General features: G+C 32.7%; 5 protein-coding genes across 5 annotated transcripts; 4 read left to right on the top strand and 1 right to left on the bottom strand.

The window, feature by feature from the left end:
- Positions 1–9,484: 9,484 nt before the first annotated feature.
- On the top strand, positions 9,485–10,771 carry LOC133302625 (aspartic proteinase CDR1-like). Its single transcript, XM_061502433.1, has one exon. The coding sequence runs from the start codon at positions 9,485–9,487 to the stop codon at positions 10,769–10,771; it is 1,287 nt and encodes a 428-aa protein (XP_061358417.1).
- Positions 10,772–22,711: 11,940 nt separating this feature from the next.
- Positions 22,712–24,072, top strand: LOC133302624 (aspartic proteinase CDR1-like). Its single transcript, XM_061502432.1, has 2 exons — positions 22,712–22,727; positions 22,814–24,072. The coding sequence occupies exons 1-2, from the start codon at positions 22,712–22,714 to the stop codon at positions 24,070–24,072; spliced, it is 1,275 nt and encodes a 424-aa protein (XP_061358416.1).
- A 6,986-nt stretch (positions 24,073–31,058) lies between these two features.
- On the top strand, positions 31,059–38,896 carry LOC133302623 (uncharacterized). The gene is made up of 12 exons (XM_061502431.1): positions 31,059–31,340; positions 31,424–31,496; positions 31,628–31,706; positions 31,793–31,847; positions 32,002–32,184; positions 32,257–32,337; positions 34,513–34,768; positions 34,847–34,910; positions 36,148–36,340; positions 36,594–36,667; positions 38,072–38,227; positions 38,740–38,896. The coding sequence occupies exons 1-12, from the start codon at positions 31,059–31,061 to the stop codon at positions 38,861–38,863; spliced, it is 1,620 nt and encodes a 539-aa protein (XP_061358415.1). The 3' UTR covers positions 38,864–38,896.
- Positions 38,897–41,127: 2,231 nt separating this feature from the next.
- Positions 41,128–42,798, top strand: LOC133302622 (transcription factor bHLH52-like). Its single transcript, XM_061502430.1, has 2 exons — positions 41,128–41,847; positions 42,583–42,798. The coding sequence occupies exons 1-2, from the start codon at positions 41,128–41,130 to the stop codon at positions 42,796–42,798; spliced, it is 936 nt and encodes a 311-aa protein (XP_061358414.1).
- A 793-nt stretch (positions 42,799–43,591) lies between these two features.
- Positions 43,592–54,184, bottom strand: LOC133302615 (thiosulfate/3-mercaptopyruvate sulfurtransferase 2-like). Its single transcript, XM_061502424.1, has 12 exons — positions 53,943–54,184; positions 52,230–52,418; positions 50,685–50,744; positions 50,489–50,551; positions 49,392–49,516; positions 49,117–49,279; positions 48,910–48,969; positions 47,862–47,920; positions 47,099–47,180; positions 45,429–45,492; positions 45,256–45,323; positions 43,592–43,946 (listed from the first exon to the last, which is right to left on the bottom strand). The coding sequence occupies exons 1-12, from the start codon at positions 54,048–54,050 to the stop codon at positions 43,848–43,850; spliced, it is 1,140 nt and encodes a 379-aa protein (XP_061358408.1). The 5' UTR covers positions 54,051–54,184; the 3' UTR covers positions 43,592–43,847.
- Positions 54,185–57,186: the final 3,002 nt, after the last annotated feature.

Below are 57,186 nucleotides of genomic sequence, written 5' to 3'. Positions count from 1 at the left end.
ATCCATCATACTTGTGAAAATCTATACATCACTCTTTGATTCCATTCTTTGAAAAACCAAGTCTATATGTAATTCATTAAATGATTAGATGCTTAATTACTCTTTTTGTTCCCATAACTAAATTACATGCATTTTGAAACACACCTACACACATTAAAGACAATGTTTTACATACCTCTTCACCTTGCATCATGCTTTGAATCCATTAAATATCCCAAACAGATCCACCCTCATCTCTTTTTTCTCTCCTGCACAGGGAGGAATCGATTCCTTACATATGGGAATCGATTTCCAAACAGGACAACCCCTTTTAATTCCCAACCGTCCCTTTTCACTCACAGACCGCTCTTTTTCACTCACAGACCCCACAGTCTCTCCTCCACGTCTCCCACCACTCCTCCATGTCACGGCTTCGCACCTCCATCCCCTTTCCCATTTTTTTTCTCTGTTGATGCTCTTGGTCTGGAGAGGACCGAGTGTGAGAATCGATTCACCATCCTCTTCGCAGCTTCCAGGTATTCTTCTCTCTCACTCTCCTTTTTTTTTTGGTTTGCAATCGGTCTGCATTTTCCCCCCTCTTTCTGCAATGGGTGGTTTAATGACCCAAATCGATCACATTTAGGGTATTTTTTTTGCCTAGTTCTGTTTGAACTGAACCTTTCTTGTCTTCCTAGAGTCCTTTTATGCAGGATTGCAATTCCTCGATTACAAGTACTCAACAATGGCTGATTGATGAACCATTTTTTCTGTATAGGCATGAATTCTGATATCTGTATGAATTCTGTTTAGGTACCGAGTATGAATTTTGCCATGATTGTCTGCACTCTTATCCGTTCCCATTTTCTGTATCGGCATACGCATTGGGTTCTGTTCTCTTCTACATGCATATCGACTATATACTGGGTTCCTGCTTAGGGTCTGTTCATAAGTTCCAATTCTGTTTTGGGTTACATTCATGTGGTTTCCCCAACCCCAATTTGCAGCAATCCATATTTCACATTCTTTTTGGGTTACATTTTATACTCATACCCGCTATTACTCATGGACTAAATCCCCTTGCATCCTCGAGTTTGCATCTGTATTTTACAATGTCCCATGTTTTCAAGTAGCTATTGCTTACATCTGATTTTTTGGGATTGCATCAGGTATCTATATTATCTGATCAGTATATGTTTGGCTGCTTCCAATTCCTGAATGCTCTGCCATTTTTTTTTATGGTCTGATTATGCCTAGTGCTTTAATTTTGATTTAGGGTCAAAAATGTTTTTTACATACTAATCATGCCTCCTATATTGCCTAAGTCCTGCCTCTGCTAGTTATACCCTTATAATCCTATATACTGCCTCAATTCATATGCTCCATGCAATTGCATCATCATTAGATTGGCATGCATTCCTAATGTGCTGATTTGCTTACATCCTGATAGGTTGCTTAGTTTGAAATTTTTTTCAATACCCTATCCAATTAAAATGCTTTCTAAACTGATATCTTACCATCTCTATTACCTAGTCTCTACTTGTATTATTCTCTCAATACACTACCATACTTCAAAATTGGCTATCCATTATCCTATTATGCTTTGATTTGATTGCATCATGGCTGTCTAATGTTGTCCAATTTTTTTTTTCTTTTCACAGGTTGATAAAATGGCTGACACTTCGAACCCGAAACGCAAAAGAACCATTCTTCATGGAAGATATTTTACAACTGCAAAACAATACTCCACTTTCAAGAAGAAGTATGCAACGGAAAAGATCATCGAGCCAAAGTATCTAGATATCAAGTTTTGGGACGCTGAAGGTTTTGAAATCTGTGATCTATTGAGCAGTAACCATCTGCTCCAAATGTCCATTTTAAAAGAGCAGTATGTGGAGAATCTGATTCGAGCATTCTATTGTACTGTGTCCTTTGAGAACAACACTCTAAAAGCTGAGATTAAAGGGAAATCCATCATTGTCCCGCCCACTGAGTGGCCTAGTCTAATTGGTTGTACCTATGGCGGCCGTACAGACCTTGAAGTGTTCCCTGAATTCGACAGGTCTGCCTTTATTCAAACAATTGTGGAACCTGGTGTCCATATCATGAAATCCAAGTTCAGTGTCAATTACCTCACTATGGACAACCAGATTCTTCACTATGTTGTCACTCACATTTTGTATCCAAGGGCTTCCAACTACTCTGTGGTGTATGAATCTGATATGTTTCTTATGTGGATTATTCGATCTGGCATAGACTTCAACTGGCCACTTTATTTCTGCTCCATGATGATGAAAGCCCAGTCTTTCGGTCCTCTTCCATATGCCACTCTTATTTATCGCCTTCTACGCTTTCAGCAGATTGATGACGAGGGTGAGATCATGAAAGAAAACTTGCACTCCTTTGGCGAACACCAGCTTGCTCAAATGCAGATAAAGAAAGTTGGTGGTGTATGGGGTTGTCAGACAGATCCTCCTACAGCAGCTGCACCTCATCAGGACATTCTAGAAGCCGATCCTTCACAGGATATTGCCCTAGCTGATGCCTCTTCTTCTGCGGACCATTCCATGGCTTCTCTCTTGACTTCCTTTACCTCATTGAAGATCACCATACAGTCTGGCTTTGATTCCTTAGGGGCTGGCATCTCTACTCTTCAGGCCCGTCAAACTAATATGGAGTACCGCCTCAAGCGCATTGAGGACCACCTTGACATTCCTCCTCTTCCGTCTCTACCTCCACCTGGCTCTGATGACTCTTAGTCCTTGATTTTATTTTTTTATGCTTTTTGACTTACATTATGCCTATATTTTGCTATGCTCCTTTGGCTATTTTGCATCTCTAGGACTCTGACTTTATGGACTATGGTTGATTAGATTATGGACTATTATGAATTTTTATGGATTATTATGCGTTTCTTCTAGTTTCTTGCATGGCTTATTTTAAGGTTTCTACATATACTTTCATGCTTTTTGATGTTGCCAAAGGGGGAGAAATATACGTAAATTGAGAAAACCATAGGCATACATTAAGGCAATGAGGGGGAGAATGAAATTCAAACATAAAAGGGAGATTACATGAAACCTAGATTTTCACTTTCTATATCAATCATATATTAAGGGGGAGTTTCAATACTACATTTGTTCTAAATACATGCTATACTAATCCTTTTCTCAATTTGAGTTTGTCATCATCAAAAAAGGGGAGATTGTGGAACCAATGCACTCTACGCAAAGAATATAAAGATTCAATGATTTTGAGGATAACAAACAAGCATGAAAGGAAGGCTTCAAGTTGCAACAATCAAAAGGAAACAAACATCCAACGATCATGAAGTCCTTCAAGATTCAAGCTTCAAGAGAAGAATCTGAGTCCAAGAATTATCAAGTAATATACTTTAGGACTTAGAATTAATTGTGAGAGTAACTAACCTCTTGCATGAATAAGCTTAAACGTATTTTTGTTAAAATACATGCATTAAATTATCATTTGATTACACAAAGGATTTATAACATTACGCTTTCATATAAGCATGTTTAAAAAGGTGTTAGAATGTTTTTAAACATATTTTCAACCCTGCACCAGAAGACGAAAATAACGACTATAAATGACTAGTTTTGCGAAAAAAAGTGTGCAAAGGGTCATGGGAGCCCTTTATAAATAGTGACCATTGTTTCCCTTGATGGGACACACCTCTTGATCATAATCCTTGCTTTATTTCACATCATTTACTTACTTTCTATTATATTGATCATAAATTATTCTTGAGCTTTATTCTTGTGAGAGTGTCAACACCCATAGTTCTTCAACTTGTATTATTTGTACTTTAAGAGTACTTAGCTATTGCTTAAACACCTCCATTTGATTTCTATAATAGTTAGAGGGGAGTGAACCCTATACACTTGAAAGGTCACCAAATTCCTAAGAAAATTTGGAGTGAAAAAGTGTAAGGCATCAAGAGCCCGAAGTCTTAAAAGGTTGTAGTGGTTTGTAAAGCACCCTCAAGCTTGATAGTTAGTGCAAAGAATTGATCGAGCGGCTTCAGTCTGGACGTAGGTCACGGTGGTGGTGACCGGACCAGGATACATCTAGTTTGCAATTTCTCTAACCTTAATCTCTTTATTTAAGTATTAAAATTTCATTTTAGATTGTCTTTATATATTCGCTTGCTTACTTTGTTGATCACTACACTTGCTCTTACACTTAGATTTTTTCTTATTAAATCACTTTATTGATGAAATAACCTTTAAAATATAAAAGAAGGTACTTTGCGAAAAGATTTTGTAAAACTCAATTCACCCCCCCCCCCCCTCTTGAGTATTGAAGCCACCTGTCCAACAGGTTCGTGGGGAATTAATGGAGTTTTTTATTGGAGAGATGTTTTCCTTCCAACTTGCTAGTTTTTATGGTCTTGGAGGAACCAACAAGTCCATGATGACAATTTCTGTAGGCCTAGCAGAGGTAAAGTATTGATCTCAGACTTCATTTTGCAGATCAACGGGTCTAGGAATAAAGATAATGGAGGAGCCAACAGTGGTAAGAAGGACAATCTGAATAATACGTGGAAGCTTCCTGAAGTTGGTTGGTTTAAGCTTAATGTTGATGGGGCCTCTTCTCTGACAATGAAACAAGGTAGTTGTGGGGGTTTGTTAAGGGATCATAATGGAACCTTTAGAGGTGGTTTTAGCCTCAATATTGATTTCTGCAATCCCTTAGATGCTGAGTTGTGGAGTATTTTAAAGGGGATGGAATTGGCTTGGGGAATGGGAATAAAGAAACTGGAGATTGAATATGACTCTATTAATGCCATATCATTACTGCAAATGGATCAGGATGACCTTAGGGACTCCAAGGTAGTTCTGTAGATTCGAAAATGGCTTGCTATGGATTAGGAGATTTGTTGTATCCATGTTTGCAGGGAAAACAATACTTGTGCTCATTGGTTAGCAAAGAATTATGACAAAAACAATAGCATGGTTCAAGTCTATTCCACCCTCCTCTCCGTTTATTGGATTTGTTGTTGAAGGATGCAAGGAGTGTTTATGCTATTTCTGTTACTGCTAGTGTAATGTAATTCTGTTTTGTGGGGTCTACCCCTCCATATTACAAAAAAAAAAAAAAGATAAATAGTTAATGTTTAGGAGTGTGAATGGATAAAAATTAATACACTCATCAATTAAAATTTAAATTCAATAAAAATAGTTTATTTAGTTTAAGATAATTTAGGGAACTAAAATTATAAATTGTCAATGGAAAATATGGATAGGCAATTCAGAGTGTCAACGAGGGGTGTAAAAACGGATCGATATAACATGACACAAATTTGACACGACACGACATGAATATATGTAATATGAATATGACATGAAATTTTATTCGTGTCAGGATTTTCGACATGAACACAACCAACGTATTTTGCAGTTTGACACAACACGACACAAATGACACGCAAATTATGGGTTAAAACTGTGATTGATAAAAAAGGTAAAAAAAAAAAAAGGGTCGAATTCATGTTGACACAATACGACACGACACAACATGAATTTTCTACGTGTCATGTTTTTCCAACACGAACACGACACAAATTTTTTTGCGAATCAACCATAAAACATATTTTCGTCTCGTGTTACGGGTTGACCCACGGGTCATAACATGTTTTGACACCCCTACCAATAACCCCATTATTATGATTCTCAAATACCTATTCATATTCTCCACTAAGCACTTATAAGTATAAATATTTATATTATTCTTACTTAATATCAAAATTAAATTAAAAATTTTACTTTAATATTGATCTATTCACATTACCTTCCAATTTTCAAAATATTATCTTACCTCATCTCAATTACTCCGACCTCATTCCCCTCTTCCCTAAAGCTATTCAAACCCCTATGCGACTCTTCATTGCTTTTCTGTATGTTACAATTAGAATTTATGGTGATATCTTAAGTTGTTAGTTCGGAGTGTGGAAACAACCAGGACTGCGAAGCAAGTGAGATGTTAATATTGGCAGTACTAATTACCTATTCATATTTTATATTAGCAAATTTTATTTTTTTAAATTATTTCCACTTAAATATTATTTTTTAAAAGTAATAAATAATTATTTATTTTAATATTTATATATCAACAGTGCAATTGTTTTGTTTAAATGTTAAAAAAACTCTGTTTATGTCAATTACTCCCACCCAACTGTTGTCCTGTAACGATCCTGTATTCTTTCTTTGACTCTTCATTGTTATGTTAAACTTTGCGGTGATATCTCATAATCTTTATATTTTTTTTTTTCTAGCTTCTAGTTTATTCTTAAAGACATGCATCTTTGAAACGACATTTTGTTTTTTAAAGATTAGAAACTGGCTCTTGACATCCACTTGTTATTTATGAGTTAAATATAATATGTCTTTTTTTATTAATTATTTGGATGTTAAATTTTCATTTCGCTATTTTGACGTTTTTAGCTAAACATTAGGAACCAATGTTCCTTTTTTGGTAAATTTTGCATTTGAATCATTTATGTTTGATTTCTTGTTTGAACTTAGAGAGGGCAAGCCTAAGTAGTGCTAAAATAATTCTTTTGTGGTTGAAAAGTCACATGTTCAAAATCTGGAAACAATTTTTTTGTATATATGTAAGGACATAATGAATGTCATTTGAGATTGTAATCTAAGCGAGGATGATTGGTAAAGTAAAAATAAAATTATATATATATATATATATATATAAGATTTGGTGTTTGTCATTTTAAATGACATAATAAGTTATGTCATTTTAAGAGAGAGATAGACACAAGAAATAGAAATAATAGGAGAGAAAGTGAGTGGTTTTTTTAATTTAAATTTTAAATAAAAAATATTTTCTTGTGTCTATCTCTCTTTTAAAATTACATAACTGTATGTCATTTAAAATGATAAATACTTTTTCCATATATATATATATATATATATATATATATATATATATATATATGAGGTAGGATCATTTGACACCAATGTCAAATTTGAAATTTGACACCTCATCTGAGAGTCGTTATGTTAGTATGTGACACCATTGATCTTTTTTGATCTAACGACTCTAGATGAGGTGTCAAACTTCAAAATTGGCACCGGTGCCAAAGGATCCTCTCTCTCCCTCCCATCCCCCCCCCCCCCCCCCCCCCCCTCTATATATATATATATTAATTTACAAGCTGTTAGTGGGTGTACTCCTTACTAACAACTTATAACTTTAATTTAAATAATTTTTGTTGAACTTAAGTTTTTAAAATAATATTTTTCTATGTAGTATGTACTTTATAATTTTTTTAAAATATTTACACACCAAGCTTATCTCAATTACTCCGGCCCTGTTTTTTTTCCTAAACCTATTCAATCCCCTATTCCTTCTGCGTGTCTCTTCATTGTTTTATTGTATGCTACAATTAAAATTTATGGTGATGTCTCGTTATGTCATTGGGTTTTAGTTTATGTTTAAAAGAATTCTCATTTTAAATTATATAAGTTGTGTCATTTTACTCTAAGTGAGATTCACATTTTTATTTTATTTTTTCCATTCTCTCTCCCCAATGATTTATTATTTTTCTCACTTAAAATGATACAACTTTACATTCTTTAAAATGACACACATTTTTTCCATGTTTAAATACCTGCATTTGGAAACATCATTAAAGTATAATATAACCAAGATTTTTTAAAATATACCCGAATCTAAGTTGGGTTTAAAAAAAGGAAAAACTTCAAAAAAAAAACCCCTGAAAGTTTCATCAGAATCACTTACCCCCTCCCCGAAACTTTTAATCATTTACATCCCTACTTAAATGTTTTTTATCACTTATCCCCCTAACTTGATTTTCCATCCAAAATTAAAGTTAAATGAGTTAACTTTTTTAAAAAATACCAGAAAAAAAGAAAAATTAACCCTTTGATAAGAAAAGAAAGCACATTCTTGCACGGCTCTATAAATAAGCAAATGAACATATGGATCATCTTTTTGGAATAGCAAACAAAAAAGGGAATTGAAATATTTAATCAATGAAGTATTTAATCTTAAGATTCCTCCTATATTTAGTAAACACCAAATAATGGGGTCATGTAAATTGAAATCTTGCAATTCTGTTTACTTTTCTACAATGAAAGTGAATATTTTCTCTGCCTGAAGATCATAAACACACAACTTGCAAAGGGCTCCAAAGCTTCTTGTGATCGGCATCTCAACCATGCGGTCAAGGTGGTCAGGCTCGCAGTGGCGCGGTTTTACTCTTCAATGACTATCTCTTGTCAACAGTAAAGTTCAGTTAATGCAGAGGTTAATTCTTTTTTTTTTAGGATAGTTTTGGTATCTTTTTTAAAAATTAACTGTGTTAACCTTAATTTTGGATAGAAAATCAAGTTAGGGGGGTAAGTGATAAAAAAAATTTAAGTAAAAGTATAAATGATTAAAAATTTCGGGAAGGGGTAAGTAATTCTGACGAAACTTTCGGGGTTTTTTTTTAAGTTTTCTCTTAAAAAAATTGTAATACTAATAATCTTTGATTTTAGTAGTAAAGAGTTTGTTCCTATTAATAAAAACTTTTGAATTTAATTATTTAGAATGGAAAAAATGATGTTGAGAGAATTATTTGCCCCTGTATTATCCGACATTGCTATATCCGAACTAGTCTGATAATGGATGATTGGATAAATGTGTTGGAAGAAAATAAAACCATAATTTTCAAATTGAAGAATCCTATTGGGATTGTGAGGTCTACATCGTGAGACAAGAATGAGGAAAATTAGAATACATAATTGAAGTCAATCTTAATTAGGGTTGCTAAACGAGCCAGGGCCTTACATGGCCCTTTGACTCGGCTCGTGAAGGTCTGAGCTTACATGTCTAAAATTGATTGTTGGACCCAGACTTGGACTTGTATAAAAGCTCGTTTAATAAAAAGGCCTCATGCTCCAATTCAAAAGCTCGGCCTCAGAGCTTCTCAGGCTTGCCTAATATATTATTTTTTTATTTTTTTTTATTTTTTATACTACTTGTGATAGCCCTCTCTCTTCTCAATTCATTTCATCCCATTTTATTAATTAAACAGACTTTTTAAATGATTTTGTTTTATATTATGCTATTTGGATATACATTAAATTTATGAATATTTATGGAATTACTAGTGCTGTTGATTGTATATTTTGTTTGGATAAATTTTTGTTGTATTATTTTTTTTAAACAGGCTAAACAAAGCTTTTATTTTTTGTAAATGAGTCAGGCCACATTCTGATATTATATTCGTAACAGATAACAGGCTAAGGCCAGTCTGACACATTTGAACACAGGCTCGACCCGTTAAGACCAAAGCTCGGTTCGGATCAGCTCGTTAACACCCCTAATCTTAATACATGACATTGCGCGAATTAAATATCTTACATGTAACGAAAAGTCTTAGTTTGTAACTCAAAAATCTATATATGGAAGCACTTCAAGGTGGATCTCTCTCTAGTTCTTTGCATCTATCTGTTTGTTCCTCAACATGAATGTTTTTACATTCTTTTTCTCAGCCTTATGCTTTTGTATCCTCACTGAAGCCACCAAAAGCCCAAGAGGTTTCAGCATTGATCTTATTCACCATGACTCACCACAGTCACCATTTTACAACCCTTCAATGACCCCATATGAACTCATAAAAAATGCTGCTTTGCGTTCCATTTCAAGATCAAATAGAGTTTCCCTCTATTCAAATGAGTCCATTATGATTCCAAACAGTGGTGATTACCTAATGAGAATCTATATTGGTAGCCCTCCTTTGGAAAGGCTTGCTATAGCAGACACAGGAAGTGATCTTATTTGGGTACAATGTTCCCCTTGTGAGAATTGTTTTCCCCAAGACACCCCATTATTTGAGCCTAACAAGTCTTCCACTTTCAATGTTGTGTCATGTGCATCACAACCTTGCACACTACTCCCTGAGCTTCAACATGAATGTGGATATTCAGGTCAGTGTTTGTACTTTTACCAATATGGTGACAAATCATTCACTGCTGGAGTATTGGGTGTTGAATCCATTAGTTTTGGTGATTCCAATGATGGTAACATAAATATGACATTTCCAAAGTCTATTTTTGGATGTGGGGTTTACAATAAATTCACATTTGAGACCAGTAATAAAGCCACAGGACTTGTTGGTCTAGGAGCAGGGCCATTGTCACTAGTTTCACAACTTGGTGATGAAATTGGTCACAAATTCTCATATTGTCTAGTTCCTTTTTCAGAAACCACTAATAGTAAATTAAAATTTGGGAGTGAAGCAACAATATCAGGAAATGGGGTTGTGTCCACACCCCTTATATTGAAACCTTCTTCACCAGCATTTTACTACCTTAATCTTGAAGGCATAACTATTGGACAAAAAATGGTGCAAACAGGTCAAACTGATGGCAACATAATCATTGATTCAGGTACAACATTGACATATCTTGAGACGTTTTTTTACAATGAGTTTGTAAGTTCTGTGAAGGAAGTGATTGGTGTTGAGGCAATGCAAGAAGAACTTATTCCATCACCATTTGAATATTGTTTTAGAGGAGGGGCTAATATTAATTTCCCTGATTTTGTGTTTCATTTTACTGGGGCTGATGTTGCACTGAGTCATGGAAACATGTTTCTTAAGGTTGATGAGGATAACATGTTTTGCTTGGCTGTAGTACCAGCCCATGGAATTTACATATTTGGAAATTTGGCACAGGTTAATTTTCAAGTGGAGTATGATATTGAAGGGAAAAAAGTTTCTTTTGCTCCTACTGATTGTACCCAGAATTAGTAGCTTATATATTTTCCTTATTTTTTGTGTTGTTTGTGCTTGTATTGGAGCAAGAAAAAAAAAAGGTTAGTTTTATGTGTGCTTTTCCTTTTTTGTCTTGGATCTTGAAGGAGAGAAAGGTTTCTTTTGCTTCTGCTGACTGTACCAAGAATTAGCTTATACCGTTACTGTTTGCTTAATGAAGATTTTATTTGTGCTTGTGTTGAAAAAAAAAAAATTGTGTGTGCTTTCTTTTTATGTCTTGGATTTGAGTGATGTACGATTGTTATCAATAATCATTGATTCATGTTATCAACAAAATAATTATTGATTTAAATGAAAAAATTTTAAAAAAGAGTTTTGAATTCGGATGTGCAAGATAATTATTTTATTCTCTCAGAATTTTATTTTATTTTTAATTTCTTATTCGAAAATGAAGAAGTCACAAAAGTTTCTTTTTTATCATCAATTTTTGTTCCTAAATTATCGGTTTATTCTCTTATATGGGTAAGAGAAAACTTAGAGCGGGTATCCTACATGCAATGTTGCCAAAATCGATAGAAACGGAAGGTGTAAATCATAAAAACATATGTGTGTGTTTGAGAGAGAGAATTCTTTAACATTAATATCAAACTTTAAAATTTGACATCAAATCTTAACTCTTGATTTCCGTCAATCAACGGTTATTATTTATTGAGAATTAATAATTAATTAATTAGTTTAATAGGCAGAAATAATAACCGTTGATTGAGAAAAATCATTGGTTAGAATTTAGTGTAAAATTTCAAAGTTTGATACCAGTGTCAAAGGATATTGTCTCTATATATATATATGAGAAAAACATTTCTCCGGCAACTTGAGAAATAATAAGCCCTATATATGTATATATATATATATATATATATATATATATATATATATATTACTCAAAATTTAATAAATAATTTCATATTTAAAAGATATAAGTCACATAATTATATAAGACATAAGTGCAAAAATAAAGAGTTTAACAATTCCTACAACCAAGTTCCAAGACATCAAAGGCCTGTTTGGTGTGACGTATAAGGCATGATAGTACAAGCTTATACTATACGTTATGATATTTTCAGTTATTTGGTGTGACCATCGTATAGTATAAGCTTATACAGCATAATCCCTTAATACATCAAAATGATGTATAACTTAATGCGGCCTAAGGATGAGGGATAAGGCCTGATAAGAGATTGATGTATTAACATCGTTGACCAATATAATTCTCAAAAAATAATATATTATTTTAATATTAATTTATTAAAATAAAAATTAATTTTTCAATATATTAATTTTTAAAATATTGAATAATTTTATTTTTATAAAAATTAATTTATAATTTGGACACACTAATCAATAAATTTTTATAAAAATTAATATCGTATGACATTTTTATAAAGAATTATATAAATTCTTTATTAAAGGATATTTTTATTAAAAATATTTATTTTAATCATATATAGTATTATACAGTGCATTACCAAATACTAGATGATATTATCTTATACAATATATTATTTTATACAATACCGTGCCAAATGCTGGATAGTATTAAAATTCAATTAGGTCTTATACTATCAGATCTTATACTATCAGGCCTTATCCTATACTATGCACCAAACATGCCTCAAAAGAATAAAGTTTAACAACTCTCAAATTATATAAATTGATTCAATCAATTGCATCTCTTCAATGTCCTCTTCTACTGCTCTCATTTATAATAAAATGTAATAGATATTTTCATGTACACAATATAATATATATAATATTTTTTTATTAATATAAAAGTTTAGGTGGGTTTAGACACTAGTATCCCAAAATAGTCATCTCCCAACCTCTTTGAGATTTTCTGTGAGGGATTATAGATCACCTCCAACTTCTTTAAAGATTTCTGGGATAAATTATATATCTCCCACCAATAAAGTCCTCATATCGATTAACAGAATTTGAATCCACACCCTTGTGGAGTATGAGTAAAATCCTTAACCAAATGTGCACATCTTTCTTGGCTAATATGTATAGAGGAGGGATATTCTAACTACCAAAATTTTTCACTACTAATTTACTACCTATTTAATCACCATCAGATTAACATTTTCTCTCTCTTTGATCCAATGGTAATGTGATGGGTAGTAAGGTAATAGTGAGATTTTTTGGTAGTTAGAATCATTGTTGTAAAATCTGGCCCGACCCGGCCGAGTCGACCCGGTGACCAGACCGGTTCGGGTCAAGCATTGGACCGGTCGTGCATCGACCCGGTCAAACCCGATCAAAACCCGGCCAAACCCGGTCAAAACCAGTGACCCGGTGACCCAGTGACCCGGTCGGGTCATGTATTTAAAAAAAAAAACCAAAAAATCAAAATTATTTCATCTTGTCAAAAAAATGTAGAACTCATTTTAATTTTTTTTTGTAATTTTATTTGTTAATATACTCTTCTAGAATGACCTCAAATTTCAGCTTTCAATACTGAAGCAATTTGCGGAATAATAAATTAAGAGATTGTGACATATGTCATTTTTAATGTAGTTGAATTTGAAAAATATGATTTTAATGTCATTAAGAGGTATGTTTATGCGGATTATGAGTTGCAATTAAATTAACATAGTAATAGTATGCATTTTTATTTATTTATGCTTCATGTTTTTGAGCTTATTTAATAACCTTATTTAATTCATTTTAGATATGAAGAATATAATTGAATTTATATGTTCATATTTATATATATTTTTATATATCTATATATATATCCGGGTCAACCGGTCCAACCAGTGACCCAGTAATCCAGTACCCTGACCGGGTCGATGCCCGGGTCGGATTTAATAACACTAGTTAGAATATCCTTACTCATATATAATACATTAAATATACCCGCATCAGACAAAAAGTTATCAATAGATAATTTAATATAAATGTGCAGCGGATCGACCATTTATTTTGTATTTATAGTCTTCTACAATCATTAATTAACGGGGAATATAAATTTTTTATTTATAAACTACTATATATTAGAGATAGTACATTTCATTACACTAACAAACGTAGTTTGTAAAAATTTATAAAAAACATATAATCCTCCCCATTAACAATTGATACTTTTCAACCATCATATCGGTAGAATTATTAGTTTAACTGAATAAGTTAAGGCTTACGCCTTTAAAAAATGTGTATTTGGTTTATCGGTTTTATTTATTTTTATTTAGATATATAATTCAAAATTTATAACATATACAAAATTTATTAATTATTTTTTAATATAATAAATTAATTTATATAATATTAAAAAATTATTAAATGTTACAAGTAAATTATAAGGGGAAAGATATACTTACCACAAAAAAGTTTACCTCCTTTACAATCAACTTAATTACCGTTGATTTTCGTCAATCTAACGGTTATAATTTATTGGATTGTATTTATTAATTAATTAATAATTTCCAATAAATTATAACCTTTAGATTGACAGAAATCAACGGTGATTAAGTTAGTTGTAAATGTGATAATTTTTTTTTGGTGGTAAGTATATCCTGCCCCAAGTTATAATACCTAAATTATTTAGAGAATTTTATGTGATGTAAGCTTTTCTTTTAAATAAAATAAAATCACGTTGGACTTTTATATTCTTTTCAAAAAAAGTTAAGCAAAAGCTTAAAAAAGAAGCTTACAAAGATAATAAATTAAGATATTTTTAAGGTAAGCTTAAACCTAAAATAACTTATTTTCACCTCTAAACACAAAACGGGATAAATATGTAAACCTGCATTAAACTCTTCTTATTGCTCCAACCACGAAAATAACATCTTGGACTTATTTGCATAATTAAGATTCCAAGCTCATACCTACAGAATGCATAATCATTGAATCTTGAGGTTATATATATATGCCTAAATATTTTATTGCAAGACATTGTCTTTTAATCCGGCCCTTGCTAAGCCAAGTGCACTTTCTTGTATATAAAACTTGGATTCAATACTATTTTCAACCCTTTGCACCCATTTTTGGTCACACTTTAACAAGAAACGTTTAAGAATTTGATCGAAAGAACTTTAAGTCTCATTTATGCATTATACACATAAAGAAAATGCAAAGAGGCAGTATAATCATTGCCCTAGCTAAAACATTTTGGATCTGGATCCTATCATATGAAATAAAGATGACATTGTGATGTGGAGAATCATAACATATAAAGATAGGAGTGTTCGACAATCGATTCAAACCGTGGTGACCGAACCGAAAAACTGATAACTGAATTAACCAAAAATCGAAAAAAAAAATTATAAATTTTAATTGGACTAAATCGATTTTCAATTTGATTGGTGAAAACTGATGCAATCCAAACCGATCCAATATATTAATCCCCTCTACCTACTTGGGCCTATTCCCTAATCATAGTCCAGAAAATCTAAACCTAAGACCCATTAACTAAACCTAAGAAAATTTATTGGCACATTCTAGCAAGTTTCTGTTAGTGCCGTTATTGTGATTTCAACCTTTGGATAGGATAATACAAAAGTATAATTTGGTTCTATATAAATATAGCATTTGAATTGAGTTACGGATTTATTTTTATTTAGTTTTATAATGTTCACGTGAATGTGATACTACTATAAAATTATGTGCCAAAATCTGAAATAAATTTTTTTTTTAAGATCTCTCTATATTAGTAATTGAGATTAATTTTTCTTACTTTGTTATTGCCTAATTTTCCTTCTTATCCAGTAGGTGATAGATACTTGAAACCGAGTTTACCCAGTTTTAACTTTTTGTTGTACTATATTAAAAATTATATTATAGTTTAATGATACTTCTTGATTTCACAGTAATCATTATATAAACTTTATAAATCCAATACATACAAAATATATGTTATTTGCACAATAATTATCATACAAATTTTAGGCTTTTCAAAAAAATCGAAAACTGATCAAATTCAAACCGAATAAAATTGGATTGGATCGGATTTGAAATTTTTTCAAAACCAAATGGATGATTATATGATTAAATCGAAGGGATTGGATTTGATAATTTTTGCTTCTAAAATTAATCCAATCCAGACTGCGTACACCTCTATATAAAGGTAGATCAATAGTAATAAAGAAAGAGAGAAAAAAATATTAAAATAGGTAATTATAAAATCATAACTGTTGATTCACATTTGTATGATTGTGATCTTCCACATGACCATGTCATCTTTTTTTCTCAGATCCATTTCCAAACATTTTTATAAAATATAAACTACTAAAATAAAGTGGGGTTATTGGCCCTCCCAATTTTCCGTCCACAATTTTCACTAACAATTAATAATATAATTTTTTAAACTATCTCAATTAAATAAGCTTTAGTTAAATTAAATCTTAATTAATTTTTTTAATATTTATCTATTTTCCCTATCTTTTTATTTTTTGTAAGGGACTAAAGTAGAAACCGTATTTTTTGTTAGGGACCAAAAAAAATTATTTACTCTAAAAATATATATAATACTACACATAAATAACAAGTGAATTTCATAAGCTATTTTCTAAATGCACGTCTTTAAACATCACATAAAAGTTAAAAGAAATAGCACGGCGACATATTACTAATATATCGCCGTGCTATTTCTTTTAACTTTTATGTGATGTTTAAAAACATGCATTTAGAAAATAGCTTTTGAAATTCACTTGTTATTTATGTGCAGTATTATATATATTTTTATTAAAATATTGATTTTAACTTTTTCATTTGGCTATTTTGATATTAAAGATAGGGTCCTTCGGATATCCAGGACATCTTGAAAAAAAAAACAACAATATATAGTTATTTTATTTTTCTTACTCCTTATAAGTATGTACTACGCGTAATATATAGTTATAATATTAAAGTTTTTTTATATCTCTTATAATTATATACTACTTATAATACATAATTATTTTATTACTGCAGGAATTCCTACAACATGATTCTTATATTTCCTTTAAACATATTTTTTTTTTACTTAGAACCTATCTTTATGTTTGATTTTAGCAATGAATCCTTCGTGTGCAAGTTTTTGTTTAATCTTTTGAATACGTATAAAATAAATAAATAGTTAACGTTTAGGAATTAGGAGTGTGAATGGATAAAAATTAATACACTAAATTTATTGAGGAGAATATTCATACTATCATTTCTTTTACTATTGATTAATTACCACTTTAATCACCTCTGGATCAAATTCTTCAATAAAAAGTGGATTGAAGAGAGAAAAAAAAGTTGCTGAAAGATTTGATCCAACAATGATTAAAGTAATAGTGGGTTGATAGCAGAAAAAAGTGATAGTACAAATATCCTACCTCAAATTTATTTAGGTTAAGGTAATTTAGTAAACTGAAATTGTAAATTTTTAATGGGAAATGTGGATAGGCAATTGAGAGTGCCCAGTAGTAACCCCATTATTATCATTCTCAATTAACTATTCACACTTCCCAGTCCACACTAAGTACTTGTAAGTATAAATTTTTATATTATTCTTACTTAATATCAAAATTAAATTAAAAAATTTACTTAAATATTGATCTATTCACATTACATTACCTTTTTTAAAATATTCGCACTCAAGTGTGAATATTATCTCACCTCATCAAAATTACTCCGACCTCATTTCCCCTCCTCCCTAAAGCTATTCAAACCCCTAAGCGACTCTTCATTGCTTTTTCTGTATGTTACAATTAGAACTTATGGTGATATCTTATGGTGTTATATTTTCTTATTTTTTTGTCCTGACTTTTAGTTTCTGCTTAAAGACATGTAATTTGGAAACGTCATTTCATTTTTAAAGATTAGAAGTGGCTTTTGAGATTCAATAATTCTTATTTACTAGAAATATAATATGTTTTTTAAATAATCTTTCAAAGGCAAGCTTTTATTTGCCTATTTTTATTTTTAACATTTTTAGATTTTACATGATTTTATATTTTATGGTGTCATGTTCGCATTAAGAGTATTGGTGCTTGTGTCAATGGTGTAAATTTAATAATTATATAATTATATATTTACTCCACTTATCCCACTTTTATATATTAATTTATGAATATTTAAGTAATTTTCATTTGAATGGTAAAATTGATGGAGTAATTTAATTAATATCGAGATTTTTGACATAAATAATTATTTGTGTCATATTTGGGTATTTGTGAGTCAAATTCGTATTAACCAAACATAATCACATTCACCTAAATTGTCATCCCTTGTTATCAAAAAAAAAAAAAAAATTGTCATCCCTAACGGCTATCAATCCTTCGTGAATAATTTCTTATTCAAACTTGTGAATACATGTAAAAATATAAATAGTTAATAATGCGAAGTGTCAACATAAAAAAATTAATACACAATTAAAATTTTATCTTATTATAAAAATATTTAGGTGAGAATTTATAAGTTGTTAGTTCGCAGTGTGGAGACTGCCAAGCAAGTGAGATTGCTAATCTTGACAGTCCTAATCACCTATTCATATTTTCTATTAGCAAATTTTATTTTTAAATTATTCTTACTTAAATATTATTTTTGAAATGTAATACTCAATTATTTACTTCAATAATTATATATCAACAGTACAATTGTTTTGTTTAAATGTTCAATACTCCCACCCAACTCTTGTCCTGTAACGATCCTTTATTCTTTCATTGACTCTTCATTGTTATGATAAACTTTATGGTGATATCTCATAGACTCTTTTTTTTTTCTAGCTTTTCTAGCTTCTTTAAGGACATGCATGTTTGAAACGTCATTTTGTTTTTTAATGATTAGAAACTGGCTCTTGACATCCACTTGTTATTTATGAGTTAAATATAATGTCTTTTTTATTAATCATTGGATGTTAAAATTTCATTTCGCTATTTTGACTTTTTTAGCTAAATATTAGGAACCAATGTTTTTTTTGTTTTTTTTTTTGGTAAATTTTGCATTGAATAATTCTTGTTTGAACTTAAAAGAGGGTAAGCCTCTAAAGCTATATTTTTTTATAAAATGGTCAGAGGTGATAATATAGATTGAACCACATAAGTCAACCAACTAATCTGCCAAAATGGGGCGGGCCGGTTAGGTTACATATCTCAATCCACTAACTCATCTTGCTTAATTGTGGGTCAAAACAGATTGATAGCGGGTTGGCCCGTGGGTCAGTTTTTTTTTTTTTTTTTTTTACTATTAGGCATTATTTTATTTGTCACTATGCTTTTGTGATATAAATTTTTTCTTATTTTAGTACTTCCCAAGAAAAAAAAGAAGAAAAACTTTATTTATGACAAAGGTTATTCATATATAAAGGCAAAACTAAGTTCCTAAAAATATCTTACTGGTTATTAGCATATATTTAAGCTTGATATTGAAAAAAAAAACTAAGGAGAGTATGAAATGAAAATAAGTTATATTATAAAATTAATAAAATATAATTTATTTTAAATTTTTTTATTTTTAGACGGGTTGACCCGCTATCCAACCTTAAAATAGGGTGAGTTGGACTTTTTAACCCAGATTCAAGAGACGGGACAAGGCGAGGTGGGCCAACCCATTTCCCTATTGGGCCGGGTCATTTCGGGGCAAGCAGATCATTTATGATGAAGAGGATGAGCTTCAAGAGAATGATTCGGAGTTCTTGCAGGGTGGAACCGTGCAGTACCAGACACGAGATAGATCTTCCAAAGAACAAGGCCTGTTCGAATCGGAGTTTGAAACCAAACTTCTCCTCAGGAAGATAGATGGGGCGATTCAGGTGAGATCCAATCCTAGAATGGCACCTTATATATCCGCAAAGCGTAAGGGTATTCATATTACAAATCTTACTAGAACTGCTCGTTGGTGTCAATTAGGTGGTCTGTGGACTTTTGTTGCTCTCCATGGCGCTTTCGGATTAATCGGTTTCATGTTACGTCAATTTGAGCTTGCATGTATGGTTGGGTTCCATTTGTATACTTGGTGGAATCTGGCATATCTTAACCAAACCCTTTGCATGGGCTCGGCGTGCACTTGTATGGTCTGGAGAAGCTTACTTGTCTTATAGTTTAGGTGCTTTATCTGTTTTTGGTTTTATTGCTTGTTGCTTTGTCTGGTTTAATAATATCGCGTATCCTAGTGAGTTTTACGGACCCACCGGACCTGAAGCTTCTCAAGCTCAAGCATTTACTTTTCTAGTTAGAGACCAACGTCTTGGGGCTAACGTAGGATCTGCTCAGGGACCTACCGGTTTAGGTAAATATCTAATGCGTTCCCCGACCGGAGAGGTTATTTTTGGTGGAGAAACTATGCGGTTTTGGGATTTGCGTGCTCCCTGGTTAGAACCTCTAAGGGGTCCGAATGGTTTGGTGCAAACCCAATCACTTTAATTGGCAATTTCAGATGAGAAAGACTACCCATTGGTAGCAAACGGTTATCCATTAAGCGGGGAAAATCATACTTCACTTAAAAAGTGGAAAAATTATACCCTTTCTTTTGCAAGAACGGGTTCAAAATCTCGATCAATTCCTTTTTCAAATCCTGCCGCAGCTGCGCGGGCTCTTCCCGCGTGCCATAGATGACCTACGAATAGGAAGAATCCTAGAACAAAATGAGATATAACTTGTACAAATATTTCCATTTTCCAATTCGATCCGATCCATTCGTTCGTAGAGCTATTTACTCGATCGCAGACATTTCTGGAACACCTCTAATTGGTAGCAGGTCGGGGTGGGCCGACCCGTTTTTTCCATCTCTAAGTCACGGGTTAGAATATGAGAAAAAATTTGTTTCTATATATATTTAAAGGTACGGGGAATGTCAATTGAGATTGAGATCTAACAAAGAAGTAGGTAGAGTAAGTATGAAAAAAAGTAGGCATAATATCATATCACACAAACATATAAGGAGGGATCTCTTGACTCCAATATAAGATTAAAAAATCTTACTTCTTACCTCAGCCGTTGATTTTCGTCCAGTTAACAGTTGTAATTTATTTGAAATTATCAATTAATTAAAAAGTATAATTCAATATACTATAACCATTAGATGAATGAAAATTAACGATCGAGATAAAGAGAAAGATTTTTTTTTATTCTTATATATATAGGGATTTACATTTCTGCAGCTGTTGTACGTGCAACAGTCAAATATTTATCATATATATACGTGAAAGTATTAAATTTGGGAAATCATAACCATACACCTGTCATTGCTGTGTGTAAAGCAGCTGTACATATATATATATATATATATATATATATATATATATATATATATAGGGTTTGTTTTTTCTAAAGTTACTTTAGATAACTTTATCTAATGTTCATCAAAACAACGTCGTTTTGGAGCGAAAATCATGGTGTTTTTGTAATTTTAATTTATTTCAGGGTTATAATAGTCTTTATCATTCTAATTTTTTAATTTTTCAACCCCAAAATGACGTTGTTTCGAGAACATTAGATAAAGTTGTCTAAAGTAACATTAGATACTTTTTTCCCATATATATATATGTGTGTGTTTGTTTTTTCTGATGTTACTTTAGATAACTTTATCTAATGTTTATCAAAACGATGTCGTTTTGGGACGGAAATCATAGTATTTTTGTAATTATAATTTATTTCAGGTTATAATAGTCTTTATCACTCTAATTTTTTAATTTTCTAACCCCAAAACGATGTCGTTTCGATAAACATTAGATAAAGTTATCTAAAGTAACATCGGAACTTTTTTCCCTATATATATATATATATATATATATATATATATATATATATATATATATATATATGGTAGGATTTTCATATACCGGTGTAATAATAATAATAAATCTTAGACTCACACTTAATCTTAACCGTGATTTTCAATATCTGACGAATATAATTTATTAAGAATTAATAATTAATTAATAAGAATAATCAAATTAATTACAGTCGTTTGATGGAGGAAAATTAATGGTTAAGATTGATTATAAAATTTATTATTCTTATATTAATATAAATTAATCATGTCCATATATATAGAGAGAGAGTTGTAATTTGTAAAGTAATTTATAAGCAGTTAGAGATTGTACTCCTTGCTAACAACTTAAAATTGTCGTTTAAATAATTTTTGTTGAACTTAATAATTTTTTTTTTTTGGTAACAGAACTTAAATTTTTAATATAATATTTGTCTCTGTACTTCACAACTTTTTTGTTAGAATATTTACACACCAAGCTTATCTCAATTACTCCCGCCCAGTTTTTCCCCCTAAACCTATTCAATCCCCTATTCCTTCTGCGTGTTTCTTTACTGTTTTATTGTACGTTACAATTAAAATTTACGGTGATGTCTGGTTATGTTATTGGGTTTAGTTTATGTTTAAATACGTGCATTTTGGAAACATCATTTAAGTATAATATAAATAAGATTTTTTAAAATATGCGTGAATCTATAGTTGGTTTTATATATCTCAACACGCCCTTTCACACGAGAGCCCGCTGAGCTTGAAGGGTACACAATGCACAGGTCCACCTACCTGTGCTAAGAAATTCCACAAGAGAAAATGGAAGGCGGTGAGGATCGAACCCGGAGCAGGAGGCTCTGATACCATGTAAAGAACCAACTCAACCCAAAAGTTTAAGCTGTTGGGTGAGGCTATATTAATGGTTTTATATCTCTCAACAATGTTTCTATTCACTAATGATTTCAAATTCGAGTCTTAGAAGGAGAGAAAATAATTTTGGGAAAGCCCTCGTTAGCTGAATAATCGATGAAGAAAAACTTAATTTTCAAATTAAAGAATCCTATTGGGATTGTGAAGTCTACATCGTGAGGCAAAACTGAGGGAAATTAGAGTTATTTATTTATCTCCATTTTAGATTCTTGATGTATAAGATTGCAAGAATTAAATATCTTACATGTAACTGATATAAAAAAAAATAAAAAATAAAATATCTTACATGTAACGAAACGTCTTAGTTTGTAACTCAAAAATCTATAAATGGAAGCACTTCAAGGTAGGTGCACCTTTCTATCTATCATTTAGTTCTTCCAAAGCATTTGTGTTTCCTAAACATGAATGTTTTTACATTCTTTTTCTCAGCCTTATGCTTTTGTATCCTCACTGAAGCCACCAAAAGCCCAAGAGGTTTCAGCATTGATCTGATTCACCATGACTCACCACAGTCACCATTTTACAACCCTTCAATGACCCCATATGAACTCATAAAAAATGCTGCCTTGCGTTCCATTTCAAGATCAACTAGAGTTTCCCTCTATTCCAATGAATCCATTATGATTCCAAACAGTGGTGATTACCTAATGAAAATCTATATTGGTACCCCTCCTTTGGAAAGGCTTGCTATAGCAGACACAGCAAGTGATCTTATTTGGGTACAATGTTCCCCTTGTGAGAATTGTTTCCCCCAAGACACCCCATTATTTGAGCCTAACAAGTCTTCCACTTTCAATGTTGTGTCATGTGCATCACAACCTTGCACACTGCTCCCTCAGCTTCAACATGAATGTGGACATTCAGGTCAGTGTTTGTACATTTACCAATATGGTGACAAATCATTCACTGCTGGAGTATTGAGTGTTGAATCCATTAGTCTTGGTGATTCCAATGATGGGAACCAAAATGTGACATTTCCTAAGTCTATTTTTGGATGTGGGGTTTACAATAAGTTCACATTTGAGACCACTAATAAAGCCACAGGACTTGTTGGTCTAGGAGCAGGGCCATTGTCACTAGTTTCACAACTTGGTGATGAAATTGGTCACAAATTCTCATATTGTTTAGTTCCTTTTTCAGCAACCACTAATAGTAAATTAAAATTTGGGAATGAAGCAACAATATCAGGAAATGGGGTTGTTTCCACACCCCTTATATTGAAACCTTCTACACCATCATTTTACTACCTTAATCTTGAAGGCATAACTGTTGGACAAAAAATGGTGCAAACAGGTCAAACTGATGGCAACATAGTCATTGATTCAGGTACAACATTGACATATCTTGAGATGGGTTTTTACAATGAGTTTGTGAGTTCTGTGAAGGAAGTGATTGGTGTTGAGGCAGTGCAAGAAGATCTTATTCCATCACCATTTGACTATTGTTTTAAAGGAGGGGCTAACACTAATTTCCCTGATTTTGTGTTTCATTTTACTGGGGCAGATGTTGCACTGAGTCATACAAACATGTTTCTTAAGGTTGATGAGGATAACATGTTTTGCTTGGCTGTAGTACCAGCCACTGGAATCTACATATTTGGAAATTTGGCGCAGGTTAATTTTCAAGTGGAGTATGATATTGAAGGGAAAAAAGTTTCTTTTGCTCCTACTGATTGTACCAAGAATTAGTACGTAGCTTATATTGTCCTTACTTTTTGTGTTGTTTGTGCTTGTGTTGGAGAAAAAAAAGGGTTGGTTTTATGTGTGCTTTTATTTCTCTGTCTTGGATCTTGAAGGAGAAAAAGGTTTCTTTTGCTTCTACTGATTGTACCAAGAATTAGCTTGTCCCTTTACTGTTTGCTTAATGAAGATTTGAATTGTGCTTGTGTCGGGAAAAAAACACAACAACTAAGTTTTATGTGTGTTTTTGCAATGTTAATCTTATGCAACATAAATTTTTTTTTATTTTCTACTCATATACATTGATACTTGTGTCATTTCTTTTTTTATTTTTTCTTTTCTTTTTTATTGGGCCCCACTTCAAGTTAAGTGTGTAGGAGATAAAAAAAAAATTCTGTCAAATGAGAGTATATTTATCCTTTTCCATATATGTCTTGGAGTTGAGTGATGTACGATAATTACCAATAATTATTGATTCATGTTAACAACAAAATAATAATTGATTTAAGTGAAAACAATTTTAAAAAGAAGTTTTGAATTCGGATGTACATGATAATTATTTTATTCTCTTACTTAGAAGTTAGAAATATTTTTTTAATTTCTTATTCGAAAATGAAGATGTCAGAAAAGTTTCTCTTTTATCATCAATTTTTGTTCCTAAATTATCAGTTTATTCTCTTATATGGGTAAGAGAAAACTTACACGTGGTATCCTTACATGGCATCTTCAAATTTTCAAAATTGACAAAATTAAAATAATAGTGAATAATAAAGTGAATATTACAAAAAATTTAAATAAAGTGAATAACAATTGTGGTATTATCTTTTCATAACGTATAAAATGTACAAAACTAATCATTATAGTAAATTTTGTGGGACCAGCTTATTTTGTTCACATGTCTAAAGCTAGCAATCTAACAAAAATAATTAATTAATTACTGTTACTACATAATCAATAACAGTTAGGTATACATGATGTAGATAAATGCATGAACAAAGGCATTTGATTTAATTAATCACGAAAATTCCCATTTAATTAAAACTATGACTAAATGAAAAAAATCATATTAGTAAGACAAATCCATATAACGCAAGAATAAATCAATATAAAATCTGTTCATGTACTTAAAATAAGTATTTGAGTAAAGTATATTTTGGGCCATCAACAAAAATTATATGGCCCATTTTAATTTCTTAGTCGACTTACGATTCTCTAAAATTCAAAATAAACTCAGTTAGTCGAAATTGTGATCCCTATGAAATTAAGAGAAAATCCACGTTAGTCGAAATCATAGTCCTTCTGAAATTCAAAGAAAACTCGCGTTAATCACTCAAAAGAACTAACACGAGTTCCTTTTAAATTTAAGAGGACCATGAATCGACTTTTTTTTTTTAAGAAATTAAATTGAGCCCGCGATATTTGTTGAGGACTCAAAAATACTTTATTCTAAATATTTTAATTATTAAGTAAAATTACATGTAAGAAATACTTACCGAAGAGAATTGAATGGAAAATGTAATAGATTTTCAATTATCAAAAAGACAAAAACAACACTTTTTATAGCACTCCCGTAAAAGAATTCTCATAATTTTAATGTTTATAATTTGATTGCACAATTATCTCGAACTTGATTGTTTAAATAACATTACAGACTACAGTCTTGAATATTTACTAATTGCTAATTAATTAGTCCTACCAAGAAATGATATTTGGAACTTCAATCCTTTATTACCTTAGTCTTCAAGCAATCTCCATTGGCAAGGAGAAGGTTCAACAGAAGAGGTGTACAACATCTTTGGCAACATGGCACAAATAAACTTTAAGGCAGAGTATGATCCTCAACAGAAAAAGGTTTCTTTTGCACAATGGATGTGAAAGCCTCTATATTTGGCATTTTCAACTTAAGGGTATACGTTTCATGTGATGGTGATTTATCATATATATGATGTTATTATTTATGATTTTTAGTCCTAGTCTTTGCTCAAGTATAATACCCCTAATTTGATTAATTAGTAAATTATATGTAGTTAAGTAATTAAGCTTGTATTAGTGGGTTGAATTAGATAAAATATCTAATTAAATAAATTAAGAGCACTTTTGAGGTAAAAAGTGCAGTCAGTGAAAATTATAGGGTAAAAATGTGTGTAGGCAAAAGTACCCAAAATATAAAAATAAAGTTAAAAATATTTCAGACCTTTGGGTAGAGTTTGATAGTGAATGGAGGTGAAAAGATAGATAAGCTTATACCCGATTGAAATTACTCAACCTAAGTTAAGTGTTAAAAACACAAAAACTCCCTCATTCTTCTTCTTCTTCGTCGACCATTGAGAGAAAAGAGAGGGAGAGACCATTTTGAGGAGAAAACCCTAACTTCCTCATTCCTCCACCAAATCCATATGTTCCAAAGTGAAAAATGTAGAGAATCCTTCCCTCATTGCAAATCCTAGCTTGGATTTGAATAGGAAGACTTGTGGAGAGAGATCTCTCCCTCCGAATATTTTGACCCCTTTGAAGATTTGAGGAGTTTGAGGGCATTTCCATCCATTGGAGCTTAGGAGACCCCTATTTCTTGGTTGTGTGACCTATTGTGGTAAGTTTCTACTTCTCCAACCTTGTGGTCATGGAGTTTTCTAGAGGTTGAAGACAATGAATAATGTTTTTATGGGTTTTATGAGTTTGAGTAAGATTGAGGCTAAATTCCTTTGGAAATGTTGTTATGAATGATAAATAAACGGTAGAAATGAGTTTAAATTGTTATTTTAGTATGCTTTGATATTTGGAGAAATTATGCTTGAAATTAAGGATGTTCTTGAATAGTAAGCCATTGTTTGATTGTAGATTTGATTGTGATCCTTGTATTGATAGGATTGAGGCAAGAGAACCAAGTGAAGTGACCAACCCTTGTGGTTGTGTTCAATTGGGGAAAGCAAAGCTTTGGGGAAATTTCAAGTGCAAGGTAAACCTTTGGACCTTGGGGTTGATCCCCTTGAATGTTCCACCATACTCCGTTGAGGAGGAATGGTTTATGAGGTGTGATATAGAATGATGATAGTAATTGTATGCTCATGCATTGATTCATACATTGATGAATGTTATGATTGCTTAATGATTATTGATTGGTAAAGAGTAATTGAGGAATGGTTGATAGATGTAAAATAATGAATGAGGTAATGGTTGAGGATTCAGATTGAGGTTATGTTGATAGTTGAGAGATGAGGTAGTGACTGATACATGCGAAAGGATTGAATAGTCCTTGGATCAATCCAATGAATATACCTAGTAAGATAGATGTAGGAGCTTCCCTTGGAAACAGCCCTATGTGGATCTCCATGTGGTCAAAGCCTAAGAGAAACAACCCTATACTACAAGAAAAAAATCTTAATATTGACGAAATTTTGTGAAATTTCGTCACAAATTCTTACGTCGCAAGTAAATTTCGTCACAAATTCCTGTGTCACAAGTTTATTTGTGACGAAATTTGATTATTTGTGTCAAAAATTGTCATTTGTGACAAAATTTATGACGAAATTTTTTGTCACAAATAAACTTTTTCCTTGTAGCGGATCTCTCTTGGAGGTTCCTAGATTGAGGTTAGGGACTTTCCTTGGAAATAGCCCTATGTGGATCTCCATGTGGTAAGAGCCTAAGAAAAATAGCCATTGAGGAACTCTCTTGGAAGCCCCTAGTGTGAGATTTTGCACTTCCCCTGGAAACTGCCCTATGTGGATCTCCTTGTGGTGAGCATCTAAGAGAAACAACCCTTTGAGGATCTCTCTTGGAAGTCCATGTGAAGTGTATGGATTAGAATGTGTTAAGCTGTTAAGATTATATGTACACCGAAAGTGAACCTTAGGGTGGAGTTATCTCCAAGGACCCCTGGTTTACTGTGATATATTCGTATATCTCACCCCGTGTTGTGGGGCATCATTTCAGGTACTGATAGAGGTGAGGCTGAACAAGGCAAGAAGCATAGGTAGATTGTACCTGATATATGACATTTTGAGATTCCTTGCATGTAGAAAACCTTATGCAATAAATATTTTGAAGCATTAGTTGTATATGAATGCATGTAGGACTTAGAAGTTGATCATTGATGTTGTTTAGCCATTCTGCTCCTATTTTGGGACTTTGATCACTTGTTATTTCTAAGTCTTTGATATGTAATCACTTTGAACAACAATTATGTAATGGTATATTTGAATATGGATGTAATATGAATCATATTTTTATCCTTTAGATTGTAAAAGGATTGTTTAAGGTAGATGATGGAATGTTGAATCATATTTTATCCCTTGGGATTGTATAATGAATTACGAAAATGATGCAACTATTGAAGCATTATATGATATAAGATTGTCAATCAGGTGTTATGGAGAGTGGGAAGTAATTCCCCAAAGAAAATAGGTGAAAACAAGGGAAGACATGTGTTGCCCAGTTGGAGAGCGTTAAAACCCTCAAATGAGCGTTAAAACGCGCTCACTCCGAAGGAAAAAGGGTAAGTCCCCTATTGGAGAGCGTTACAACGCGCTATAGGACGTTACAACGCGCTATAGTGTTATTTCCTTCGGGTTCCGAGCATTTTAACGCGCTATGTAGCGTTGAAACGCGCAAAAAATGCAAAGAATACCTGTGGTGGGCATTAAAACGCTCTATAGGGCGTTACAACGCGCTATAGTGTTATTTTCTTCGAGTCCCGAGCGTTTTAACGCGCTATTGAGCGTTGTAGCGCGCTACCAGAATGAAAAATGGGTTCGATGAGGGCTTCGTAACGCTCTGGAGAGCGTTAACACGCGCTACCCGAAATCAACATAGACACGGTTTAGTAAAAACTGAATAACTTGAGCTACAGTGTTCCAAATTGAGCGCGGTTTGAACACATGTGAAGATAACGAAGAGATCTATAACATAGTAGGAGATAAGAACTATAAAAGAAGTACATAATTTATGAGTAATAAAAGAAATGAAGATATTGGTTAATGAATTGAATAAAATGAGTTTTAAGCCTTGTTGGTCCAAAAGGACTACTTGGCACGCTGTGATGGCAAAGTATGGTTTAATAAAATAAGAATATGATATTAAGCTTAGTTTTATTTATTCCACAACTTCATTCGGTTATAGTCACGAAATTGGTTATTATAAATTCAATTTTTTCAAATGAAGGATAAGCAGAGTTTTTAATTGAAAAAATTCAAAAATTTGGTTATTATAAATTCGATTTTTTCAAATGAAGGATAAGTAGAGTTTTTAATTGAAAAAATTACAAAAGAAAAATTTATCTGAGTTTTTAATTGAACCAATGTGATTGTAACTGCGCTTAATATCATAAAGCAATGTTAACATTTTCGAGTGAACAACGGGGTGTTACATCAAGCATGATATATTCCAGATGGTGGAGTCTCCGCTACTGAAACAAGATTCCTTTTAGCTCTACAACATAAGGCTCTAGAGGCTATGACATACTTCGATATGGTGAATGTGAATACCATATTTTATCCTCCTTTTTCTTTTATTAATTTAATTAGGGAAAAATGTGTTATTTTAAATGGCACATTTTATGTCCTTTCACTCTTATAAAGAGGTGGGATGAGATCCACACCTTTAAAACTTTTCTACCCATTCTCTCTCCCATAATTTATCTCTTTCTCTCACTTAATATGATATAATTTTGTATCCTTTAAAATAATACACATTTTTCCATTTGCTACTTGTCTTTATATATGATGATGGCACAATGTGGTATTAAATTCACATGGTCTACACAAATTCTATAAATTAAGTTAATAAATATATATTACATTGTCATTTTTCATTAAAAATTGCATCAAACAAGAAAATTTTCTTTTACATTTTTGAACAAAAAATTACAAATAAAATTTTCCTTGAACAATAATTTATTGTTAAAAAATTAATGGAATTTACTAAATTTTGATGGTGGTGATCATTTTACAAGAAGAAAAAAATCTTCTTATATAAGGATGAAATATTTTCTCTTTAAACAAATATTTTACGTTAAAACTATTTATGGGTAAGTTATTTATTAATTTATTGTATAAATTATATTATAAAAAATCCGTTTTCATCAATAATTATTAATTCAAATGATAAGAATTTTACTTAAATGAAAAATTCGAGTACGAGCCCCCGGAATGAAATTAAATACTACTTCGTCATAAGGGTAAGTGTGGGCAAAAATATTAAAATAATGCTTTTTAATTAAATAATTATGCATTTATTGCAGATTTGGGAATAATTACGGATCTACTGCACAATGTGATGCCCGTTTTGGGCGTCACATGTGCGGCCTATATATACCCCTTTTTACCATTTCACTTCTCACTATCTCACCTCTCTCTAACCACAGTTTGTGCTCCCGACCGAATGCGAAAATTTTTGTAGCGAAGCTCTGCCAACTTAAGTAAGTTCATAATACCTGCTATGTATACGTTTAAATTACAGTGCTACCTTGATAACATGTTAGGATTTATCGTATATTAGAGACTTAGAACATTAGGATAGTCACTTAGAAATTTTGTACCATGCTATGAATGTTGTAATGATATAGTAATTTTTTTGTTACGTAGTTATGATTATTAATACATATTTATGATGTTATTTTGTGATAGTGATTTAGAAAATAGTGACAGTGACTTCGTAAATTTTGTATGATATTATTAATGCGGGAGTGCATTGATGATTTTGTAGTTAGTTAGGTGTGATGATTAGTACATATTTATGGAGTTATTAGTGACTTACGGTTAAGTATTATGTCAGTATGATTTAAGTTGTGTCCGATGTTTGATTATTATTTAATTACAAATAAATGATTGTAGTACGTATTAATAAAATTTAATTAATTTCGATTCTAGTAAGATCGTAGGGTTTATGCTTAATATTTTTGATATGAAATTAGGGCATTGCTTAATTAAGTTGTACATAAAATGTGTTGTTACATGTGATTAATTTCATTGCTGTTTTATATTATATAGTTTAGGGTCATGGCTTATTCATCATCATCTTCGGGTTCTGCATCGGATGCAGAGCCTACCGATCCTAGCATGTACATCATACCGGGGCCTTATAGATGGGACATCCTTCGTAAGAGGACGCAGCGTGCCTATATTTCACAACGAGTGTGGAATACAGAGCATGTGAGGAGGCTGAAGACCAGGCGTGGGAAACCACCAGGGGGGCCACCTACTGGGGCTATTCCAGAGGTGGTCACAGACTACCTCACACAGGCTGCATTTATCCATGTTGCCCGGATGCGACATATGCAGGTATGCAATTTACGGAGTTTTGTATTTATGTAATTATTCAATACCATTCGTTAACACGTGATAATTGTATAATTTTTTTTCAGATCGATGCCCCATTAATTAGTGCTCTGGTTGAGAGGTGGAGACCAGAGACCCATACTTTCCACATGACGCAAGGTCAGATGACTATCACCTTATGGATGCCAGTATGCTTTATTAAACTCATTCGATTTTTCTAATGAGTTGTCATGTATAGTAATTGTATAATTGCTTGAACCAAGATTGATCATGTATGTTTCTGATGACAGGTTTAATTCAGTTGCAAAGTTTAAACCTCATGAGGTTGTCCATTATCGGGCAACCATGGATACACTATGTAGAGATGAGGTAAGGTTGTGGATACTTAGTATGTTGTTATTTCATCATGCATGTTTTTTTTTATGACCATATATTATTTTTCACTTTGTGTGTAGGTGGTGTGGCAACATATATCGATTATCAGTGGCCGGGCGTGACTCCACACCAGCAGTACCTTTGGCTTGCTGTCACACCCCTGATTTACTTCCACACTGTAGAGGCATGTCAACCGGATAGGTGCATGCGGTAGTTTGGTCTGGATCATCCCATCCCGGATGTGAGCAAGAAGTTGAGAGGGATCCATGATCATACTCTGCTGGGGAAGGTTGACGAGAACTGGAGGCGTAAGCTTCGTCCTTGGATTGAAAGATGGCAGGTCAGGGAGCAGCATATCGTTCTTCCCCCTCCATTACTAGGGTTGATGTCACCTAACCATGCGTACATGGAGTGGTACAGAGCGAGGGGAAAAAGATACATTTCTCGGAGGGCAACAAAGATTGGACGAATGGTGAGTTTATGATAGATTTTAGCAAACATACATATTTTACATTTGACGTTGCTAACACATTTTTATTTACAGATTGACGGTCTAGAGATGCTGTATCATGCAACGACTATGGAGGAGTTTCCTCGCTTCGGCTTAGACTATAACATAGAAAAGGTCACAAACTCGATAACATAGAACGAATTTAATTACACAACAGTATGTAAACGTTGACATGTCATTGAAAATAAATACGTACCTAGAACGAGATCCGCAATAACGTCCGCATCGAGCTATCTATGTCCCTGGGAAATGTGTTCATTCAAACAATTGTGATCTCCACCCCATCTTGTAATCTTCCATTTTTCACCAAACACTGGTTTGATCGCCCTAATGTGCCACGAGCAACCTTTATCATACGCACAACATTTCATGGATAACTTTGCAGGCGTGCTCTCAACTACAATTGCTTCTTGATGCTCCATAATCAGGTTGTGCTTAAGTGCCATTTGGACATCTTTTTTTGTTGCAAATTCTTGGTTCACACATAACTTGTCACCCAGTTGCCACAGACCTTGTATTGAACCCGATCTTGAAACCGTACCATCAGTGCATGATTCTTGTTCACTCCGATAACTCCAATCAATGTACGCATAATGCAGAATTCCTTGCCAAAAAGGAATAACAGCTTCATCACCTGCATCTAATAATTAAAAAAAATTAATACAAACTTCCTAAATCAGGTATTAAATCAGGTATATACAAATTATATCAATTACTTTGATGATGATTACCTAATAGGGCAGACACAACGTCATGCAATTGCGGCATTTGCGCGACCACTGGTTCATGGTAGACTGCGATTTGAGACGCACCCATCTCACCACCTTCGTCTCCATCTGAAGCACTAGCATCCTCCGCCAGAAGACGTTCTTCCATTGCGATGTTTTCATCATCATCGTCGTCGTCTTCGTCGTGCATTTCCCAAGTCGGATCATTTTCATCTCCCTCAGAAATGTTACCAACTTGAGACGCATGAGCGACAAACGTTGATGGAAGACAGGGATAATTTAAATCAACTGACCTCACTGGTAATGGAACATTATCCGTTGCGGCGATGTCGACATACAACTCCAAAAAATCTGTCCGTGACTGGTTGAAAAATTCTTCCATTGTCATCTCCATGTCTTCATCGTCAACCACTTGCAAACTAATGTATTTATCACATTGCCATAACCTTGTTGTGATCTGAGTAATATATTGGTTGCCTTGAAGACTTAACTTCTGCCGAATTCTCTGATGCAGTTCGCCAATGGTTGCGTTGCGTTGGATACGTGTCGGCCTTTTTTCACCTTCAAACATGACACATCGTCGACCTTCTACCTTCCTACCATTGTAATATAACACAACACGAACAAAATTAGGATTTGAACTCATTCTTAAATAGAATAAGAAATAAAATTCAAATACTAAATTAAAGATGAAGGATTATGTTGTTAGGAATTTTGGTAGAGAAGAGATATGAAGAGTGAGAGAAGAGGTGTGAAGAGTTGTAAGAGTGGTGGGAGAATATATAGGGCGCACATGAGACGCCCGTTTTGGGCCTCACATGTGACGCCCCATTGGGGCGTCTTCCCTTAGGGTGAGATTACGCCCAAAACGGCATCACATTGTGCAGTAGATCCGTAATTATTCTCAAATCTGCAATAAATACGTAATTATTTAATTAAAAAGCATTATTTTAATTTTTTTGCCGTAAGTGTTTCATCCATGATTTTAAAAATTCAATAAAAATTATCTACTAAAAAAAAATTCACTGAAAATTTCCTCTCAAATTGGGGATAAAGAAAGAAAAATTTTCTTTTAAATTGTAAACATTTGAAATTACATATATGTCCCATATTTCTATTACAAGAGTGAGAAAATAAAAAATATTAAAATTTCAATATCATAATCCACTCTATTTTAACCTTAAACAAGGGATAGGTAATTTTCATCTTTCTTTTTTACAGAATATTTTTCATATTATAAGAGATAAAATTATCTCTTATATAGAGATATAAAAATATGTAAAACCTGTATATAATCATATGAAAAATATATATATATATATATGAAAAAAATAATTTGATATATATATATATATATATATATATATGAAAAAAATAATTTTAACAGTAGATAATTTTATTTACTGTTACATCATATATTAAACCCTTCTTTTTCACTTAAACAATCAAACTGGGAAAAATTAAAATTGAAAAACAAAAAAATTGTCCCCATTTATTTTCATCTTTCAAAGATAACAGTAAGAGTTAAGACAGTTTCTGTTGGTTGTATTCATTTGACAAGGGAAAAATTAAGGGTCAGAAGCTGATGTTGTCGCTGAGGTTTTGTTTCTCTTCTTTCGTAACTCACAATTCTTTTACATGTTCTTCACGGAGACTCTTATTGTTGGTTCCTTCTCAAAGACACACCCTGTGCAACAGCTCCAGAAATCTCTATTGCTGCTGTGTGAAACCCATTGAGCAAAATGGGTTTTCTTCTGTTGCCAATAACCTTCAATCTTCTTCTTCTTCCTCCTTCCCCAAAGATTCTCCCTTATCAGGTACCCATTTCCCTTATCTATCACTGAAATGAAACCAAATGCATAATCTTCTACAAATGTCCTTGCCATGTTTTTCAGGACTGGAAGATGCTTTGGTGAGCTATCTCTTGGGGAAGAAGAAGGCAACGGAAGTTGCTCACATGTATTTTTACTCAGTGAACTGGTTTCTCATATTGTATCTTGAAATGCTTCTGTTTTGAAATTTCTGCTTGCATTTCTGTTTTTCAGGTTAGTAATTAGGGGATAAACCAGTTGTTGTTGTTCAGGAATGTAAAGATATATAAAACCATTGATGTAGTTTCACTCAATAGTTTAAGTTTTAGGGTTGAATTGGTTCTTTACATGGTATCAGAGCCTCGATGTACCGGCTTCGATCCTCACCACCCCCACTTTCTTTCTAGTGAAATTTCTTTCTTTGCACAAGTAGGTGGGTCTTTGTATTGTCCACCCTTCAAGCCCAGTAGACTTTCGTGTGAAGGGGCGTGTAGAGATATTTAAAACCATTGATGTAGCCTCACTCAATAGCTTAAGCTTTTGGGTTGAATTGGTTTTGGGTTGAATTGGTTCTTTACAAGGAATTAGGTTCTTAAACCTCACTGGCTGAATGTTTTGCTTATTGATTCTCTACAAAAATGCACTAATGTTGCCTTTAAGTATTCAATTTTGTGTTGTTGTTGTTTCTTCTAGTAAAGGGGTAGTTAAAGTCTCAAACTTTTGTACGCGCTGTCCATTTAGCTCTATTGTAGTCTCATAAGTAATTATATAGATCACACACACACATATAGATAGGGTCAGGATCGTTTTATACGGGTGTAAATTACACTCTTAATTTTGGCGGTTGATCCTATTTGTATCTAATCGCTCTAATTCATTAGATATGTGAGCCATTGGATGCAAGCAAATCAAAGGCCAAGATTTGGTGTAAGACTTCTTATTCTTACACCTATGTAAGAATAACATGCTCCATATATATATATATATATATAACTTAAGATATAGATATGCAGATATTTTATGAGAATATGATTCTAGAAAATTACGTTGTACTATTGATTATTTATGTTAGAGTTGCACTTGGCATTAATCTCATGCTGCATTTCTATCACAGAATGCTGAGCAATTTAATTTTTTGAGTACTTGTAATCATTTGTTGCAAGATTCTCTTGTTATATCTTTAGAGGCTTTCTGTTATAATATGTCAGCTGCCATGCTTATAAAGGAGCTTGAGTTGAGTTAAAAGTGAATGTATTCCAAGTTTGTTACAGAGCTCTATTTGTCATGCCTGCTGTTTATAACTCTGATTTATATTGTGTCACTTCTACTAGTTATTGTTCACATATTTTGTCCTTGATATGAGCTATATTTCTTGTTCCTACCAGGGTATGGAACCATGTTCTCAAGAAAGGAGACACAGTCATTGATGCCACTTGTGGCAATGGTTTTGACACCTTAGCAATGCTCAATTTGGTTGCTGATGATTCTCATAATGGTTGTGTATATGCATTGGACATTCAGAAAGATGCTTTGGACAAGACTTCAATCTTGCTGGAAGAATCACTTGATTCAAATGAGGTGAGGACTATAAATGAGTAAAGAGTTTGAACTTTGAATTGGTGAAGAATATTATATATGGTTGTCTATGTTATATAGCCACAGACAAATATATTCAGATAATGGTCGATCTTAACATAAATGATTGAGTCTTAATTTTACTATATCTTTTTCAGTAGTGTGTATTAGCACTTGAATTTTAATTTTGGTGTGGTTAGTCTGACAAAAATTAAGAGCGTTTATGTGACCAACAATTATTTCAAAATTTGTGCAGAAAGAACTTGTCAAGATCTTCAATCTCTGCCATAGTAAAATGGAGGAAGTTGTTCCAAGGACTGCCTCGGTTAGGTACCCCACTTTCCCTTCACTTACATCATTCCTCTGTTCCTATTTCGTGTTTAAAAGCTGATGGTAATAAATAACTGGTATAGTTTAATTTAATTGTACTCACTGAAATCTTTTACAGTCTTCTATTAATCTCTCTCTCTCTCTCTCTCTCTCCTTTTTTTTTTTCAAAAAAAAATGCTACAATTTCAGCCTTAATTCCCACTTGGTCTCATCTGCATGAAAGGCCCATATATAAATTTTCACATCATGACATTCTACATGCATGGTCAGGCTTTAAAGGCTGCTTATAGATTTGGGGTTGGTAAACTTACATTTGATTAGGTCTTTATGAAGCTATGTCAAGCAATGAGCTTCATCTATGCAAAGTTGTCAACAGTTTCTTTGCAAATGTTAGAAATTATTTAAGGTACCATACTATTTTAAATAAAATCTTATCTATAATTTTTCAGCAATAACTATTATGATCTCACTCGATCAGGTATTTTCTCATACCCAACCCAACTAATGTACTTTTGTTGCTTTTAGTATTCCAAGCTTCAGCATTGAAGGATAGAGAAAAATAAAATGAAATAAATGGAGATACATTTATTTTCATTCACTGATGAAAGTCTCACTAATTGAAAGAAAAAAAGTAAAATTAAGTTTACGGCCGGAAAAGATTTGCGGAGATGGCTATACTAAATATTGTTGAGAAGTAGCTCTGCCAACAATGACTTTCTAATCTTGATGGGGGAGAGTTGGGACAGAGGAAGTGATGAATGGTTTTAGAAGGTAAAAATCAAAAGGAAAGGCATGTGATGTGACTCTTTCTATTGGAGAACATCAGTGAGCATATGTCTAAATGATGGAACTAAATAGGCTTTATATTATTATTGACTATTGATTGATGGGGCAGGTTATATTTACAAACTTTTTTGTTTATAAACTCTTACAAACTACACTATATTCTCCCGGGAGAATACAAACTTTTACAAACTACACTATGTTCTCCTGGGAGAAGACAGTGTAAATTGTAAAAAAATTCAAAAAAGTTTGTAAACGGATCCTGTCCCTTGATTGATTGTTTCATTGTTATTGGCTCCATGGATTGCAAGGACCTTGCAAGATACCAAAACATTCTTAAAAGAATAAGCTAGCATAAGATTTTTTAAGTTATATTAATTTCTTTTATGTTTCCGTGAAATATGAAAGAAACTATTGGCTGTATGTTTTTGAATTCTTGATTGCGAAGCTGGAAAAGAGTAATTTTGGATAGTTATGTTGATCCCAAAGATTATTATCTGTTGTAATCTTGAATATTGATTCCATTTATGTATTTATTGTTATAAAAACACATATCACTATTGATGCAATTTCTTGAATTTTTAAGGCTGGGATCTATTTTAATGTGCTGCATACTTCTAGGCTTGTTGCATTCAACTTAGGTTATCTTCCAGGGGGTGACAAAGAAATAATAACAAGATCAGAAACAACATTACTGGCATTGGAAGCTGCAAAGAGAATACTAATACCAGGAGGACTTATCAGCATAGTGGTTTATGTGGGGCACCCTGGTGGACGGTGATATTTCTGACTTTCTAGCTTGTGTCAATAATATACATCTTTGTATTGCCAAATATTCTAATTTTCCATCAATGTTTTGAATTATACATGACTTTTTGAAGTGATGCCTTAAGCACATCAACATGGATTTATTTTTGCATGATTTATATGATCATTATACTTTCTTGAAAAAAGTATAGTTTTCATGAACATTTCAGTTTTAACAATGTATTTGTAGGACATGGAGGGTTATTCCCAAAGGAATAAACATGAGTCCAGGGGTTAGTTAATTAGTTATAGTGGCTATACATTAGGAATCCAGAGGTTAGTTAGTTACATATTTGGTTAGGCTGGAACTATAGTTTGTTAACTAAGATTTCTTAATGAAACTCTCTCTCCATAACTGAATTCTTCTCCTCCTTATCTTAAAATGGAGGAATTTCTTATAAATAATTCTCATTTTTAACATGGACTTGCATGTTAATGATGATATGCTTTTAGAGCCAATAATGTTTTATCTTTTTGTCCAGGGAAGAATTGGAGGCTGTTGAAACTTTTGCTGCTAGATTGTGTGTTGAGAATTGGATATGTTGCAAGCTCCAAATGTTAAACCGGCCATGTGCTCCAATACCAATTTTCTTATTCCGAAGATAATGTAAACTACCTTGTTACAACACAATGTTAATGTTTCGCATACCTATAAAATAGATTCTATTCATTTTTGTCAATTTTTTTCAACCAAAATGATTCTTACAACCTCTCTCTATTGGAACCTTTTAAGGGTCATGTGGAATTCAACTTACTTAAGACCAACGTTGATGTGATTTTTATCCAAATCCCTGTTGTGAAACATTGTTTCTCTAGTAAGATTTGAGACTCCTAAATATTTGGAAAAATGTTGTGTACACATACTATACCACTTAACTAACTTGTTTATTTGTACTGTATATATTATATAATGGTGTTATCTTTTAGAGTTACGTAAATTATATTTCAAATTGTACGTGTTACTTTCTTCATTTTCCCATTATAAACTGATGGATAGGAAGTCCTACTCTTTTTTTGACAAAATAAATAATAGTTATACATCACATCAATAAGGAGCTATTTAGATTAGTTATATGTAATTTACGAGAAACTGTCGTATAGATTGGAGTGTTTTTCTCTTTGCTTATTGCCATTCCTGCCTTTTTTATTATTAGAAAAAAATTACAAATTTTTAGAAAAATTTAGAATGATTTATGAGAGAGAAAGAGAGAGATTTAAGGAAACATGAGGACATGGTCAACATAAGAGAGACTTTCGGAACAAGTTATTAAAAAATAAAAAAATAAAAAATTAATGAGTTAGTTATGTAACTGCTTCGCATGGAACTTTCAAGTGGGGGTTTATTTTTTTCTTTTTGGTGAATATTCCCCATTTTTTTTTTTTTTTGGTAGAAGAATATTCCCCATTTTTACTTTATTCTTTTCATTACATAAAATTTTTGTGCTACTTTCTTTTCGATTTCTTTTATGTTATTCCGTAAATATTTCCATCTTCTCGTGAGACTTGGATTCAATTTATAGTTACATTTTGCATGAATGGAGAACCATTTTTTTTGTTTCTTGAATTTCTTTTAATCAAATGGTTAAATCTTCCCATGATCCTTCAACGTAGCAAACAATATATTTTCAATTTAACTCCATTGGAATTAATCACATTCTTGCACCAAAAACCCATAACACGTGAATCATATGCAGGAATAAATTCCTTTGCAGTTCTACAATTCCCATTAAATAAACATTACAATCTGAGTAAATTGTACCTATTACTTTCTTCATTATTTCAATGACTTTTTTACAAATAAGTTAGTTACCTTCAAAATTTGGCCATAAATGTAACCAAAAACTTTCGTGGATATGAACACTCAGTTCTACGGTACAAAGAAAGCAAAACCAAAAAAAGAAAAAAGAAGTTTATATTATAGGGGCAGGATATTCTTATACCGGTGTAAGAGTTAGAAGTCTTACACTTAATTTTGATCATTGATCCACTTGTATCCAATGGCTCACATTACTATAAAATTTGAGCCCTTAGATATAATTAAGATTAACAAATAAGATTAAGAGTATAACTTACATTAGTATAAATTGATCGTGACCCTTGCGTTGAAAAGTTTTAACTAAGCCAAGTCAACTTCAAACAAAACTGTCTTGCCGTATAATTTGTATGATTACATAAACAAAACTTCATATATTTTATGATTACAAAATTTGTATTCATGACATAAACTAAAGCCACGTACCCAAGTAAACAAAAAATTTAAAATCTTAAAGCAGTATAATTAAGAAGCAAAACACAACCCCTATAAAAGTGTCACAAAAGACTTCCAACCTCTTTATTTTATTTTATTTTGGTTCATTTTCTGTCTCTTAAGAAGAAGAAGAAAATCTTCCGATTAATTAATAGTCCAGTGACTCAAGTGAGAGGGAAAAAAGAAAAAAAGAAAAAGAAAAATCCACATTCTGTGTAACTGCCTACAACCTCCCCTAAATTATCTGAACCCACAAACTAGCATGAGGCAACGAGGATAAAGTCAGTTTATGTATTTTTTCATAGCTGTTTTGTTTTTTCTCAATAAAAAGTCTTCCAAAGTATTTTGCTTCTCTCACTCTCAAATCTACAAAAACAACAACAACATATCTTCAGCTTCTTCTTGCACACTCTCTTTATCTCTCTCAGGTCTCTAAGATATTCTATTACATGCCATTGTTTCTTATCTGCATGCATCTATGCACTTAAGCTTTAAGCATTGAACTATATAGGCATGCGTGTATAGAATAGTAATGTATGATACTATATATGTTATGTTGGTTCGGTTTCCACTAAATTCAACTTCTTTTTCTTGTTGCAGGTTCTGTTTTTGCTATACCATAATGGCACTCGGCACTTACTTCAACTGGGACACTCTTCAAACTCCAAACTCAGAAATCAACACCTTCCATGAACCAACACCAGAACTAGCACTAGATAACTACTACAATAACCATAACCACAACATCTTTAACTACTCAGATGAAAGCCTCTTCCTTTCAAATACCCTTTTTGATCCTTATTTTGATCCAACCCTTTTTTCTATACCAGAGTTTTACCCTCCTCAACAACTCCTTTCTTGTCCTTCTTCTTATGACCCTTTCATTTCACTCACTGAAGATTACAACTTTCCATGTCCAAAACGCCAAAAGTGCTTGCATGAGGAACAAGAGCTTGTTGACCCTTCATCGCAAGAGCTTATTATACCATCCAATTTCTTTGTGCCTAATTATCCTTGTTCCTTGCAAGAAGAGGAACTGCAAGAACTCTTCTATGCAGTGCCAGAGTTTAAGGTTCCAGAACTTCCACAAGGTACTACTTGTGTGGGAAGTGCTGATTTTCAGTGTGAGAAGAAAACTAATGAGAGAACCATCTCTGCACAGAGCATAGCTGCAAGAGAAAGGAGGAGAAAGATCACTGAGAAAACCCAAGAGCTTGGAAAATTGGTTCCTGGTGGACCTAAGATGAACACTGCTGAGATGTTGCATGCAGCTGCAAAGTATGTCAAGTACCTTCAAGCACAAGTTGGAATGCTTGAACTTATGAAGACACTCAATGTAACTGTTTCTTACCACTTTCTTAATCATCATAGCTAGTAAATAATTAATAATGTTTATTTTCATGTTTTTGTTTTTTTCCTTTGAATGTTTTTATTTTATTTTTTAAAATGTGATGCTACTTGAATGTGGTTTAACTAGTACTCAAATGTGTTTGCTCATTGTCCATTTGAGGTCATTTGTGTGAAGACATTACTAGAATTAATTAGATTATGTTGTTTTGTGTTTGCTCATTACTATGTGTCCTCATGAATACGAAAATTGAAATTGCTATTTGCATAGTTGGTTAGTTATATGTAATTTATGACCGTATGTTGTATGCTTGTATGAATTTTGAGTCTTTCTCTTTGCTCAAACACATAGATTGCTATTCCTGCTTCTTTTTTTTAATTCTAGAAAAAATGTAAATTGTTTGTGTGAGAGAGAGATTGAAGGAAACAGTTATAAGATAACGGTTATCATATCAGATAATTTCGGAACAACGATTATATATTAAAAAAAAAAAAAAAAAGCAGTGTATGGACGTGGATTTTTTTGGGAATAGTCCTTGCTTTTAGTTTCTTTCTTTTTTTGGATTATAAAATTAGTTTCTATATTATATTAGGCAGCATTTGGGAGAATAAAAAATGGTCACATTGCCAACCATAGAATGAAGTTGGTAAGTGTAACTAGAAATAATCAAATTAATGCTTTGAATTTTCCTTCTTAATTTGTTAGTTTTTATTTTGATAATTGTTGCAGGAAGATAAGAAGGGTCCTCCAAGTGAAGAGCTACACACAATGGTTGTTTCTCCATTTGTTCAAGAGAAGCTGTATTCAGAGGAAATGTGCTTTGTTCCCAAAGAGTTAGTGACCACATTGACAAATCATAATGATGTTCAATCAAGACCTTCCATCCTTAAAGATCTTAAACAGTTGATTGAGACAGACATTGAGAAGAAACCAAAGCAAGAATAAATATTTATAATGTCCTCATGAGCTGTTGTTGTCTGCACAGTTTCCTTGTACTACTTGCTCTTGGTTTTTCTTATTTTTTTTATTTTTTTGTTGATGTAATTCCGTAAATATTGCTTTCTTCTTGTGAGCCTTTCATTTTGCACGAACGAAGAACTAATTTTTCTTGTTTCTTGATCCTTTCATTACCTAGCAAATAATAATAATAATAATAACAACAACAACATTATACTTAACTAATAATATATTACAATTTATTTTTCATCTTTTTTATATCATAAACCAAACCAGGGACAGGATATACTTACCACCAAAAATTTTTATCACATTTACAATCACATTTACAACCAACATAATCACCGTTGATTTCTATCAATCTAACAGTTATAATTTATTGAGAATTAATAATTAATTATTAAATGCAACTAATAATTTTCAATAAATTATAACTGTTAAATTGACGAAAAGCAATGGTGATTAGGTTAGTTGTAAAAGTAGTAAACTTTTTTGGTGATAAGTATATCCTTTCCCCATAAACATAAACCATACGTACAAGCTTGTGTAGTAGATAAAAAGAATGCCAAACCAAAAATAGGAAGAACAAAGAAATTATGTTACATATTGAAAAAATTTCACTGAGGCATGTTAACTACATGCAAATCTATCTTACCCTTATTATTTAAGGTCTTAAAGAATAAGTGCAGGAGTGCAGTCTAATGTTAGATTTGCCTTTTATGATTACTAAATTTTTATGCATGACACAAAATGAAAACCACTACCTCATGTTAGTACCCAAGAAATTCCACTTCTATCTTGTATTATTGAACAATCCTACCATTATTTTTCTAAGCTCCATATGACAGGATTTAATGTTATTAATATTTGACATAGAACACAATAGCAATTCAATCACAATTAAACCAAAACAAGAAAAAGTAATGAAGCAGAGAAGACTCAGTTGTACTCAAAATGTTATACAACTAGACACAGCCCCTTCTCTTGCAGATACTTTTTTGGTGCCATGATAATCTATCTAGCTGTATTGTCCCCTTTTATGAAGAAGTTTCAACAGGGGTATCAGATTGTGCTCCCCATTCAGTCCAAGATCCATCATAAACTGGAACATCAGACTTTCCAAGTCGATGAAGACCCTGAAAATGGATGTTATTATCAAATGTAAAGAGGGATGAAAGATGGGAATTGGAAAAGTTACATCATGAATAGGAAAATACTGAATATTATTTCTGAATAATACTGTACATGGGGTTCATTATGATATATAGAACTAACAAAAAAAATTATTTTCCTAATAATGACTGAACTATGGTAACAATATTTTACAATAACAATTTATAGAGAATATTATGTGGTGAAGTGTGCTGGACAACTGCTCTTTGAATTACAAAGAAAATAAAACAAAAATAAAAAATGAAAACAAAAACACTAATCACTCAGGCTTCAAGGCCAACACCAATTCAGCATTATAAATATTTTTACAGCGTCAGGACAAAACCAAAAAAACAATTAAGACAGTTACTGATTAGGCAGTTATTATCATTAAGGATGATTAGGAGTAGTTAGATAAGAGAGAATGTGTGAGTCTATATTGTATCTAGAAATAGAAGGGGATAACGTCTTTAGTACTTAAGTTTGTAGTCTTTTCTGTTTTTCTGCATCTGCAGGGACTTGGAGAGGAAAATATCTTAGTAGTATTAAAGACTCGGTAAATCGTTTACTAAAATTGGAAAAAAAAAAAAATACAACTGACTTTACATATTCATCCTTTCATGGTCAATGACATCTGAGTTCCACTTTTTCCTATTTTTAGTAAAAAAGTATCTACTCCCGTAATACCAAAGATATACTCCTAAGAGAGATCTTCCAAAGCCGGGATAAACCTTTGCTCTTATAACTTGTACTGTTTCTTTTCTTAATTAAATAAAGTTCCATATTTCTCCTCAGTAAAGAAAAATCCCTCCTACCACTTTGACCATTTCTCCAGTTGTCCTTCCTTGGTAAATGAAAAATGGAAGCAAAGGAAAGTATCAACTAGTGAATACCCCCAAGCAATTTCTTTCCTTTTTATCCCATTAGGGAAATAATGAGAAGCAGTAACCAATTGGCTAACCAATCCGCTAAACAGAAAGAAGAACGAACACAAGAAGTGCGAGAAAACACTATTTCTCTTTTCTTAATTTTATTAACCAAAAAACAACCTAATAACAATAGGGTTCTCTAAACCTTAAATAGACAAAACAGAATAAGAAAAGGGTAAATAACTAACAATTATTGAAAAGCCCTAAAATATAGAAAAGCCCAATCCAAGTCAGTCAGCTCGGGTGTATCAAGAAATAGGTATGATTAGATCCACAAAGGAAGTAGCTTTACCCACTTCCTTTTCCCAAAGCTACAAATATCATTAGATTCATCCAAATTAGAGAGTGAGAGAAAGAGATATACCAATGCAAGAATGCAAGCAGTTACACCAGTTCCACATGAAGTCACAACTGGGCTTTCCAAAGAGATACCTGCAGATCAATAGAAATGTAAGAATGTATGACATTACAAGTAACAAGAACAAATAATTGCAACTGATTTCACCATTATATATATCCATCACAAGATGTTCACACCTTCTTGATCAAATCGCTTCTTAAGCTCAACTGCTGGTAACAATGTCTGTGCACCATCTAACACCTGCATGTAAAGGCATTTGGTATTGATAAAATAGTTGTGACAAATATATATGTATATACATATTTTATATATATATATATATATATATATATATAAATATATATATATATATATTGTTTAAAGAACAAATTCAACCCAAAAGCTTAAGCTATTGGATGAGGATACATTAATGATTTTATATATCTCAACACGCCCCTTCACACGAAAGCCCACTGGGCTTGAAGGGTGGACAATGCATAGGCCCACCTACCTATGCGAAGAAAGAAATTCCACTAGAAAGAAAGTGGAGGGGTGGTAAGGATCGAACCCGGTATACCGAGGCTCTGATACCATGTCAAGAACCAATTCAACCCAAAAGCTTAAGCTATTGGGTGAGGCTACATTAATGATTTTATATATATCTCAACACGCCCCCTCACACGAGAGCCTACTGGGCTTGAAGGGTGAACGATGCACAGGCCCACCTACCTATGCGAAGAAAGAAATTCCACTAGAAAGAAAGTGGGGGGCGGTGAGGATCGAACCCGGTACACCGAGGCTCTGATACTATGTAAAGAACTAATTCAACCCAAAAACTTAAGCTATTGGATGACGTTACATTAATGATTTTATATATATCTATATATATATATATATATATATATATATATATATAGGGTCAGGATCATTTTACACCAGTGTAAGTTACACTCTCAATCTTGTCCGTTAATCCAACTTATATCTAAGGGCTCAAATTTTTTAGTAATGTGAGCCATTTGATACAAGTGGATCAATGGTCAAGATTGAGTGTAAGACTTCTAACTCTTACACCGGTGTAAGAATATCCTGCCCCATATATATATATATATATATATATATAAGTCACATCAAATCATTAAATGTGCCAATACTCCAACAAGACCAAGCTTTAGCAGTATCCTGGAGTATTTTAATTCAAACCAATACTGAACAGTAAACACTTGCAGATATCAAAACAAGTAGAAAAGATTAAAGGATGATATCTCCATGGAGAAAACAATATCAAAAGATTAAATTTAAGAAGCCAAAGCCAAAAGAAGTGCCCGTGTGGAAAGTCTTATTTTTAGCTTCTCTTCTTTTTATAAGTAGAAGCTTAGCCAAACATGTTTTTACAAAAGCTTTTATTATAAAAACAAATTTTTATTATAATGATTAATGAATAGAAAAAGCAAAAGCTAAAAGCTTCGAAGAAGAGCTTTTTTTAAGATATATACTAACTTTTTAATGTTCTCATATTTATTTTTAAGTTTCAGCCTCATTTTAAATTTGTATTTACCAAATTTACTCTTTACCCTGATAATCCATCCTAATAACAAATTATTTCATCTTCTCTTCTTCAAAACCGTCAGAACAGCTTTGTATAATCACCAAACAGCTTTTAGTTTTATTTTTTAAGCTCTTTTTTTTTAACTTCAACTTAAAAGTAGCTTTTAGCTTAAAAAATAGATGTGCCAAACAGGCCTAAGAGACAATACTTAAAAGCATAAACCTGGAACTAGCTAGCAAAAGACAGTGCCAGTAGTAGGAAATCTAATTTGCTTCTCTGGGTAATCATAACAAAATAGACATGACCATATATGCTCTGTACCTGGGGAAAAGGAATGCATTTGCTGCCGGGTACATGACCACTTCTGATTCCCTTTCGAGGCTCGGGAGCAGCTCCATCAAACCTGCCAAATGAAAAATTCTCCATAAATCCAAGAATCACACATTAAAAACAAAATGAAGAGACGCAGCCAGCACAGAAACAATCACCAAAGCCTTTTTTTTTTTTTTTGCCATTATTCAAAGTTAACTAGTGACCAATTTCAGGAGACATTGAACTTGCCCTTGGTCTGTGATCCACAGTGACAAATTGCTCTCTGCCATCATTTATGTTTCATTTTTTAAAATGAAAAAAAGGCATGCGCATTACAACGAGCTTCCAATTGGCAGGTTTCAAACTTACAGTATATCCCAAAATCATTTCCCTTCTTCAGCAGTTGCGTCAAGATTTTAAAGTCAGGAGGAAAAAGAAAAAGAACAGGGGGCTGCAATTTATGAAAATCCAGCCAATTCTTTATTTCTTAAATAATTTTGCCTATAAATGTCGAACAACTTTTCTTCATAGTACAGGATAAATGATTGTTGCTCAAGATAGACAATAGCTACCAAAAAAGTAAGTTAAATGCTTACAATTAACTGCTCATATGTCAAATCTATATATACAAAATGTTAATGTAAGACAACTAATTTCACCGAAAAAACTTAAGCTTTTGAGCGCTTTACAGTCAAGGTATAGTTTTCACAACTTACATGCAAATCAAGAGATGATGTGAGAACAAAAACAATTAAGTGGGAATATAAATCACCTGGGCTTTGATCGGGCATCTATGTGTTGGTGACTTTTTTCCTCTACGTTTCTCTTTATCTGAAAGGAGAAAGAAACAAAAAGAAAACAAAAAATGGAACATTTAACTTATAATATATTTACAGGTGTCTGAGTTAGATATGATACTTCTTCTAGTTCCTGTCAATTTTGATATTTAATAGACCAAGCATTTCATGAGACTACAATATTGCCAAACAATCCCAGGAACCTTATTTCATAAATTTGTTCATCTTCTCTAATGATGTAATTTACTACATGAGTTGGGGAGCTCTCAAGTAAATTCATCTGCAGTTACAAAGTTTCAATTTAATCTATATTATCACACCAATGTGTCAAACTTATGATCATATCAAACTTCTTTGATATTTACAGAGCTCGGTTCCATAAACAGCCCAATAAAGTTTTTCTATGTTGTGCCAAAAAAAGGTTGTTATCAAAGTATATGTAGTTATGTACTAAAACTTTGGCCATAATAAACACCAGGATTCATATAGAGCTTTACCAGATATATCATGATTGACTTGTAAAGGATATATTTCTTACAAATAAAAAATTGAATGGGTCCATATGATCTTGTCACTACTTTTATTGTTTCTTTAAATTGTCAGAGGTCATGTTTTTTACACTCAATTATTGATAACATGGTGACATACAACACTACCAAACAATAGTGATTTAAACGTTAGAAGAATGCAATGGCACAAAAGCAAGAAAATTGGTCCGTTATAAAATTGGGTTCAGAACTTCAAGCTACTCAAAGGTCTGGCTCTGCAGCTGCTACTTCAAACCTACCAACATTCTTGACGTTACTAATTTTGGGTTCTATATCAATAAACCTTTTAAAATTTCTGCAATCGCCAATATTGCCTATGTAATATAACCAATTGTTTAAGAGGTTCTAGCAGAATCAACAACCCCGTTTCTAAAATGGAACTTCTCCTGTCATTATACATTTACTTCTTTCAGCAATTAAGACATGCATACTCAGAATTCGCATTTGAAATGGCACTAACAATAATACAACCAACCTGATCAAGGGTCCAAACAAGATGTGGCTGAAATTTAGTCTGAAATGTGATTGGGCCAACCTGGCAACAAAAAATGTATATGACAGAAGCAATGCATTAAAACAAAATACAAATGTCAAATTCAAGACATTTCATCCAAGTAGCTGTAAAGGAACTGAAAAGATAAAAGAAAACATATTAAAATACATGGACAGATTTCAAACTCACTGCTTGTCCCTGATATACTTTCTCTATTGCCTCACTTGCTGCACTGGCTTTTAGAATAGAATCACCCGAAGCACTAGATTCAACATCATAACCAGATGCACGCCATCTTGGCAGGCCACCATCTAATACCCAAATTCTGTCATGCCCAAACACTCGGAACATCCTTTTTAATCAGTGGAGAAAGGAAAGAGGTATTAGTTAAACTTAATAGCAAAATCTAAGATTCCACAATGCATTTATTATATATACTGTTTTTACACAACACCATGGCTTACCACCAAACTCGAGCTGCACTAAATATTCCTTTGCCATCATAAACAACCAAGTCATTTTTATTCTGTATGCCAAGAGCAGAAACAGCAGCAGCAAAAGCTTCCTCTGAAGGCAACATATGTGGCAACTGATCAACGAATACAAGTCAGCTTTTACATATTGGCTATAATGGGAAAACGAATAACATTGAAAGACAAGAGATATACCAAACACAGTTAACAAGAACAAAAGCACTTCCAACCAAGAACAATCTATAAAATAATCACATAACTAATAAGACTACTCACATAACATGACTCCAAACACATGGATAACCCAAATATTCTAACCCAAAAATAAATTCAAATTTGTTTCTCTTCTCTGATCTCACACACAGAGGGTAACTTGGCAGAAATAGGTTTTCTTCTCATCCACTAAAGCAGAATGGTGCATTTTGCCTATCTGTCCTTTTCTTTTAAGTTCAGTACCTTTTCACTTCAGATCACGCCAGGTCATCCTTGACCTGACTCTGACCCACTCATTCCAGCAAAAACAATAGGATCTTGAATCAGCAAAACACCATGATTCATGGATTCCGAACCGTATCGCACAGTTTTGGAATTCTTGAACTGATTCCAACCACCATTGAATTAGCTCTCTGATCTGTATCGTTTGTGTCACAAATCGTATGAACAGTTCGATTAGCTCTCTGATTTGTATCATTTGAGTCATAAATCATACCGAATAATTCCATTCCATCAGAATCGTGAATTGTACTATTTTTACAACTATGTTATAACCAGTGAAGAAAGAGTTCCAAATATACAAATAATGAAGTAGTATCAATATGAAGAAGAAACATCAGCCATCATTCTTCTAAGGACTCCTTTGAATTGTAAAATACCCTTTTGTACTGCCATGCCAGCAAGGTGAATGAATAACTGAGTATTTGTTTCATTTAATTAGCTTTCTTTTATTTATAATATAGTAGTGCCAGATCAGAAGATTATGGACTAGATAGTAGATATAAAGACAAGATTCTGACATAAGAACAGCTTCAACATAAAGGTATAAATAAGAAAAAAGTCAAAATGACTAAAATGAAGAGAGATCAGCTCACATTTGTAGTTTGATCTGCTATTCCATCTACATCAAAGAAAAGGGCCCCAGGAATATGAGCAACCTGTGCATATGGTGTTAGACAAATATTAATGGAAAAATTTACAGAAAAAATTAAAATCATAAAACTAAGTACATAAAGAGAGCATATTCAAGTGAGGCCATATATCATACATATAACAGGAAAATGTTGATACCTGATATTCTTGAATTGGATTCCTCTGCTCATCTGGCATATACCAGGATGCATCCAGCACCTTAATAGAATAGACAAGATAAGTGTTGGTATTTAAATGGATATTCTAATTCAATAGCAAATAAGGTATATGAAGGTGTACTATTCAGATCATGCACGTCTAATAGGAGTTTTAAATAAGTAGAAATAAAAGATATTCAATTTATGCTAATTACAGCAGCTAAACCATATGGCTCCTAGACGGCTTTATAATCACCAAACAAGAGTTTGAGAATCACAAACCTACGAGATGGGGGCACAAAGTGGCAGGAAGTTCTGTCTTTGCTAATTTTACTAGATGCCATTCATATAGAAAATAACAAATACTGATGAAATAATGAGATTCTCAAAACTGATATATGGTGATTGCACAAAAGTCCAGATCTTTAATTACCAAGTTGGGGATGAAAAGAAAGGAGTATGAGTTAAATCATATACATAAAAGGGAAAACCCTCGGTGCATGATGGAACAGAAAAATTGAAGGAACGTTTTTATATAGATTTTCTGAAATATTGGACCAGTGCTCCTTACTCCTTACAACCAGAAAATGAAAGAAGAAATTAAAATGACACTCTGTAACAAACGAATCACCGACTCTGCCCAAGACTCCCCTGAGGTCCACCACTGGATCCTCAATTTCCCTCCAATTGGTTCATTACATACATCCTATCCTACCCTTTTCCACACTGCCTTCCCCACTATAAATCCCAACACATTTTGCCTCTCAACCGTTAGCACTCTAGCTCACTTCTAACCAACTTCATTCTTTCGTTCCATGCGCTGAATGTGATCACCTCCACCCTGTAGATCCTTTTCCACGTCATTCCCTTCCACATCAGGTCTTGGGTCATCTCTTGAGTCCTCCTCATGCTGCACTGAACCCTCTAATATTATTGGGCCGGGCTCCTCCTGTACTATTGGGCCAACATCTCTCAATTTCCCCCTTCTATTGTAAACACATTTCGCAGTCTCTACAGTGCACAAGGCTCCCTAACTTTGTGAAGGTAGATGTGAGGGTTGATTGCACGCAATCTTACCCTAGAATTTTTGCAAAAAGAAGTTGTTCCATAGACACAAACCCGTGACCTTTCGGTCACAAAGGAACAACGTTTCCGCTGCTCCAAGGCTTGCCCTCTTTAATCATATACATAGTGAGGTAATAAATGTTGTGAAGGGGATCGTGACAGATCGGCACAACAATAACCGAGTTCAGTCAATATAGATCAACAGGAATTTCATTTTCCCAAATCTGATCTAATTACTATACCTAACACTTCCATTGGAAGTTTTTTGTGTAATTCTCAGCTTCTAAGTTTTCATTAATGTAAAGGATATTGCAATCAGAAATTGATCATATAATTTTCAACATATGTGGAATGTTCAGAGCCAAAATAAATTAATAAATGTATCCAAAAAAAAAATGAGCAACAGCAGCAAAATTACAAATGCTAAGAATAAAAACTATGTAACGGCACCGTCTGGTCAGCAAGACGACTAGGCAAGTACCTTCATATCAGGATCCTTCAAGTTATCATAAAGCCAATCCACAGAAACAACTGGCTCATTCGTAGATGCAGATTGCGTTGAATATGTAGCTCGTCCACCATCTATGGAAGAAGCCATGCAAGGAGCCCAACCAGTTCTGGTATTTTGGGCCGTATAGGCTGCGACAGATCGTATACAAAACAGCCGCTTCTGCACATAGAAGAGAAATTATACAATAAGATCTTGGCCAAAAGAACAAGCAAAAATCAAAGGGCAGCTTGAGGTCAATAAGACAATGCAGAAATAATCAACGAGTTTCATCAAAATTATTTTTTTTTATGTAAAATAAGGGAACAAATTAAAGAGTATCCACTGCAAAAGGAAAATTTCTCTACATGATAAATTGCATAGAAAACATTTTCAATTGCTTCCATCAAATTTTCATACATAAAAGTAGCATAAGATCCGAGCTTTGCAGTCTAACAGAAATATATGACTGCACAATTCCATATCTCAGAGACTAACTACAATTTATATCAATTTATCAACGATTAACTCCATAGTAGTTAATTGCGCCGCGAGCCGCGCCGTATGGGTGTTGCGGTGCCTCACCGCAAGAAACCGCTCCGCGCCGCATCGGAATGCAACAGCGGCCATTGCGATTGCAAATCGCGGCCATATTGCTGTCATAAGGCAAAATATCAATTTTGTCCTAAATTTAAATGTGTAACAGAAATTTTTTAAGGGTTTTTGTGTCTATCTGTGTCTCTCTCTGTCACTTCTGCTATCTCTGCCTTTAAAAATGTTTCTTTTTGTTATTATTTCCGTCATATATTTATTCCGCTATTTTCGCAACCGCAACCCGCTATACTGCTATAGCATTTTTCAGGGTTGGCCGCGACATGCCGCAATCCGCATTTGATAACTTTATTTAACTCTTAAAACCAATGCAAGAAAATGGGGTTTCATAATATTACTAACTCATAACTGAACAAGAGGGTGAGCCTAGAGCAATGGTCAAGTTGCTCCTTTATGACTGAAAGGTCACGGTTCGAATCCCAAAAACATCTTTGCCAATATGCAAGGATAAAGTTGCGTACAGGAATTACCATCACCCCTACCCTCACTAATCAGGGTTTAAAGGGGAGTGGTTTTACTAACTCATAAGTGAACCTACAACAGTTAATACTTTAATCCCACTGATGACAAATTGGTATTATCATTTCATCCACTTCACAAGTACAAAAACTAGAACTAGTCTCCACAGATGTTGTTTCACTTCAGTTAATTGTATTAACAATATCCTTTGTCTGGTAAGGAGCATGCAAAGCACCCAATCATCCATACCCAATGTGTGATGAACTTGTATATGGCACTTTATTTGATACACTTAATTCAACACCAAACACAAAAAACTGAAGTTGTGTGAAACACATGCCATGGGAAATTGTCACAAAAGCAAGTCATGCAAGTACATCATCAACTGATCAAGAACCTAGAACACAAAATAAACAATCTGGACCAACACATATCCCACTTTCCACACTCAAAAATCAAAACTTTAACGAGAAAAGCCCATAACCCAGATACCCACCAAAAGAAAAAAAAAAAGCATAGGCACAAGAAGTCCAGTCTCGTAAGGGAAATATAAACACAGCGAACCAAAACACAAATTGAAAAAAGAAGAAGCAAAGATACCCAGATGAAATTTCACACGTAAAAGGTGACACTTACACCAAAGAAAGAAGAGAGAACTCGTGGGTGGTGAGTGAGGAGCGAGGAAGATTGAATCAAGCGATGACCCAACAGCATCTTTTTCACAAAAGTTGAAGCCATTTTCATCAAAAACCATATAAATAAGGAGTGGCCTCGATTACATCAAAGAGTCAAAGGATGCGACAACGACAAAGATAAAAACACAGCAAAAACACCACTTAATTGGGGTCTAGTGTGTGATGCCTTAACCTCTTTGTGGCATTTTTAGTGCAGCTAATGTGCCATTGCTTAACACTAACATTTTACAGTTTTGTTTTATCTCAAATTGTGGAACATTTTGCCCTTTCCAAGGGCTATTTGGACTTAACACCACTTAATTCAAAATGCTATTAGTATTTGAATGACATAATTTATATGTCAATTTAATGTCTCAAAGAGTACTCACACCTTTATTTATTTTTTTTATCCACTCTCTTCCATTTATCTATCTTTATCTCTTTCTCTCACTTAGAATGATACAATTTTACATCCTTTAACATGACACGTATTTTTTCCAAATTTTTAACACACAATTTATTTGTGAGGGAGGCACAAATTTTTAAGTTGAGAGGAGGAAATTTATTTTAAGGAGGATAGAATGTAATTACTCAAATTAATAATAATAATAATCATCATCATAAAAGATTGTAATAATAAAATTAATAGTAATAACAAAATTAATATTAGTATGTGCATCATAATATCGAGTCAATAATATCCTATGAGTTAGCCATGAGTTCGCTGAGTCTGTAATATCATATTAGTCAGCAATCCTATATAATAAATACATAAAGAAGAATTTTGTATAATACAATCAAGATACAATATCATAAGCCCATAAGAAAACTAAAAGGAAAGAAATCCTAAGAAGAAAATGAAACAAATAATTACAAGAAGAAAAGGAAACAAATTCTATAAAAAAAAAAGGGAAAACAAATTCTATAAGAAAACAAATTGAATTATTTACAACAAAGTTGATATCATGAGCCCATCTTAAGAAGGAAAATTTTCCCTATCAATAGAGGCTAACTAAATCAAATCACATTCAATCCTCAGCACCTCTCCATTTTCCTTTTTCTCTTCTCCACTGACTTCTTGTTTGCAAATTTTTTTTAAAATTTCTATTGTTATTATTTTTCTTTGGCTACTAATTGTGCTTCCCTCTTCTAAATTCGCTCATTTGATATCAACAAACAATTGTGTTTTGAAATATATTTGATCTTTTACATTCTATCTCCTTCGCAAATATGCGAAAGAGAGAATATTGTGGAGAAGAGAGAATATAAAAAACTAACAAATATGCACCACGATGAAAATGAATCCACTCTCAAATACTATCGTTTCACTTAAAATGACATAAGGTGACAAACATTTTCCCCAAAAATTAATAATCAATAATAATAACAATATGGTTTTCAATAATGTTAATAATATAATTATACGGTAATATTTCAAAACTCCTACAAATTCAAAAATGTCAAATTTATCAAGATAATAATAATATGATTTTTTTTTTTCTTTTTTTCCAAAAAAAGAATCCAATGGTTTGAATTTTTTTGATTTTTCAAAATTCCTTATTAATTTTTCTTTCTTTGCTTATTATCAATAATATGGTCGATTTTTTTTCTTATTTGGTCCATTTGATTAATTTAATGCCTAATATATATTTGAGTAAATTTGGATAACGAATAGAGCCATGACACTTGTAAAAATTAAATTTAAAATTAGGTCATTTGGTCTACTTTGGTAAAAAAAAATATGTATTGTTTGAAAGATGTGCAAATTGATAAAAAAAAAAAAATTCAAAGAAGAGCAATTTGATAAATCAACCATAAATTATACCATACATGAAGCTTCCTTAAAAATCATTAGTGAGTTAAAAGTGTCAGGGACTTTGGTTTGGCTTGTCTGACTCGTCTATTTTAATTGTTAGATATAGACTTAGACTTATATAAAAGTTCATTTAATAAAAATGTCTAAAGTTTTAATTCAAAAATCTGGTCATAGAGTCTATTAGGATAGCCTGGTATACTAACTCGTATTTTTATTTTATATTTTTTATATTACACATTTATATTTTATGATATTATAATTGAATGTCAAAAATAATCTGACTTTTTTTTTTAAGTAGGAGGAGGCAACATCGCAATATATTAAATAGTTAATGTGAGTATATTAAATTGTTTATGCAGAATTTGTACTCTTTTTGTTCTTTTGTATATGCAAAATTTTGTATCACTTTATTTTATTAGTTAAGCAGATTTTTTTCTATATTGTGATATTTGAATATATATTGAATTTATGAATCTTTTGAGAATTATTAGTTTGATCGTATATTTTATTTGGATAAATTTTTGTTTCTTATTTCTTTTAACAAGCTAAGCTAAGCATTTATTTTTTGTAAATAAATCATCTCACAAGCCGATAATTATATTCATAACATGTTAGAAACTAGATCAATCTTACATATTTAAACACATATTTAATCTTTCAAGATTAAAGTCCAACTCAATTCGCAATTCGGCGCAGCCGAATTTGTCACAGGTAACGTCACTCTCTCTATTTTTCCTATCGTGTCTTCATTTATCGGCTTTTTGACCCTTTTGCCCCTCATTAATTAATTAATAACCAATTTGCCCCTGATCAAGAACTATCCACCAACCTGCCCCCTTTTAGTCGACTACCTTGCTGTTTTAGTCGAGCAAATGGTCAATCTTCATAAAGTGGACTACCGCAAATTTAGTCGACTAAAAAATCATCTTAATCGACTACATTTTTGGGATATTTAGTCGACTAAGTATCGATATTTAGTCGACTAAATATCGACGAATTTGTTTTTTAAAAACCACCCATTCGGCAGAGGGGGAGTAGGATGACCTAATCGACTAAGGAGGCGGCCCAAACCCCAAATCCGCAGGAGCAGCTGAAGAACGCCCCAAACCCTTCCTTTAGGCGTGTGGATTGCCCCCAAATTTGGTCCAAATCGTGAAATCTGAAGGATAGGTAAGGTTTCTTAACTTGCATTGTGTTTTAGGTTTAGGAATTTTTTGTATTTGTTTGTTGTCCGAATTTGTGAACTCTAATCAAAGCGTTTGTTGTAGGTTTTGTAACCCTAATCTACTAAGGTTTATTTTTTTTGCATTGTGTGAATTTTTTTGTTTGAAAAGTTTGTATGGGGCAAAAGTTTGCTTTTGGTTTACAGCGCTTATGTTGCAAGTTTTCA

The sequence above is a fragment of the Gastrolobium bilobum genome, unplaced genomic scaffold (genome assembly GCF_033153095.1).
Source record: "Gastrolobium bilobum isolate Gb01-03AN ecotype WA unplaced genomic scaffold, APGP_CSIRO_Gbil_v1 utg16462, whole genome shotgun sequence".
Taxonomy (NCBI): Eukaryota; Viridiplantae; Streptophyta; class Magnoliopsida; order Fabales; family Fabaceae; genus Gastrolobium; species Gastrolobium bilobum.
This window is presented reverse-complemented; position numbering and strand designations above follow the sequence as displayed.

Excerpts from the sequence above, each read along its gene's own strand:
- LOC133302615 (XM_061502424.1), bottom strand. The coding sequence starts at position 54,050 with ATGAAAATGGCTTCAACTTTTGTGAAAAAGATGCTGTTGGGTCATCGC. Across the intron at positions 49,517-50,488 it reads TAGCAGATCAAACTACAAAT|TTGCCACATATGTTGCCTTC; the intron begins GTGAGCTGATCT and ends TTCGTTGATCAG. Across the intron at positions 49,280-49,391 it reads AGTGCAGCTCGAGTTTGGTG|GATGTTCCGAGTGTTTGGGC; the intron begins GTAAGCCATGGT and ends CTGATTAAAAAG.
- LOC133302623 (XM_061502431.1), top strand. The coding sequence starts at position 31,059 with ATGGCTTATTCATCATCATCTTCGGGTTCTGCATCGGATGCAGAGCCT. Across the intron at positions 31,707-31,792 it reads ATACACTATGTAGAGATGAG|GTGGTGTGGCAACATATATC; the intron begins GTAAGGTTGTGG and ends CTTTGTGTGTAG. Across the intron at positions 36,341-36,593 it reads AATCACTTGATTCAAATGAG|AAAGAACTTGTCAAGATCTT; the intron begins GTGAGGACTATA and ends AAATTTGTGCAG.
- LOC133302625 (XM_061502433.1), top strand. The coding sequence starts at position 9,485 with ATGAATGTTTTTACATTCTTTTTCTCAGCCTTATGCTTTTGTATCCTC.
- LOC133302622 (XM_061502430.1), top strand. The coding sequence starts at position 41,128 with ATGGCACTCGGCACTTACTTCAACTGGGACACTCTTCAAACTCCAAAC. Across the intron at positions 41,848-42,582 it reads TGAAGACACTCAATGTAACT|GAAGATAAGAAGGGTCCTCC; the intron begins GTTTCTTACCAC and ends TAATTGTTGCAG.